Source organism: Heteronotia binoei, chromosome 15 (genome assembly GCF_032191835.1).
Source record: "Heteronotia binoei isolate CCM8104 ecotype False Entrance Well chromosome 15, APGP_CSIRO_Hbin_v1, whole genome shotgun sequence".
In the NCBI taxonomy this organism is placed as follows: domain Eukaryota; kingdom Metazoa; phylum Chordata; class Lepidosauria; order Squamata; family Gekkonidae; genus Heteronotia; species Heteronotia binoei.
In genome coordinates, this window is record NC_083237.1 from 19,807,613 (window position 1) to 19,879,701 (window position 72,089).

General features: G+C 43.1%; 2 protein-coding genes across 2 annotated transcripts in view; one reads left to right on the forward strand and one right to left on the reverse strand.

The window, feature by feature from the left end:
- Positions 1-15,320: 15,320 nt before the first annotated feature.
- Positions 15,321-42,122, forward strand: LOC132583290 (vomeronasal type-2 receptor 26-like). The gene is made up of 7 exons (XM_060254954.1): positions 15,321-15,443; positions 15,565-15,743; positions 22,328-22,619; positions 30,064-30,891; positions 35,085-35,312; positions 38,841-38,967; positions 41,212-42,122. The coding sequence occupies exons 1-7, from the start codon at positions 15,321-15,323 to the stop codon at positions 42,120-42,122; spliced, it is 2,688 nt and encodes an 895-aa protein (XP_060110937.1).
- Positions 42,123-71,535: 29,413 nt separating this feature from the next.
- Positions 71,536-72,089, reverse strand: part of SLC39A2 (solute carrier family 39 member 2) — an 8,597-nt gene continuing 8,043 nt past the window's right edge. Inside the window, exon 4 of the mRNA XM_060255709.1 lies at positions 71,536-72,089. This exon is cut by the window's right edge and continues 83 nt beyond it. Within this exon, the coding sequence (XP_060111692.1) occupies positions 71,576-72,089 (514 nt within the window). The 3' untranslated portion in view covers positions 71,536-71,575.

The window sequence follows — 72,089 nt, forward strand, 5'->3', positions numbered from 1 at the left end:
GGAGTAAAGAGAGAATTTTTAAAATATTATGCTAAGCTATTTAAAAGTGTTAAAGTAAAGAAGGAAAAGATGGAAGTGTATTTGGAGAAGATTAAAATAGCACCCTTAACTGATTATATGGGGAAAGTTTTGAATGATCCAATTGAAAAATAAATTGAAGTAGCGATTAATGCAATGAAAATTGGAAAGGCACCTGGACCAGATGGATTTACGGCAAATTTTTTTAAAACGTTTAAAGAAGAATTAATACCGAAACTTCAAAAATTAATGAATGTGATAAGAATAAATGGGAAAATACCAAATACATAGAAGGAAGCAGTAATTTCGTTGATTCCAAAGGAAGATAGAGATGTCACTAATGTTTTTTGTTGTTTATACTTTATTAAGTTTTTTCATAAAGCATATCACAGACATTCATTTCAGCGAACGAACAGAGGCACTCATCCTACACCCTGTGCACCGCCACCATATATTCTCCTAATCTGAACTGCCTGAACTTAATCGAGTTAATTAGATGCCGGCATACCAATTCCCCAGCCCAAGCACCCCTGGGCAAACAAAATCCCAGACTTCAAGATGCGGAGCTTTGAGCATTAGATGCTTCTATAAAAGCCGACCAAATCTCTTCAAATTGTTGTTGTTGACATTGCCGGCAATATGCTATCCTTTCTTGCACAGCCAAAGCATACATTCCCTCGAGCCAAGTAGTAATCGTGCCGGTGAAGTCTTCACGCCACTGCAGCAGGATAAGCCACTTCGCAATCATTATCGCACGTGCCGCCCATCTTCGCTGCCAAAGAGTCAATGACCAGGTCGACGGGAAACAGTTCAGTAATATCTGCATGGCAGAAATAGACTGGTCAATGTTAAGTACCTGTTGCATCCATCGAGCAATCCCATCCCAAAATTTTTTTAACATCGGGCATTTCCACAGCATGTGAGCCAGACCCGCCTCTGAACGTAGACACCAACAACAAGCCGAGGATTCAGCCAAATCGTGCTTATAAAGGTGAAGAGGAGTCCAATAAATCCTGAACAAAAGCTTTTGTTGAATTAAAATCAAACAAAGATCTTTCGAACAATGACAGAGACCGCTACAGATAGCTGCCCATTGAAAAGGGTAAATAGGGTAGTTGATTTCCTCGCTCCATTGACATCGCAAGTCTTCCATAGAGTATTGCGTGTCTTTTTTCAGACATAAATATAAAACACGGACTGGCTTATTTTGTTCAATTGCATGTTCTAGGGTCTGCAGGAGAGGCGGAGCATCCGGAACTGCCAAGGCGCCAAGTAGACAGTGAATGCTTCAGTTGCTGGAATTGCAGCCATTGGTTAGTTGGTAACCCAAAGACACTTTGTAGATCCTCAAAAGAGAGAAACGCGTCCTCGTTGCTATCTTTAAGCTGATTGAGAGTTAAGAGACCCCTCTGTGTCCACGGCTTCCAAATCACCGACCGTCCCCCTATCTTCACTTCAGGGTTGCCCCAAAGGGTCATCCAACTATGGATGTAGTTGTCAAATCCGTAAATATCACCCAAATATTGCCATGTTTGTCTTGTCGCCCGAATCGATGGAAGAACCGACTCTTCCTGATGGTATGTTGACCCAAGCACGTTCCATGTCGACAAAGGAGTAAGAACAGCAGTTTCCAAGTTCATCCAGGGAGAGTCAACAAGATGCTTAAGTGGAGCCCATCGCTGAATACCAGCCAGCAAGTATGCCCGATGGTATAGGCATAGGTTTGGCAAGCCAAATCCACCTCGGTCAAATGGTAACTGTAAACGTGCCCACGACAGCCGAGGGGGTTTCCCCTCCCACAGGAAATTCTCTAATATTGAGTTGATTTTTCGAAACACTTCTGCGGTATGTATTGATGGATACCACGCAACACGTTAAAAAAACGGGGATAGATGATTATCTTCAGAGCATTTATTTTACCCCAAAGCGACAAGGGGATAGCGGACCATCGCTCTAGCTCTGGCTGTATTTTCCCTCTTACTTTATTTAAGTTTAACGATATTAGCATCTCAGGCTGTTTAGGAATGAGAATGCCCAAATACATAATAAAAGCCTCCTGAACTGAGAACTGCCCAATGTCTCCCGTCAGTGCCACTTTGTCCCCGATCTGTAAAATTTCTGATTTTTGCCAATTAATTTTATAACCGGACAACCTGTCGAAATAATTTGCCAGTTGAATAATCGCTGGTATCGATATTTCCGGCTGTGTAATGGTGAGCATGGCGTCATCGGCATATAACAAAATCTTAAATGTCTGTGATTAGTAACACATGCCATGGATATTGTCATTCAATCGAACTGCCGTAGCAAATGGCTTCAAACAAAGATCAAAGAGAAGAGGGGATAGCAGGCACCCCTGTCTGGTGCCGCACCGCAGATTAATTGATGCCGAAAGGTGATCATTCACCCGCACCCTTGACGTAGCAGACTTGTAGATCAGGCACGTCCAATGAAGGAAATCTTTTGGGAAACCCATATGTTTCAATACCATCTGCAAGAAAGATCTGTCAACCCGATCGAAGGCCTTCTCTGCGTCTAAGGAAATAAGGAGGGCGACATCATCTTTCTGAGTGTGGATCGCAGCCAAATCCATGATGAGCCGGATATTATCTGCACTAGAACGTCCTTGGATAAAACCTATTTGGGAAGGGTCAACCACCGAGGCGATGACCCTTTGAAGACGCTTAGCCAATATTGCCCTCAAGATCTTGTTGTCAATATTTAAAAGTGATATAGGGCGGTAACTGGCGCAGAGATGTGGGTCTTTCCCAGGCTTAGGAATTAAAATAATCCAGGCTTCATTAAAATAGCGTGATGGCATACCCTGATCAAAAATCACTTGGTATGTAGCCAACAACTTCGGAGCAAGTTTATCTGCAAACCGGATATACCACATCGGAGAGAACCCGTCAGGGCCCGGCGAAGAAATAGTTTTAAGTCCGTGGATTACCTCTTTCACTTCCTCAAGTCTCAGCGGAGCCCCCAATAGTTCTTTTGCTTCCTCACACAACTGCGGAAGACCCAGGGAACACAAAAAAGATTCCTGAACTGGCGGGTCCACCGGAGTATGTCCTTGATATAAGGTCTGGTAGAATTGACAGAAGCATTCAGCAATCCTGGCAGAAGAGACGTGAGGCTTATCATATTGATCCACAATTTGAGCAATCCATCTCTGCTTTTGCAGGGCTTTAAGCTTGGATGCCAAAACCCTACCTTGTCTCTCTCCGGATTCCCATTGCTGTTGTTTGACACGTGCATAAGCAAGTTCAATCTTGTTTGACCTGAGCATGTTGAGTTGAAAATTTATTTGTTGAATCTGCCTAAATTGCGCCTCTGAAGGGCTTTGGAACTGTGCATCCCATAGGGCCCGGAGTCTGGACTCAAGATTCGCCTCAGTGCAGCCTTTTTCCTTTTGTTTTGCAGCAGAATAGGCGATGATTATTTCCCTTATCGTTGTTTTAAAAGCCTCCCATACAGTCAAATAATGTTGGACAGAACCCTCATTAGTGGCGAAAAAGTGTTGAATTTCTGTTTCCATTTGTACACAAAAAGCCTCGTTGTTTACTAAAGAGTTATTAAAATACCACGATGGGGACTTATCTATGTGTAGCAAGTTGTCCACTTCCATGAGCACCATGTGATGATCAGAAAGAGTGGAGGGACAGATTGCCAATGAACGCACACATCGGAGTATGGATTTAGATACCAATAAGTAATCTAATCTTGCAAGGGTCTGGTGGATGTGAGAGCAGAAGGTGTAGGCTTTCAAGTCTTTATGTTGCTCCCTCCGTACATCCACCATCCCAAATTCCTTCATCAGGGCCAATACGGCCAACTGTGATCTCAAGGATCGTTCAGTCGCACCTGTGAGATCCATCTTGCCATCCAGAGTGGTATTGAAATCACCACCTAAAATAATATTGTCATAGTCCAGGTTCTCAAGTATAGCAGCCACTTTATTAAAAGTATGAGGATTATCATTATTCGAGCCATAGATATTAATCAGGGCCGTCCTCACCCCCTGGGCTTCCCCTAACAGCACAATGTAGCGACCTTGGGGGTCGGGAACTCCGAGATCTTTTCCCACCTCAACTTGGCCCGGATAATTACGGCTATGCCATGAGCATTTCGTTCAAAGCCCGCCAAAAACACCTGGTCACCACGATACTTTGCCAACCAACCGGCTTCGTCTTTGAGGATGTGGGTTTCTTGCAGCATAACAATATCAGCAACTCGTATCTCGCGTGTACCAAGGATCATGGCTCTTTTTTTGGGGTCACGGAGGCCACGGACGTTGAATGTCAAAACCTTAAACAGCATCCTGCGCCTTGGTCCGGGGGGACCCGGCCGGGGGTTGACAGCCAGGCATCAAATAGTAAGAGCCGGTTTGGTGTAGTGGTTAAGTGTGCGGACTCTTATCTGGGAGAACCGGGTTTGATTCCCCACTCCTCCACTTGCACCTGCTGGAATGGCCTTGGGTCAGCCATAGCTCTGGCAGAGGTTGTCCTTGAAAGGGCAGCTGCTGTGGGAGCCCTCTCCAGCCCCACCCACCTCACAGGGTGTCTGTTGTGGGGGAGGAAGGTAAAGGAGATTGTGAGCCGCTCTGAGACTCTTCGGAGTGGAGGGCAGGATATAAATCCAATATCTTCTTCTTCTTCTTCTTCTTCTTCTTCTTCTTCTTCTTCTTCTTCTTCTTCTTCTTCTTCTTCTTCTTCTTCTTCTTCTTCTTCTTCTTAATAAGAACTGACATGTTACACCCTACAGTGAGACTCACCACAAAATACGCTCCAAACCCCAAAAAGCATATAACCAAACCCACCCAAACTTCCTGGCTTCCAATTGGTCACGGAGTACTTAGCAGAGCCCGAGCGGCATAAACCTGCGCTTGCTACATTGCTACATTGGGTGTTAAATCCAAACACAGAAAAAAAAATTAAGGAAAACACACTGGAGTCTTTATAGCTATACGCATAAATTATAGCCATGTCCAAAACCACTATGTCGCATATGTCTCACCCTTGCATGCACATGCCTAATCAAACAATCAATCAATCGAGACCCTGTTCCCCAGCCCACCCAACAAAAACACGCCCCCCACCCCCCCAGCCCGCTTGTTAAAATAAAGAAAGTCAGACACCACACTGAATACAGCTCAACCTCAGTATAACCAATGTACAGTGCATTGGTGAGTGAGTGCTGTGTAGGTCAGTCCAAACAACAATACATGCACTAATAAAAATTTCTCCAGAGTAGCTGCAGTGATCCATTATGTGCCAGTTATCTTAATGCAGTCAAAGTTTATTGGGCAAGGGGGTATAAAAGAGGGACAAAAAGACTCTCTCAAAAAAATAAAATAAAATAAAAAATTCTGGGTATTGAGTCAAGGCGGCATGGGGAAGGCCTCCCAAAAAAGAAAGCATTTATCTATAAGTAATAAATTAGAGGGCAAGCAAACCCAGCCTCATAGAAAAAGTAGATTGCATTGGGGTGGGACAGTCTAAGAGGAGAAAGTCAGATCATCAGAACCCCCCTTGCAACCACAAAAGAAAAAAAAAAAGGCTGAGCGAATAGTTGTAGATTAAAGCGACCATCCAGTGTATTCTTTTTTCCCCTCCCTTTCCTTTCTTTTGCAGCAGCAAACATCTACGGCCCAAACATGATTAAGTCTCCATGGACCTTGCATTCCCTCCCTGTGGCCTTGATGAGTTCACAGCAGTTGGTAGATGTAAAGTTCTCAGGAATTCTTCCGCACTCTGAGGGGAGTAGAATGCTTTACGTATCCCTTGCTGAATCACGACCAAAGTTGCAGGGAACAAGACAAAAGCTTCTAAATTCAGCTGCTTAGCTAGGTCTTTTGTGGTTTTATATGCCCTTCTCCTCTGAATTAAAGATAGAGGGTAATCAGAATATAAGGAGAGATGCGCTGCACTCCCTTGCCAAGTTATTTCGCTAGTCATTGCAGTCTCCTGAAACAGTTTCAAAACAAAGTCTTGAGTAGTAGCACGGACAAAAGAAATCAAGAGAGTGATTCTTGTTAACCCCTGCTGTCCTGGTCTGGCCATGCAAAGAACATTAGCAATGTTTAGAGCAAAATCCTCAGGGAGTTGGAGTGTCTGCCGAAAAAGGCCAGCCACAAAGGAAATCAGCTCAGAGGGGGACTGAGCCGGCAAGTCTGTCAAGCCCACCAGCCGTAAGTTACAATGACGCGTTTCAGCCTCTAGGGTGTCTAATTTCTCTCGCAATGCCTGCACTTCTCCCCCTGTCTCTTTAAGAGCAACAGCTTGCTGGGCCACCGATTGTTCAACTGAGGCAATTTTGCCTTCACAAAGCTGAATTTTATTTAAAACTTCATTTGTGGCCTTTTGCATTTGTTCTAACTGTAAAGTCAGTTTCTGTAGCTGTTGGGTGAGTTGAGTAGGGAGACTCTCTAAAACTTGCAGCTTGTCCATACGCACCGACAGCTGATGCAAATTGCCCGTGAGGGCGTCAATCTTTCCCTCTAGTTTCTCCATGGGGGGGTCTTCCTGACGACCTCTCTGCCGACGAAGGCTCGTCCCCACTCAAGGAATCTTCCTCCTCTGCCCCCCTTCTCCCCCCCCCCGTATCTTTCTTTCTTTTCTGCTGAGGTTTAGAAGACATAAATCTTCAGTTAAGCAATTAAGGGGGGGGGGGAGGGAAGCAAGCTAGAAACCTTCCACCTTCTTTAACTTTATGAGGGACCGGCAAAGTCAGGCAGGGTAGAGCAGAACTTCACAGGCTTCCCCGAAAGCAGCCGCACTGTTTGACTGATGAGAAAAAATAAAATAAAAGAAAAGCACTCTTATCTGCTCATATAGTCAGAAGTTGCAACTGCCACTCGTCTGCTCACAGCATCCCTCGCGACCGGAAGCCCAGGGATGTCACTAATGTAAAGAACTATAGACCAATCTCATTATTAAACAATGATTATAAGATATACACAAGAATCTTAGCAGAACGGCTTAAACAATATCTAATAAACTTTATAAAGGAAGACCAAGCGGGTTTTCTCCCTAAAAGGCAAATAAGAGACAATATTAGAACTGTTGTAAATATTGTAGAATACTATGAAAGACATCCAGAGAAGGAAGTTGCATTATTCTTTGCGGACGCAGAGAAAGCTTTTGATAATTTGAATTGGGACTTTATGTTTGCAGTAATGGAGAAAATAAAGTTTGGGGAAAACTTTATAAGAATGATAGAAGCAATTTATACTGAACAACATGCAAGGTTATGTATAAGTGCAGATCTTACAGAAGAAATGACAATCAGCAAAGCTACAAGGCAAGGTTGTCTGCTTTCACCATTGCCTTCATCATCACTGTGGAAGACGAGAAATTTTTGCCCGCCCCAGAACCACTAATTTTGGAAGGGGTATTGAAAGACCTGAGTCAGATTGAGGTGACAAAAGAGGAGGTCCTACAACTGATAGACAAATTAAAAACTAATACATACATCCGAGAGTTCTGAAAGAACTCAAAGTTGAACTTGTGGATCTTCTAACAAAAATCTGTAATCTTTCATTGAAATCTGCCTCCGTTCCTAAGGACTGGAAGGTAGCAAATGTCACTCCCATCTTTAAAAAGGGTTCCAGAGGAGATCCAGGAAATTACAGGCCAGTCAGTCTGACTTCAATACTGTAAAGTTGGTACATAAGAACATAAGAACATAAGAGAAGCCATGTTGGATCAGGCCAACGGCCCATCAAGTCCAACACTCTGTGTCACACAGTGGCAAAAAATGTTATATACACACATACACTGTGGCTAATAGCCACTGGTGGACCTGTGCTCCATACACTGTGGCTAATAGCCACTGATGGACCTGTGCTCCATATTTTTATCTAAACCCCTCTTGAAGGTGGCTATACTTGTGGCCGCCACCACCTCCTGTGGCAGTGAATTCCACATGTTAATCACCCTTTGGGTGAAGAAGTACTTCCTTTTATCCGTCTTAACCTGTCTGCTCAGCAATTTCATCGAATGCCCACGAGTTCTTGTATTGTGAGAAAGGGAGAAAAGTACTTCTTTCTCTACTTTCTCCATTCCATGCATTATCTTGTAAACCTCTATCATGTCACCCCGCAGTCGACGTTTCTCCAAGCTAAAGAGTCCCAAGCGTTTCAACCTTTCTTCATAGGGAAAGTGCTCCAGCCCTTTAATCATTCTAGTTGCCCTTCTCTGCACCTTCTCTAAAGCTATAATATCCTTTTTGAGGTGCGGCGACCAGAACTGCACAGAAACCATTATCAAGGACAGAATGAGTAGGCACATTGGTAGAAACCATTATCAAGGACAGAATGAGTAGGCACATTGATGAACACGGGTTATTGAGGAAGACTCAGCATGGGTTCTGCAAGGGAAGATCTTGCCTCACTAACATGTTACATTTCTTTGAGGGGGTGAACAAACATGTGGACAAAGGAGACCTGATAGATGTTGTTTACCTTGACTTCCAGAAAGTTTTTGATAAAGTTCCTCATCAAAGGCTCCTTAGAAAGCTTGAGAGTCATGTAGTAAAAGGACAGGTCCTCTCGTGGATCAAAAACTGGCTGAGTAATAGGAAGCAGAGAGTGAGTATAAATGGGCAGTCTTCGCAGTGGAGGATGGTAAGCAGTGTGGTGCCGCAGGGCTCGGTACTGGGTCCCATGCTCTTTAACTTGTTCATAAATGATTTAGAGTTGGGAGTGAGCAGTGAAGTGGCCAAGTTTGCGGATGACACTAAATTGTTCAGGGTGGTGAGAACCAGAGAGGATTGTGAGGAACTCCAAAGGGATCTGTTGAGGCTGGGTGAGTGGGCGTCAATGTGGCAGATGGGGTTCAATGTGGCCAAGTGCAAAGTAATGCACATTGGGGCCAAAAATCCCAGCTACAAATACAAGTTGCTGGGGTGTGAACTGGCAGAGACTGACCAAGAGAGAGATCTTGGGGTCGTGGTAGATAACTCACTGAAAATGTCAAGACAGTGTGCGTTTGCAATAAAAAAGGCCAACACCATGCTGGGAATTATTAGGAAGGGAATTGAAAACAAATCAGCCAGTATCATAATGCCCCTGTATAAATCGATGATGCGGTCTCATTTGGGGTACTGTGTGCAGTTCTGGTCGCCGCACCTCAAAAAGGATATTATAGCATTGGAGAAAGTCCAGAAATGGGCAACTAGAATGATTAAAGGGCTGGAGCGCTTTCCCTATGAAGAAAGGTTGAAACGCTTGGGGCTCTTTAGCTTGGAGAAATGTCGACTGCGGGGTGACATGATAGAGGTTTACAAGATAATGCATGGGATGGAGAAAGTAGAGAAAGAAGTACTTTTCTCCCTTTCTCACAATACAAGAACTCGTGGGCATTCGATAAAATTGCTGAGCAGACAGGTTAAAACGGATAAAAGGAAGTACTTCTTCACCCAAAGGGTGATTAACATGTGGAATTCTCTGCCACAGGAGGTGGTGGCGGCCACAAGTATAGCCACCTTCAAGAGGGGTTTAGATAAAAATATGGAGCACAGGTCCATCAGTGGCTATTAGCCACAGTGTGTGTGTATATATAAAATTTTTTGCCACTGTGTGACACAGAGCGTTGGACTGGATGGGCCGTTGGCATGATCCAACATGGCTTCTCTTATGTTCTTATGTTCTCTTATGACTCTTGAAATCTTATTACTGCAAATACAAGATGATGAAGAAATTGAAGGAATGAGAATTAAAGGATTTTCCAATAAATATAGAGCATTTGCAGATGATATAACGTTTATAAATGAAAATCCTATGCAAGTAACACCTTTGTTGTTAGCCAAAATACAAGATTTTGGAGAATTGGCGGGACTTTATGTTAATAAAGAAAAGTCAAAAATTTTGTGTAAAAATATGCAAGTAAGTAATTAAAAGGAATTGCAGAGATTAACGGGATGTGAAGTTACCCCTAAAGTAAAATATTTGGGTGTGGAAATAACAATGAAGAATATTGATCTGTTTAAAAACAATTATGAAAAGTTATGGCGTAAAATGGACGAAGATATGATAAAATGGAACAAGCTTAATTTGTCATTGCTTGGTAGAATAGCTGCAATTAAGATGAACATTTTGTTGAGAATAATGTATTTGTTTCAAACTATTCTGATTGTGAAAGACAGTAAACAATTTAATAAATTGCAAAGAAAGATTTCAGAATTTGTATGGGCTGGGAAAAAACCAAGAATTAAAATGAAAGTTTTAACAGATGCTAAAGAAAGAGGACGATTTCAACTACCAGATTTAAGATTATATCATGAAACAGTTTGTCTAGTGTGGATAAAAGACTGGGTGACGCTGTTGAATAAAAAACTTTTAACGTTGGAAGGTCATGGAAATAAATTCGGCTGGCACACTTATATGTACTATGGAAAGAAAAAGTTGGATGGTTTTTTTCCTCACCATTACATAAGAAATAATCTACTAAATATTTGGATGAAGAACAAGAAATATGGCGACGAGAGAAAACCACTATGGATAGTGCCAGCAGAAGTAATAAGAATAACAGCTGAGACAGGAGAGGATAATTACTAAATTACTAAAAATACAAAATGGTAAAATAGAATTGAAAACTGCTGAAGAGTTGAATAATAAGTATGATTGGTTTCAAATGCAACAAATAAAAAGTTTGGTGGAAAGCGTTAAAACTGAAGGAATAAGACAAGAACAAACAGAAATGGGAAAAGTTCTGCTTGGAGATAATGAAAAATTAATTTTGAAAATCTATAAGTTACTTTTAAAATGGTCTATGGAAGATGAAGTAGTGAAATCTCAAATGATTAAGTGGGCAATTAATGTAAATAAAGAAATACATATGGACACATGGGAATATTTGTGGAAGAACTCTATGAAACTCTCAAAATGTCAGAGTATTAAAGAAAATTGTTTTAAGATGATGTACAGATGGTATATGACTCCTAAAAAGTTGGCAGAGATGAACAATAAGATGCCAGATAGATGTTGGAAATGTAAAAAATATGAAGGTTCTTTCTACCATATGTGGTGGACTTGTGAAAGAGCGAAAAAGTATTGGCAGATGATTCAACTAGAGATTTCTAAGATCTTGGGATATGAATTTAACAAAGTTGCAGAGACTTTTCTGTTGGGATTACAAATGGAAAAATTTCCAAAAGAAGATAGAACTTTAATCTGGTACTTGCTTTCAGCTGCTAGGATATTGTATGCGCAGTTGTGGAAGCAAGAAAAAATACCAGAGAAATGGGATTGGATTGTAAAAGTTATGACATGGAGTGAAATGGACAAGTTAACAAGAACTTTAAGAGACTATGATTTAGAAGTATTTAAGATGGAGGGGGAAAAGTTCAGAAGATACGTAGAAAAAGAGTGGAAAATAAAAGGACATTGGACAATTTTTGATAATGACTAAGTATAAGAGGGAGGAGGATATTAATTTTGGTTCTTATTAATTAAGGGTACCTTTAATATTAAGATTTTAAGTATATAACACCAGTGGGGGTCAAGTAATGGGGGTAGGGGTGGGTAGAAAGTAATATATGGGATAGATAAAAAGTAATCATTAATGATGTAAGAAATTGAAATTTATTACCATATGTTACTAATAAAATTGTTTGAAACCAGCAAGGTGGCACCCCAGGTGGCCACCTTCCTTGCTGACTCCTACACATTGGCCCTGTACTTTACTTATGTCAGCAGATGCCAACCCTGGCTTTCCTCAAGCTATGGAAACTGAATTATTCAAGAGGGCTTTTCCATGCAGGCAATAGGGCAGCACTGTACAAAATGATTCATAAAATCACCTGGATACATTACTAGGGACTGTGACCTACACTGACATGTATGGTTTGCTGTAAGTAGGATCCTATTATGTAATGGTTTATCTCAGTTCCTTTTTTTGTGGATTTCTACAACCCTAATCATATTGCATTGTTTACTGAACGACCAATCCCAGTTAGCTGTACTGACTCATTCTGGGTAATGCACTTTGAGCTCAGTGAGAAAGGCAGGCAATAAATAATGTAAATAAAAATAAACAACCAATATTGTGCTAACTGTGACAGCAGCAGAGAACACAGCACTTTACGCAATCTTTTCTTGGTCACTTTACTCGATCAAGCACTTTCTTGATCAGCACTTTACTCAACCTTTTCTTGCTCACCTTAGCAGCTGGCTTGCACTGCAGTGGTGGATGCTGTTGTCCACAGTTGCTGCTGAGGCACTGGCACTGCACAACTTAAGCCAGAGCCCGGGCCACGCAGGAAGCCTTAGTGTCATCTTGAGTACGGACTCCTAGCTAGTGTTTGGCAGCAAATCTTTTCAAACAAAAGTTACATAGGGGTTCCTAATTTGGTGCCCCCCCCCAGGGCAGACACCCTAGGCAAATGCTTAATTTGCCTAGTGGAAGATCCTGATTATCAGAGACCCTCTAAGACTGTTTCACTTCAGTACAGTTTTTGCATGTTATGCAGAATGGTGGCGGGGGGGGGGGGCTTTCTGATCCCATCATGCAGGCCATTCCACCATATGGGAGCTTCCATGGACAATGTGCATCAACACTGCCGCCATTGCCTTTCCCAGCTCAGATGGAGGCACCACCACTTCTCAGATATCGTGACCCTGATTAATAATAATAATAATAATAATAATAATAATAATAATAATAATAATAATAATAATAATAATAATAATAATAATAATAATAATAATAATAATAATAATTTTTTATTTCTATCCCGCCCTCCCCGCCGAAGCAGGCTCAGGGCGGCTCACAGCATATAATATACGGATGTATGGATGCTTGCATCTTCCTCCATGCTTTAATTGTATTAGAACAGTTATTCTAAAGAAGGTGCCAACTCAGCAGGCTATACTTTTAAGACAGTTTATGTCTTCTGCTGGGAATGGGATTCTAGTTCTGGCTTCATGCTTAACATATGTGGAAAACCATACAAAATGGAACTCAGCTCCAAATACTTCATGTTTTTCAATTGCAACAGTTTACTTAATGGGGTGAAGGTGGCATGGTGTCAGACATTGTAACTTGCTTTTACTTCTATTGCAGATAGACATGCTTGCTTGACATGACTAACTCCATTTGGTAGACTTTTGTAGTTTATGCTTTGTTACTAACCCTGGGAATATGAACCTGCATTTCAAACAAGAGCAGTTGTTAACCACAAGGGAGGAATTTCTCACTTAGTACAAAGAACATCTGGGGCCTTTGAAGCTAGCATGCCCCAAGGTAACCAGCAGGGTTCCTTCCCTGAGAAAGAGATAAGGGAGTATGGGAAGCGTCAACTGTCTCTGAGAGTGGGAGAATGGTTTTATTGTTATGCCTTCATGTACTGTACAAAAACACAAGGCTTGGCCTTGGAAAGTATCAAACTCAATCTGCTTCTACACCAGACCGCTTGTTCTCAAATAAATGGATTAATTTTGAAACAAAATGATTCGTTCTTATTTGAAGTTCCAACGTCTGACATTTTGAGTTTGATCCTTTTTGGAGCTTATCCGAACTGGGAACTTCGGCTGGATGGCCGCCAAGGCACCAGATAACGGAGAGCCCACCGAACCGACAGAAGAGTCAGCCATTCCACGGGAAGTGACCGTGACCCGATGGAGGGCGAAGTCCCCAGTGCATTTTTCAACGCTTCTCTACACCCCGAAGCAGTGGAAGCCGTGGACCTCGACAGCCCTGATGGACGAAGCAACCGGGCGCTACACCACCCTACTGACCGGCGCGAGGGCTGAAGCGGAGGAAGCGGCGATGGGAACCGAGCCGGGGAGAAACCTAGAGGAGGGAGATGGCCAGGTCCCCAGAGGGAGCGAGGAGACAACCCTCCTACGGAACGAGATGTTCCTGTGGGCGAGGGAGATCCACAACGAGGTCCAAGATAGCCATATGCAACTCACTAGGGAGTTACAAAGGCAGCTGGACGTGATCCGGGAACAGATTTGAGGAGCGCCAGCTGAAGGACCCCGAGGGGCACCGGCTGAGGAACCACCCGCCAGGCCACCAGAGGAGGAACCAGAGCAACCCATGGGCCCGCCGGGAGGGGATCAACCGCCAGGGCCGGAGGGGCGGCCGGTGGAGCCGCCGTGTGAAGTACCAGCGCAGCTGAGAGCGCTGGCGCCCGTCCCAGGGCCTGGACCAGCATTGCCGCCCAGATGGCCAGTGGGACCTGCGCTACCGCTTGCGCCAGCTCCGTGGGATGGAGCAAGAGGCCGAGAGCTACAGATCACCTTCGACGGGGACCCGGAGGAGGTGGAATACTTCACGATCCAGTGCAACAGCTTCATGACAGACTGAGGGGGGGGGGGACCTTCCCCACTGAAGCGAGCCGGGTCGACTACCTAGCTTCCAAACTGAAGGGAGCCACTAGGAAGTGGTTTGTGAGCATATACGTGACCCGGGGGCCCGCGTTGGCGACAGTGGCCGACTTCCTATATGCGATGCTGCAGCAGTACGGAGACCCGCTCCAGGAGGTGAAGGCCCTCACAGCGCTAAGGGGGATCGAGCAAGGGTCGAGAATGATCCGAGAATACGCCGCTGACTTTCAGGCGCACTGTGCTAAGGTGAGAGGTTGGAGCGAGTGCATGAAGTACAAAGCTTTCCAGAACGGCCTCAACGCCAACGTCCTTGACCGCTGCTACTCCCAGGGGTGGCCAGAGATGCTGGTCGGGTGGATCCAACTGGCTGGGGAAGTAGAAACCAACCTCCAGCACGTCGTACTCCGCCGCCAGCAGCAGTTAGCGGGGAAAGTGGGCCGAACACCGAAGACGCCAACGAAATCAGAAGGGAAAAAAGCAATGACCCCGACGGCCAGCTCTACCCCCGCCGCCGGGAGGAGGTGCTTCCGGTGTGGAGACCCCGGGCACCTGGCAGCCAACTGCCTGGAGAAATCACACGCCCCTCAACAGGCATTGAAACCCTCGACTGGGACTTCGAAGAAAACTGGGGGCAAGCCGAAAGAGCCCAGTTGGGGCAGCGCCGCCACGTCGGTGGTGATTGACAAGGATATTATAATGGTCGAGGACTCGGGCGAGGAGTCGTGGGATCCCGACTCGACGGGAAATGACAGCGACCTGCACTGAAGGATGCCGAGCGGCAGGTCGTGGAGCTGACAGCACCACTGAGGGTGAGAATTGTTATTTATGCCAGTTAAAGAGATTCATGCACACCCGAGCTTTAATCGATTCGGGCTGCACCTGGGAAATTATTACCCCACGACTAGTCAAGGCCCTAGGACTGGCGAAGGTCCCCCTCCCGCACCCCATCCAATTAGAACAAATGGATGGGATGGCCATGCGAGGGAAACCGTGCACCAAGGAAACTCAGGCGGTGCCGGTCGGGACCCTGGGCCACTGGGGGGTAGAGATCTTCATGGTGGCCCCCTCTTCATCCTTCGACGTGGTGGTCGGGGTAGGTTGGCTGGCTCAGCACCAACCGGACATAGTGGGAGGCCCAAACGATAGACTTCACCGACTGGCGGTGCACCCACCACCACTGGCGGGAAGAGTGGGGTCCCAACCCGCCACCGCAGAACGAAAAGATCTGCGTGACTGTGGAAGAGATCAAATCGATCCCCAAAGAGTATCGGGACTTGAGGTGGGTGTTCAGTGAGGAGGAAGCCAACAAGCTGCCACCCCACAGGGACACGGACTGCGCTATCGAACTGATCCCAGGGCAGGAGGTTCCCCGGGCAAAACTGTACTCGAGGGGGTGGGCACAGAAGGAGGAGCTAAGGAAGTTCATAGAAAACTTAAAGCGGGGTTTCATCAGGCCTGCCACGGCACCACATGCCGCCCCGGTCCTCTTCAGGAAGGGCGGGAGCCTGAGACTTTGCACTGACTTTCGTGGGATTAATGGGATTTCTATGTCCAACGTGTACCCTATCCCACTAATCAAGGACCTGTTAAGCACAGTATTGGAGGGGAAAGTGTTCACAAAGCTTGACCTCTGAGACGCATACTTTCGAGTCAGGAAAGGAAGGGGATGAGTGGAAAACCAATTTCAGTACCTCTATGGGACAGTTCGAATACCTGGTGATGCCTTTCGGACTGCAAGGGGTGCCGGGGGTGTTCATGAACTTCATAAACGAAGTGTTGAGAGACTATCTGTACAAGGGTGGTGGTGGTATACCTGGATGACATCATTATTTATTCTAAGGACCTAGAATCACATGTGCCCCTGGTCCGAAAGGTCCTGAACACCCTTTATCAGCACAAGCTGTATGCGAAGTTGTCGAAATGAGAGTTCCATCAGATGGAACTAGATTACCTAGGGTTCCGGGTATCGGGGTTTAGCAATGGATACAGCAAAAATCCAAGTGGTTCTAGACTGGGAAGCCCCTAAAACCCAACGGCAGCTACTATCTTTCCTCGGGTTCGCAAATTTCTATAAGGGGTTCATTAAGGGGTTCGCCCAAGTAATACTACCAGTCATCAACCTGTTAAAAACCAAGGGGAAGGGGTCAGACGCAAAAAGGCCCGGGGCGAGTCTGCACTGGACCCCGCAATGCCAAGCAGCATTTGAAAAACTGAAAAGGTTGTTCACGAGTGAACCAGTGCTGGCCCACCCCAATGAACTAAAACCCTTCGTGGTGCAATGCGACGCCTCCGATGTGGCCGTCAGAGCCATATTAATGCAGAAAGATGAGGAGGGGAGACTCAGACCCTGTGCGTACGTGTCCCGCAAATTCTCAAACGAACAGAGGAATTGGTCAGTGTGGGACAAAGAAGCTTTTGCGGTGAAGTACGCCTTAAAAACATGGTTAGAAGGGGCCCGGGTGCCCTTCGAGATCTGTACAGATCACAAAAACCTAGAAGCCCTGACCGGGCAGCGGAAACTAACGGCCAAACAGATCCGGTGGGCGGGGTTCTTTGCTAAATTCGACTTTGTGCTCAAACACATCCCGGGGTCAAAGAACTTCTTGGCTGATGCTCTCTCGCGCCTTCCCCAACATGAGAGCCAGCGAGAGGAAGTCGTAGATTCCCTCATTCCCCCCTCCTCAATAGCCAGGGGGGTAACGACCCGGTCGGGGAAGAAAACCGGAACGGTAGAACCCTGGGGGGGCAATAAACTGAAAGACGAGGCTGAAAAGGAAGGGGGGGAAACCGGAAGGCATAGAGAAGGGAGGGGGGGGGGTTCTGGTACTTCGATGGGAAGTTTTACGTCCCCAATAGCCTCCGGCAGGAAATACTGCAGCACTGCCATTGTAGCAAATTAGCAGGGCATTTCGGCTACATGAAAACCCTGCATCTGGTAAACAGACAGTTCTGGTGGCCCCAAATGAAAAAAGACATCTCTGAGTTCGTGGGCTCGTGCCCCATTTGCATCATGGCTAAGAAAAGGGGGGGGGGTGGAAACCACCAGGGCTCCTTCAGCCCCTACCTACCGCTTCCAGACCATGGGCGGTGGTGTCAATGAATTTTATCGTAGAGCTCCTCCCTTCACTAGGGAAAACGGTGATATTGGTGGTGGTAGACACATTCTCTAAACAAGCACATTTTATACCATGCAAGCAACTCCCCACTGCCAAGGAGTTAGCATACTTGTTTTTCCACCACGTGGTCCGGCCCCACTCATTCCCCGAGAAGGTCATTAGCGACCGCGGGCCGCAGTTCGTTGCCAACTTCTGGCGGGAGTTTTGCAAACTGGCAGGAATAGAGCAAGGGCTAAGCTCAGCCTATCACCCGCAGACGGATGGACAGACGGAGCGGGTGAACGGGCTTCTCGAGCAGTACCTAAGGTGCTATATCAACTATCAACAATTGAACTGGGTCGAGCTACTGCCCTTTGCCGAGTATGGTTACAACAATAGCTTGCACAGTTCCACAAAAGCGTCCCCATTTCAAATTGTCAATGGCTACGAAGGCAAGCCTTTCCCCTCTCTCCCAAGCACAGGCGGAACAGCGCCACCTAGTTCCTGTCAGCAATGGTGGGAAGGGGTGAGGAAAGGTTGGGAGGTAATTCAAGAAAATCTGGAGGCAGCAAAAAAGGACTACAAGAACTATTTCGAAAAAAAGCACTCTCCGCAGTGGGAGTTTAAGGAGGGGGAAAGTGTATTCTTGTCGACCAAAAATCTTCCTTTGCCACAATCCTGCAGGAAATTGGCATACATGTTCTTGGGGCCATTCAAAATAAAAAGGGTGATCAACAAGGTTACAGTGGAGCTGGAATTACCAAAGATGTTTAGTAAGATCCACCCTGTTTTTCATTGCAGTCTTCTCTGCAAGGAACCTGGAGCCACATCTTGGCACCCCCGCCCTCCAGAGCCACCTCCTATTCAAGTGAAGGGCCAGAGCCACCATGAGGTACAAGAAATTCTGGACTCCAGGGTCCAAAGGGGGGTTTTGTACTATCTAGTTTGCTGAAGTACTTCCCTAATAGTTGCGATGAGTGGGTAAAGTCAACAGATTTACGGGCCCCCCAACTACTGAAGAAGTTTTACCTACTGCACCCAGACAAACCCCAAGCAAGAGCTTAGGGGGGGCAGTATGTCAGACATTGTAACTTGCTTTTACTTCTATTGCAGATAGACATGCTTGCTTGACATGACTAACTCCATTTTGTAGACTTTTGTAGTTTATGCTTTGTTACTAACCCTGGGAACATGAACCTGCATTTCAAACAAGAGCAGTTGTTAACCGCAAGGAAGGAATTTCTCACTTAGTACAAAGAACATCTGGAGCCTTTGAAGCTAGCATGCCCTAAGGTAACCAGCAGGGTTCCTTCCCTGAGAAAGAGATAAGGAAGTATGGGAAGCGTCAACTGTCTCTGAGAGTGTGAGAATGGTTTTATTGTTATGCCTTCATGTACTGTACAAAAACACAAGGCTTGGCCTTGGAAAGTATCAAACTCAATCTGCTTCTACACCAGACCGCTTGTTCTCAAATAAATGGATTAATTTTGAAACAAAATGATTCGTTCTTATTTGAAGTTCCAACGTCTGACACATGGTACAGCTCACTTTTGTCAGATCATGAAAGCTAAGCAGGGTTAGTAGTTGGAAGGGAGGCCGGCAAGGAAGATTCTGCAGAGGAAGCAATGACAGACAACCTCTGCTTGTCGCATGCCTTGAAAGACCCTTGATGTGTATCCATAAGTGAGCCACTATTTGAGGCAATTCCACTGAGAGAGAGACACACACAATTCATGGTGCTGTGCATTTTTTCTAATACTTTATGGAGTTCTAATCTGTAAAAATCATTTTTTAAAAGATCATTTCAGATGAAAACTCAACTCACTATATGAAGAGGTATTTCTGAATAGTTCTACAATTCCGTTGCAGGCTTGTTTTGGGTAACTGCTAGATGTGAGGAAAAAGACAAGTCACCATTGAGTACTAACCTCAGTGATTTTTCATTCAGAATTTCTCAACACTTCTCACAGAAATGTTAGACCTAAAGAGTTTCCCACAGAAATGAACTTTTGCTCAATATGGCTGCTCTAGCTAGTTGAAAGTCAGAGAATGTTAACCTTCACAATGTAATACTCCCTCAGCCAGAGTAACAGTCCGTGCACACTTTAATCCCCAGAGAGTTAAGTGAAACTATTATGATAAAGTTGGCCACATTGGAACCCACAGTTTTGTCTTTTTCTAACTGGGTAGAGAGTTGAGAGCTTGTGGAAAAGTGATTATCTCTGCCCTGTAATTATCACAATCACTATGATCAAACCCTATTTCCCATCTATACCTGAAAAATTAAGTATGTGAGTCACATTAAACTCCATAGGTGATGAAAAGTCAAACCATTCACAGTAATTTGAGAAGACAGCTTGAGGAAGGCAGAGCTCTGGCCAGCTGAATCCTGAAATTATGTCCTTAGATGGAAAAGCTGGGAGGAATCTCAGCACTGATAAGAGCATGGCGATGTTTGTCAATTGAGGCTGTACACAGTGCACTACTAGTGTGCTGGTCACAACACAGGAGGTCAGCATGAACTGGAGCAGACAGCTCCAAAGATTCAAATGGCTTTTGTTATTCTTGTTCTTCCTCTGGTTTTGTCCTCCAGCTTTCTGCAGAGATTTGAGTTCTATGTGCAGCAGACTTAAATTTGATGCAAAGAGTCCCGGAGGGCATGTAATTGGTGTATCACTATCCTTTTCATTTGCAGAACTGGAAACCCTTGACTTTAAATCACATAAATATTTTATCAAAAAATCATGGTGAGTATCCCTTTCTTGATTAAATGATCTGCACTATTCCTTTAAATTGCCAGTCTCTAGTCAAACTAAACAAGCAGCCCCAGGTTTTGATTTGACAAGTCAAAGAACCAATTAACTAATCCCCACTTTGGAGGGATTTTTTTAAATTTTTATTTGAACACTTAACACTTCACAATTTGGAGTTGCTAAGACGCCCCATTTCCCCTCTTGTTCAGAGCAAAACTCTTGTATTCAGGGGTGGATGGACTAGTATCATGGTTCATAATCAGGAAACTATCCCTGAAGAAAGCAGGAACAGACTGGCTCCTTCCAAGTTCGGCTGAGACCCTGCCCAGCCAAGCTGAACTTCCAATACATTGCTAGTGTCTAGGAGGTATATCAATACATACTGAGGCAATTTGCACCCAAAGGTGACTTTTCTTCTGGGCTAATCCAGACCATCTCCACTGTGATTCTTCTCAAGGCCTGTGGGAAGCAGACCTGAGCTCTATTCAGCACAATTCAGAAAATGGGCAGTATAAAAGTAGGGTGAATGAATGAATGAATGAATGAATGAATGAATGAATGAATGGCCGCCTCTTTTATCCCTGTAGAGTGGCCTGTTCACACGACTGTAGACACAGAAAATCTGGCAGGAAAATCACTCCCACATCAGAAATGGATTCTTTCTAAATATCCTTATATAAGCGCCCATTACCATACAAGTCCTGGTTTTTTTAGAATGATGATATGGCTCTTCACGTAAATACCTGTGAAAGAATTTTCCTTCTTTTCCCCTTTATAATCGCTGGATTTGCCATACGTGGAGGCCAAGAGGCTTCAGTGGGCTTCTTGCCTGCTAACAGCAGGGAAGTTTTAATGAATCCCCTCCTTTGTGAAGAGCCAGGGATGAGCAGATGAACGTAGGGAGCTGCCTTCTACTGAATCACTCCATCAGTGTCAGACTTGTCTACTCAGACAAGCAGCAGCTCTCCAGGTTCTCAGGCAGACAGGGGCCAGGTACTACATCGTTTTGCACTGCCCTAATTACAATGACTTGAGGGCAAGATTAATCTCCCTGATTCTTGGGTCCTTGGCGGGCAGGCAGGAGGATGAGCAAATTGCCTTCCTCGTGTCTGACGCTCATTCTGATGTTTCATCTAAGATTGCCCATTTCTGTTATGCTGCTCAGTTGGAAAGGAGGGAAATTGAGAGTGTAAATCTTGGTTATGGGTTTTAACAATATGTGTAATAGTAGAAGTCAGGAATTTTGTGTAAGAGGTGATGGGTTTGTTTTTATGATTTTGTTTTGTTTGTATTAAGCTGGTCGGATGACGGTGAATAAAGAACTACTACTACTACTACTGAATCACTCCATCAGTGTCAGTCTTGTCTACTCAGACAAGCAGCAGCTCTCCAGGCTCTCAGGCAGACAGGGGCCAGGTACTGCCTTGCCCATTCAACTGGAGATGCTGGAGATTGAACCTGGAACCTTCTGCTTGTCTTATCTGTTCTCTGCCTGGCAAATTTCCGGATAGTATGATTTGGTGGGGGTGCTGGTGGGAATGGTTAAAAAGCAAAGCATCCTGGGTTCTCCCCTTTCTGCCCACAGGTTGATGTAAGGAGCAGATCCAGATACTTTCAGAGAGGGTCCAGCTAAGGCCAACAGGGTGTGATGGCATTAGAGGCATGCTGTTGAGGCACAATGTGAGAGACTGACTGTATAAATTCTGAGAGGAGGTGCCTTGTTGAAGTCTAGCAGCTTCAAACCAGGATAAGCAAAATACCTCCCTCTTTCACTGGGGTAAAAACAAAGGCCTGTGGGTTCAGTTTACCACATTTGCAGCCTTAGAAGGGAGTGTTTTGATCAGCACAACTGACTGATCCAGATTTTCTATCACTTGGGAAGCAGTGCCTAAAGTCACAAAGGAACTGTCATCTTTCTTTCTTCAGCTGCAAAAGAGAAAATTTAAAAATGGTTCCATTGTCTCCATGACTGCTCTTGAGTAGTTCAAGAAGCAAAAGCACCTGAATTGTTTATTGTCATTTACAAGAAAGGGCTTAAGCTGCTGAATTTGTTGTAAGGGCTACAGGTATAAGTGGATGGTAACAGTATAATTTATTTTCCACTGCTACACATGAAAATTTCATTGCAGGTTTATCCCTAAAACCTACCATCGCTTCATGGTCTTAACTTTCGCATTTAATGAAATCCGTAAGAATATACAAGTCTTTCCCAACATCTCAATAGAATACGATGTGAATGACAACATGTTCAATACAATGGAAACCAGCGCAAACCTTTTGGAGCGCCTGTCACAAACTCATGGGAATTACAACCATTACAATTGCTACAGCAAGAAAGCGATATCGGCAGTTATAGGTGCTCTCTTCACCCAGAATTCAATTCAGATAGCCAACGTGTTAACAAACTACAAGATCCCACAGGTATGTGTCCTCCGATCAATGCACAGGCATCCCTTGTTAGCAGAGAATTTCAACCCATCCTCCCAAACTGTATCTTTGCCCACACCAGAAGTTGTAAGGCTCAATAGAAAAACTCCTTAAAAGTTGGTGCTAGAAAGTGCCATCAAGTCCCAGACTAGTTATGAGAATCCCATAAGTCTTTGAAGGCAGGAATCATTCAGAGGTGGTTTGCCATTCCCTGCCTCTGTGTAGCAACCCTGGACTGACTTCTTTGGTGGTCTCCCATCTAAATATTAGCCAGGGCCATCCCTGGTTGGTTTCTGAGATTTGACTGGGCTATCCTGGACCATCCAGGTCAGGGCAGCTTCAAATCTAAGATGATTTTATTCCATCATAACCTTTCATAAACTAGAGCCCATTTCTTCTTATGCATTGTGTTGGGTACCAAGTAGGCAGATGTTTCTATGAGTCCATTTAATGTACTGGAAGATCAGGATTCCTGAGGTCTTCCTAGAATGCCTTTTTAAAATATCTCCCCAGCCCACATTCTTCCACCTTGCATTTTACCTCATCCCCGTAGTTCATTTTAAGACTTGTAGAAATTTCAGAGATCAGGTGGAAGGTTTTGGATTGTGATAATAGTTGAAGCAATAAATTGTTGCACCAAAGATAGAACTCTTGCTTTAAAGATCTGAATGATGCATTTCTCAATACTCAAAAATACATTTCTTTTCCTTACATTTGCTCAGTTGAAAAGATAACAGAAATCAACTTTAGAAGAGTACATAAGTATCAAAACAGTAATTAAAGATTTTATTGCAATATTTGGTGGCAGATTAAATAAACTGCATCAATGATTGTATTATTCTTCCTATAAATTAAACCCATCAACTAAATAAATAAAAATATAACATATATAACAAAAATTGTGGGAAGCCCTCATATAAAAATCTACACTAAAGTTTCCAAATATTAAAAGATATTTCCATGCAAAATTCTCATCTATATGCCCTATATTCAAATGTTGATAAGTCAAGTTTATTCAAGCTTAACAGCCCAGGGTCATACACCATTTCAAACAATTAGAATGAAAACTCACAATAAAACAAGTTTGCTACATCTGTATTGCAGCTTTTGCAGAGGCTACTCAGGAGTAATCTTAATCTTGAAGTCTCAAGGATGGTCTCTTCTCAAAGGCTGATAAGGTTGTAAAGTCCTCCATCTATTGAATTATGAGAGGTCCATATATCATTTCAGTGTTGTAAAATAAGTCTTGTAGCAAGAGTAAGGGCGGGAGGGGTGTATTTTCATTGACTATCACTTAGTCTTCAGAAGACAAGCAAATATTTTTATATAATTACTTATATAAGGATATAAGTAAATAGTTAAAAGTGCATAATGAAGATTCTATGAAGAACAAAGTAATTACTTCCTCCTGGAGAGGCTTAATAACTGGATAGACTCAAAATATACGGTTAAAAGATACATCATGCAAGCTACACCAGCAATTAGACCCTTTACTTCATCCTTTCTTCAAAAGGTGCTGTGTTGCCCAGCCTATCCCAAATGTAACTTTTTGATGAATAAATCACAGTGTGAGGTCTGTAGAAGCAACAGATATAACATTGAAGACTGTATACCATTGCTTTGCTAAAACAGGAAGATCTAGCTCCACATTCCATTCATTTCTGAGACTTTGCTAGGATAATTGTTAATTGACATCAAACATCTCTATGCTAATCCTGTAGGTTTCATTTTCTGCTTTGATTCTATGAAAGTTCCTGAGAGTAGAAGAGATTCTGAAACACTTAGTGCTGCAGGGCCATGTTTAGAAGCCGACAGAAGCTGCAGTCATCAGTATTGACATCCAACAGAGGCTGAGAGATTGTATCTGCACCTCAACTGACAAAATACAAAAACTCATGGTAGTACAGAACAATTCTGACTTATGGGGCAGCTGGCCATTTGAACGTAAGCGTTATTGAGGCACTGCAAGTCCACTCCCTAAGGGCCAAGTTATGCTGTGGCGGAGACAGTGCAGCCAGATGTGTGAGAGGCCGTCACTATGGTAATTCTGCTGGAGTGTGGATTCCTGGCATACTGTCAAGGCAGGGGTGCCATGAGGGAAGGGATAACGCAGACCCACAGGATTGGCCTCAGGAGGGTGCTGCAGTACATGACAGTCAGGGGTGGGCAGAGGTATCCAAAGAGGTCAATCGCCCTCTCGTCCTGCCCCCTAACAGAAATCTGTGCCAATGACAAGCACATGGTCAGAGTCATGTGTTGCCCTGGCATACCAAAAGGAAATTGGAAACCCACCCAAAACAACATAACACTCAATAAACATAACACTATGATAGCCCTGAGGCCATCAGGAGATGGCGGGATATAATACACAGGTAGTCCCAGCTTGTCAGCATTTTCCATGGGCAAGCTCCCAGTAAATAAGAACATAAGAACATAAGAGAAGCCATGTTGGATCAGGCCAACGGCCCATCCAGTGGCACTCTGTGGCACACAGTGGCAAAAAATTTTATATATACACACACACTGTGGCTAAATACATTTCATCTAAATACATTTCATCCACACCCTGCCATGGTTCTCCCAACATTGACGCCGGGAACCCACTGGGTGTTGCTCCCCCCACTCTGTGTTCTCGTGTCCTCCCCCCACCCCACAGTGCCAGATGAACCCTGTTCTGCAGCGGAGACAGAGTTCAAAGTTCCTGGCAGGCAACCATTCCATTAGCACCCCTCCCCCCACACAGGGTAGCCTGAGCACGGATTTGATAAGCTTTCTCTGCATAGAGTGCTCCTAGTGCTAAGGAAGCACTGCCTGCCTGTTTAGTGTTGTTAGTTTTGTATATCTTCTGCCAGTTTTATATTTTATATTACTTCAGCCTCTTAACATCTCAACCAATCAGAGCAAGCTGTTCCCTGATTACTCAAGCTAACTGCTTTGGGCAGTCATAGGTGCATTCACCTACCTAAAGAGTTATGCGAGGCCTGAGCAGAAGCTTTTGTAGGGGGGCAGGATTGGGTGCTGGGGAGGGGGATTGGCCAGCCCAAGGTGGGAAGGGATTGGTGCAGCCTGTAATTGGCTCCCTGAGGTGTTTTGAGGCTCCTGATGCCACTCCCATCTATTTTGATGTGGCCATCTATGCCCCAGTTGCACTGCTACCCAGACGCTGCACCCCTCGATCAGCACCTATGGCTGGACGGCTGCTCAGGCACCCCTGCATCAACATAACTCCCATAAGTGCTGTTGTAATGTGACTGACACTGGCGTAACTGGCACTTACGCCAACATAGGTCTTAGTTTCTTTCCAGAGCACTTCTAATAAGAAGTCCAAAGTAAAAACCTTCCCATCTGTCCAAGCTTTCCACAAAAAAAGATTTCTTTTTCATTTTAAAATCTCTATTACTGCAAAGGGCTAATATAGCATGTGGAAATGGGTCAAACTGATCCTGTTGTGACATTATATGCTATAATTCCCAAAGCGCACTTCAGAAGGAACAGAAACAATTTTAGCATGAATCGATTCATATGCAGTATATTTAAGGAGTGGGAACCAAAACAAGAAACCTCTGAAAGAGCCCAAGATGGGTCATCCAACTGACAGAAGCAACCTCGGTAATTAGTACAATTTAAGAGATAGGCTTGACGACATAAATTAAGATCATGAAACCAAATGTCCCTTCATCAAATGGGAACCGCATCCTCTTTAAAGAAATCTTACACAGTGAGTAAAATCATATGAATTTTGAAATGAAGTAGTCATGCTCTGGAGACATTTGCAATGTATATGAACATCCCTTGAAGAGAACACATCTATAATCCAAGGTATACTGTTCATTTTGAGTATTTTTATTTTGTACCATAAGGATAGATTAATAGAATCATAGAGTTGGAAGGGACCTCTAGGGTCATTTAGTCCAACCCCCTGCACAATGCAGGAAACTCACAAACACCTCCCCCTAAATTCACAAGATTTACATTGCTGTCAGATGGCCATCTAGCCTCTGTTTAAAAACCTCCAAGGAAGGAGAGCCCACCACCTCCCAAGGAAGCCTGTTCCACTGAGGAACTGCTCTAACGGTCAGAAAGTTCTTCCTAATGTTGAGCCGGAAACTCTTTTGATTTAATTTCAACCAATTGGTTCTGGTTCTACCTTCCAGGGCCACAGAAAACAATTCCACACCATCCTCTATATGACAGCCCTTCAGGTACTTGAAGATGGTGATCATATCACCTCTCAGCCGCCTCCTCTCCAGGCTAAACATCCCCAGCTCCTTCAACCTTTCCTCATAGGACTTGGTCTCCAGACCCCTCACAATCTTTGTCACCCTCCTTTGGACCCGTTCCAGCTTGTATATATCCTTCTTAAAATGTGGTGCCCAAAACTGAAGACAATACTCTAGCTGAGGTCTTACCGGAGCAGAGTAAAGCGATACCATCACATCACATGATCTGGACGCTATACTTCTGTTGATACAGCCCAAAATTGCATTTGACTTTTTAGCCACTGCATCACACTGTTGACTCATGTTCATCGTATGATCCACTAAGACCCCTAGATTCTTTTCGCACATACTACTGCTAAGACAAATCTCCCCCATCCTATAACCATGCATTGGCTTTCTCCTACCTAAGTGCAGGACTTTACATTTCTCCCTGTTAAAATTCATTTTTTTGATATTAGCCCAGTTTTCCAGCCTGTCAAGGTCATCCTGTATCCTGTTTCTGCTTCTGTGTTTGCAACCCCTTTCCAATTTACTATCATCTGCAAATTTAATAAGCATTCCCTCTATTCCTTCATCCAAATCATTGATAAAGATGTTGAACAAAACAGGTCCCAGGAGAGATCCTTGAGGCACTCCACTTGTCTTTGGGGAGGGACCTTGGCTTTGGGGAGGGACCTTGGCTCAGTGGTAGAGCATCTGCTTGGGAAGCAGAAGGTCCCTGGCATCTCCAAAAAAGGGTCCAGGCAAATAGGTGTGAAAAACCTCAGCTTGAGACCCTGGAGAGCTGCTGCCAGTGTGAGATGACAATACTGACTTTGATGGACCAAAGGTCTGATTCAGTATAAGGCAGCTTCATATGTTCATATGTTACTCCTCTCCAAGGGAATGAGGAACCATTACCAAGCACTCTTTGGGTGTGATCTGTCAATGAGTTGCAGAACCACCTAACAGTAACAGGATCCCAACCACATTTTACCAACTTGTCAACAAGGATAGCATGTGGAACCTTATCAAAAGCCTTACTGAAATCAAGATAAACGATGTCTACCACATTCCCCTGATCCAGCAAGGTAGTCACTTTCTCAAAAAAAGAGATCAGGTTAGTCTGATATGACTTGTTCTTGAGAAACCCATGCTGGCTCTTAGTAATCACATCCATTCTTTCTAAATGTTCCAGGACTGACTGTTTGATGATTTGTTCTAAAACTTTTCCTGGTATAGATGTCAAGCTGACAGGTCGGTAGTTACCCGGATCGTCTTTTCGCCCCTTCTTGAAGATGGGAACAACATTCGCCCGCCTCCAATCTTCCAGCACCTCTCCTGTTTTCCAAGAATTCTCAAAAATAATAGCCAGAAGCTCAGAAATTATATCCGCAAGCTCTTTTAGAACCATTAAAAGAAACTAGGTGTTTATGTACTACCCCTATGCTGATCCTAGGTTGGAACGTCATACCCTCCTTATATGTTCTGTTTTTGCCATGTTGAGCACCGTTTCCCTCAGAAGAGAAGACTGAGGAAAAGTAAAAATTGAGCAGTTCCACCCTCCTTCATTACCTGTTACAATTTCACTTTCTTGCCCTTACAATGGGCCTACCATGTCCTTGCTCTTTTTCTTACTCTGAACATAAGAAAAGAACCCTTTTTTGTTATTTTTAGCATCTTTGGCCAGCCTAAGCTCATACTGAGGTTTAGCTTTCCTAACTTTTTCTCTACAAGCACTGGTGATTTGTTTATATTCATCCTTGGTTATAAGGCCCTCTTTCCAATTCCTAAAGGAGTCTTTTTTATTTCTGAAGTCTTTAGAGAGCTGTTTCTGGAGCCACTTTGGCTTCTTTAGGCTTTTTCCATTTTTTCTTCTCATAAGAATCGTCTGTGATTGCACTTTCAGTATTTCACTTTTAAGAAACTCCCACCCCTCCTGAATCCCTTCCTCCTAAGTATTTCTGACCATGGGATTTTACGCAGCATAGTTCTATGTTTATCAAAGTTTGCCTTTCTGAAGTCCAACCTATAAGTCTGACTACGTATAGCTTTTCCCTTCCCTAAGACTGTAAATTCCAAAATCACATGGTCACTACTGACCAGGGTGTCCGCTCTTTCCACTTCTTCAATCGATTCTTCCTTGTTTGGTGCAAATCAAATTCAAGATAGCAGATCCCCTTGTTTCCTTCTTCACTTTCTGGAAAAGGAAGTTGTCAGTAAGACAAGTCAGGAATCTATTTGACTTTTCATTTTTAGCAGAATTGGACTTCCAACAGATGTCCAGGTAATTTGAATCTCCCATGATCACTGTATCCTTTCTCTTGGAGAACTTTGCAATCTGCTGTAGATGTATCTCATCCAAGTCCTCTGCCTGACTTGGTAGTCTATAGCAAACCCCAAAATAATATCACTGTTATTTATTACTCCTTTTATTTTTACCCAGAGACTCTCAACTGAGCTGCCATGCTCAGATTCGCTTATTTCCTAACGTACATACCCCCTTCACATATACTGCTACGCCTCAACCCTTTCTCATTTACCTGTCCCTTTTAAATAAGTTTACCCCTGAATTCTAATATTGCAGTTGTGAGTGTCATTCCACCAAGTTTCATTAAGGTCTATTATGTCATAGTTTTATTCCTTTATTAGGACTTCCAGTTCCTCCTGTTTGTTTCCCATACTCTGTGCATTAGTGCAGAGAAATCGGAATCCACGTTTTATGCACCCCGAGGATTTAGTTTCCGTACAAGCCTGCAAGTTAATATTACCTAGTGTATGCACCACTCTTTGCAAATCTTTAATGTTCTTATTGTTGCATCAAAGATTAGTAAAACTGATCTGCTGACAGACGGGCATTTTGGGGCAGATGCGAGGCATTCCAAATCAGGCCAGCTCAAAAAAGAGCTGTCCTGAAGTCTCCCCACACTCTCCCGTAAGCAGTCCCCATCCCATCTGCAAGGTGGGGAGACAGGGAGGTGCCTCAGAAACTGAACTGCAAGGAGGCAGATGGTGCCTGCCTGGCTCAAGGACTTTCAAAGTGGTAGCTTTTTGAGCCGTTCTCAGGAGCCTGGAGGATGAGGTGAGGATGGGAGGAGGACGGAGGGCAGATGTTGCCATCTGGAGGGATTTTTTGGGTTGATTTCAGAGGCATCTCTGAGTTGGCCCAAAGTGCCGGTCTGTAAGCAGCCTGAGTGTATCATTCCGCATCTAAAACAAGCTTTCCCCACTTGTATTAGTTGAGTTATGGCTCTTTTGATCCGGTGCTGAGTGACAAAATCAAGTTCCCTTTTTTCAATCGGTTGGTTCCAAATGAAGAGCTTCAGCATACAGGGATTGTTCAGCTGCTTAAGCATTTTGGATGGACGTGGGTTGGCCTCATCACATCCGATGATGAGAGTGGAGAAACTTTCCTGCAGTCCCTGAGACCGAGGCTCCTCCAGAACAGCATTTGTATTGCTTTTGTGCAAAAGATGCCAATGTCGTTGAAAAGAGCTCGTAATGAAATAAACAAAGGCATATATGATTCCCTCCGGCTGAATGAAGTGAATGTAAACCTTGTCCACGGGGATGTTCTGACTATGGATCTATTCCGAATGATTCTACATCTGTATGAATCTGATGACTTTCTTCCAATGGAGAGGGTTTGGCTCATAACTGCCCAGTGGGATTTTACAACAATGATTGCAGGAGGCAGCTTCCCTGCACAATCCTTCAATGGTACCTTGTCTTTCTCCCTGCATACAAATGTTGTGCCGGGACTTGAGGACTCTCTTGACCACATCAACCCACACTACGCTGATTTCGCCTACAGGTTCTGGGAAACAGCATTCGATTGTACTCTGCTGACGTTTGAACGAGGAAAGAGAAAATGCACTGAGAGAGAGAAGCTGGTGAGCCTCCCTGGGTCTGTATTTGAAAAAAGGGTGTCTGGTGAGAGCTACAGTGTCTATAATGCTGTTTATGCTATAGCACATGCTCTCCAGGCCCTGCATTCATTGACTGCCAAGCGGGCAGCAAGGGGACACCAAGGCAAAAGGAAACTTGGGAACATTCAGCCATGGCAGGTGAGCCTGAGTTCCTTTTCAGTCTCATCTTATTCAAGCATTAGATTCCAAAAACAATTTCTGAATTATTCTTTTATACATTGTGGCATAGATGATTAAGCAAACATTATAGAACAGTATTATGCATAAGAAGTTGCTCACTGAAGCAACTGAGAACATGATGAAAGAAAGGAGGGCCAAATTTAGTGGTCAATGAATATCACTTGGGTGTTCGAATGAGATTTGAGTCCTGTAGGAACTTTGAGACCACTTTGTAGGATTTTGAAGATTCAAAACTTCCTTCATCAGACCCGAGTAGAAATAAAGATTTCTGCATTTGTTTGTTTTTTTGTTTAATCAAATTAATATCCCATCCTCCCCTGATTGGTTCAGGGCAGCTAACAACAGTTAAAAATGAACATAAAATATTAAAGAATAAAATATGCAATTAAAACATTTCCAGACATATTGCAATCATCAATCCATTCATTAAAAGTCCAGAATTCTTCAAATACATTAGAAGTAGGAAACCAGCCGGGGAGGCAGTGGGGCCTTGGATGACCAAGGGGTAAAAGGATTGCTGAAGGATGATAGGGGAATGGCTGAGAAGCTGAATGCATTTTTTTCCTTTGTCTTCACTGTGGAAGATGAGAAGTGGTTGCCCACTCCAGAACTGCTAATTTTGGGAGGGGTGGTGAAAGACCTGAGTCAAATTGAGGTGACTAGAGAGGAGGTCCTACAATTGATAGACAATTTAAAAACTGATAAGTCACCAGGCCCAGATGGCATACATCCAAGAGTTCTGAAAGAAGTCAAATGTGAAATTGTGGAATATCAGATGAAAATATGTAATCGTTCATTAAAATCTGCCTCTGTTCCTGAGGACTGGAAGGTAGCTTATGTCACCCCCATCTTTGAAAAAATGGTTCCGAGAAATTACAGACTAGTCAGTATGACTTCAATACCAGGAAACTTGGTGGAAACCATTATTAAAGAGAGAATTAACAGGCACATTGATGAACAAAAGTTTTTGAGGAAGACACAACATGGGTTCTGTAAGGAAAGATCTTTGTCTCACTAATGGGTTAGAGTTCTTTGAGGGGGGTGAACAAACATGTGGACCCAGTAGATGCTGTTTACCTTGACTTCCAGAAAGCTTTTGATAAAGTTCCTCATCAAAGTAAGCTCAAGTGTCATGGGGTAAAAGAGCAAGTCCTCTTCTGAACCAAAACCTGGCTAATAATAGGAAACAGAGAGTGCGAATAAATGGGCAATTTTCTCAGTGGAGGGTTGTAAGCAGTGGGGTGCCACAGGGCTCAGTGCTGGGTCCAATGCTTTTTAACTTGTTCATTAATGATTTGGAGTGGCTAAGATTGCGGATGACACTAAATTGTTCAGGGTGGTGAGAACCAGAGAGGATTGTGAGGCACTCCAAAGGGATCTGTTGAGGTTTGGGCAAGTGGGAGTCAACATGGCAAATGAGGCTCAATGTAGCCACGTGCAAAGTAATGCACATTGGGGCAAAAAATCCTAGCGATAAATACAAGTTGACGGGGTGTGAACTGGTGGACTGACCAAGAGAGAGATCTTGGGGTCGTGGTCGATAACTCACTGAAAATGTAGAGACAGTGTGCGACTGCAATAAAAAAGGCCAGTGCTATAGTGGGAATTATTAGGAAGGGGATTGAAAACTAATCAGCCAATATCATAATGCCCCTGTATAAATTGATGGTGCAGCCTCATTTGTAGTACTCTGTACAATTCAAAAAAGATATTATGGCATTATGGAAAAAATGCAGAAAAGGGCAACTAGAATGGTTTAAGGGTTGGAACACTTTCCCTATGTAGAAAGGTTAAAACGCTTGGGGTTCTTTAGGTGAGAGAAACGTCGACTGATGGTAGAGGTTTACAAGATTATGCATGGGATATAGAAGGCAGAGAAAGAAGTACTTTCCCCCTTTCTCACAATACAAGAACTTGTGGGCACTCAATGAAATTGCTGAGCAGTTGGGTGACAACGGATAGACGGAAGTATTTCTTCACCCAAAGGGTGATTAACACATGGATTTCGCTGCCACAGGAGGCAGTGGTGGCTTCAAGCATAGCCAGCTTCAAGAGGGGATCGGATGAACATATGGAGCAGAGTTCCATCAGTGACTAATAGCCACAGTGTATTGTTGGAACTCTCTGTTTGGGATAGTGATGCTCTGTATTCTTGGTGCTAGGGAGGGGCAACAGTGGGTGGGCATCTAGTGTCCTGGCCCCACTGATGGACCTCCTGATGACATCGGGTTGGGTTTTTTTCGGCCGCTGTGTGACACAGAATGTTGGACTGGATGGGCCGTTGGCCTGATCCAACATGGCTTCTCTTATGTTCTTATGCTCTCCGAATTTGAGTCAAGGTCAGCCCCATGTAGAGGTGGTTACACTAGTCTATTCTTGAGGTGAGTGTTGCATTAATCACTGTTGCCAAGTCGTTGGGTTCCAGGTATGGGACCGACTCCCTTATCTGCCTAAGCTGATAAAATGCAAATTTGGCAGTGACTGCTACCTGGGCCTCCATTGTCAGTGAAGGCTCCAGAAGCACCCTAAGCTCTGGCCCCACAACAATACAACATCTCATCTGACCATGGACACCAGTACCAGAGCTTGCAATAAACCCAACTTTGCTGCCACATACACCCCGACAACACAATCACTGGACCTAACAGCATTAACTACACCATCTCAGGCTCATTTATTTGTTCATCTTCCGACATTATATATATGACATTAAATGCCAACAATGCCCTTCAGTTCTCCACATAGGGCAAACAGGACAAACCCTCCACCAAAGAATAAATGGACACAAATCTGACATCAGGAATTACAGAACTGAGAAACCTGTGGGAGAACACTTTAATCTTCCAGAGCATTCAAAGGGTGACCTCAAAATAACTGTTTTACTACAAAGGAACTTAAAGAACAGAATGGAGAGACAAATCGCTGAATTATGAATTATTATGAAACTTGGAACACATCCCCAGGACTAAACAGGGATATTGTTTTTTTATCTCATTACATATGCTAAACCCACTCTCACTGAGCATAGTTATACATCCAAAGTATTCCAGTGTATTTCTCTTTTAGAATAGTGTATCAGAATTTTTTTTATATTGACATGCTCAAAATAGGGATATTGGCTGTTTATCTCATTACATATGTTTAACCAATTTTCACTATATTTGATTGCATTATTCTTTTTTCCTTTTTTTTCCCGAATGACAAATTAGAATGATGTTTTCATGTTAAAAAGTAAATTAGGTGGAGAAGAACATCACTATCCAATGTATTTCTCTTTTAGCTGCATTGAAATACTCAAATAGGGATATTACCTGATTCCTCGTCTGATGAAGTGTATTTAGAGCACGTGAAAGCTTACATTCTGAATAAAACTTTGTTGGTCTTAAAAGGTGCTTATTGACTCCTACTTTGTTCTACTGCTTCAGACCAACACGGCTGCCCACTTCAATCTCTCTGCGGCAATAGAATGGCAGGAAAACTTTACTGCCTTTCTGTCAAATCTTTTTGCAGCTGTATTTTTAATTTTTCTTTTTTTCTTTAAAGAAAAAAAAGTGCAAGAAAGGACAACTCCCGCCCCCCCAAGAAATCTGGCATATAAATTATTTCGTTGAAGTATATATAGAGTAGGAAGAAAACTATAACAAGAGTGGTGGCAGATCTACACTTAAATTTCTATCCAAGGTTTCCACATATCTAAAAATAAACACATACACATTTGTCCTCTATAAATCATGTGTTTAAATACTGATAAAGTCATAAGGTCCTAAATCCATTGGGTTACAGGCCTTTAAGTCCAACAAAATTTTTAATCACTAGAAATGTTCACACACACTAAACAACACACCTTACTACAGGATTCTTACTGTTTATGAATGGCAAAATCCTCTTACAGTGGCCATGTGAAAGCACCTAATATCCTGTATTCTCTCAGTAAAATGTATTCTGTGTTTTCTAATCATCCTTGAGTTTCAGGGAAAAGTCCGCTTGTGAATGTATGACACAAATAAATTAAAATGTACAAAATCTAGCCAGTTCTTTGTTAAACTGAAAAATAGACTTCAAGGACCAATGGTCAGAATTCTACAGATTGTATAAACACTATTTTCTCAAGATATTTGTCCAATTTTGCAATTGTTTCTCCTTTTATCTAGCTGAACGCTTTTCTACGGAAGGTTCGCTTTAACAATACTGCTGGGGATGAAATTTTCTTTGATGAAAAAGGAGACCTGGTCACAGGACATGATATCATCAATACAATCACATTCCCCAATGGATCCTTCCAGAGAATCCAGGTTGGAATGATGGACCCTCAAGCTCCTGTAGGCCAAGAGTTCAGCCTTAATGGAAGTGCCATTGTGTGGAATCCCAAGTTCAAGCAGGTGTGAATTGTTTTACCTGACATTTAAAACAGGGGTCCCAGGGGAGCCATGCCACCCTCCAACATCTTTTGTGGTGCCTACCAAGTGATTTTAGGAAATGGGTGCAGCCAGATAGGGATTTTGCCCAGCAAAGCTTCTGATTGACTATTAGAGATTTGATTGGCTGTGTAGATTTTTTTGTTAAAAAAATGTGTTTTCGCAGTTGCTATCATCACAGGATGTAAAGCTCCACGCAATATTATCTCAGTAGCAGGAACTCAGTAGCATATTCGACCATATTCCCTAATATTAATATATTCCCTAATATTAACATATAAGTTCACACACTCATTAGCATATTAGGCCATACCATCTGGGATAATCAAGTGCAAACTGAACTGTGACAGTAACTTGTTCAGGCCCTGCAGCAAATCTGGCTGGCCAGCCATGCCCCGAGGAGGCTGCCACACAGTACATCTGGGTCCTGTGATCCCTGCCTGGCCCTGGGGAGGCTGCTGCACAATGTGGCTGGGCCCCACAATCCTCACTGGCCAGCCAGGCCCCAGAGAGGCTGCCACATGGCTCCGTTTGGCCCAGCAATCCCCGAGGGCCACACCAAGTGACTTCGAGGGCCTCATACGGCCCTCGGGATAGAGGTTCCCCACCCCTGCTATAGAGAATGGAGCTCTAGGACTTCCATTTGTTCCTTGGTCTACAATATTGAAAGGGAAACAGCGTTTGTTGCCCGTCAATACATGGAAGGCTAGAGGCTGGTTGGGCATTGAGAGAGATGGGACTGCTGTTGGTAGGGTTGCCAATCCCCAGGTGGGGGCAGGGGATCCCCTGGTTTGGAGACCCTTCCCCCGCTTCAGGGTTGTCAGAAAGCGGGGGGAGGGGAGGGAAATGTCTGCTGGGAACTCTATTATTCCCTATAGAGAAAGTAGAGAAAGAAGTACTTTTCTCCCTTTCTCACAATACAAGAACTCGTGGGCATTTGATGAAATTGCTGAGCAGACAGGTTAAAACGGATAAAAGGAAATACTTCTTCACCCAAAGGGTGATTAACATGTGGAATTCACTGCCACAGGAGGTGGTGGTGGCCACAAGTATAGCCACCTTCAAGAGGGGTTTAGATAAAAATATGGAGCAGAGGTCCATCAGTGGCTATTAGCCACAGTGTGTGTGTATATATACATTTTTTTGCCACTGTGTGACACAGAGTGTTGGACTGGATGGGCCGTTGGTCTGATCCAACATGGCTTCTCTTATGTTCTTATGTTCTTATTCCCATAGAAAATAATAGAGGATCCACGGGTATCTGGGGCTCTGGGGGGGCTGTTTTTTTAGGTAGAAGCACCAGATTTTTAGTACAGCATCTAGTGCATCTCCCCGAAGTATCCCCCAAGTTTCAAAACGATTGGATCAGGGGGTCCAATTCTATGAGCCCCAAAAGAAGGTGCCCCTATCCTTCATTATATCCTATGGGAGGAAGGCATTGAAAAGGTGTGCCGTCCCTTTAAATGTGATGGCCAGAACTCCCTTTGGAGTTCAATTATGCTTGTCACAGCCTTGATCTTGGCTCCACCCCAATGTCTCCTGGCTCCACCCCAAAGTCTCCTGGCTCCACCCCCAAAGTCCCCAGATATTTCTGGAATTGGATTTGGCAACCCTAGCTGTTGGCAGGCCTCCTCTTCAGAAGCTTCTGATTAGACTTTTCTCAGGGATCTCATAGAAAGAAAGAGGCTGCTTGGGAGGAAGTGACATTGACCTGGATGCAACATCACGATTCATTCATTCATTCATTCATTTTATACCCCTCAAATGGGTCCATTTGATAACACCTTAGCTACAGGTACAGCTACACTTTAGGTAATACCCTGAGCTTGAGCTGGCAACTCTGGTGCTACATTATTTCTACCTCAAAAATCTTCCTCCTCCTTTTTTTTTCCCCCTGTGGCTGCTGTTAGGTGGAATGTTTTCTTCCTTTCTTTTTATTATGACTGTTTTTATCTATATTTTTAAAAGGTGGTATAAATATATATTTCAAATGTGAGAGCAGATAGTAAAGCTTAGTAAAACATCGTTATTACTGTATTTTTATCTTTAAAAGTATAAACAAGAACATTCTTAATTGCAATAACAAAAAGATTGCATCTTTGTCAGTTAGGCAAAAATTTTGTGCTAAATTTAAACTGTTCTAAAAGCCTAGGTATTACCCTAATCATTTGACAATTGCTTAAGTTTTATTCTAATTTAATATTTACATGCTAGTGAAACACTGAATACTAGAAAGAGTTAAAGCTGTAATCAATACCTTCACCACTTTTGATATAATATACAAATAGTTTCAAGAATCATGACATTAAATAATTCCCATAATATGTGTAGTAAGCTTGCTATTTCTGCTAAAATTCTTTCAAAGGTTTTCTATTTATGTAATGCGTTAGTTTAACAATTGTAGTTTATTCAGACACTTTTCCTTTATAGATCTCTATTGTATGGCAGTCTTCTGTCTCTCATTGTAAATCTTTCTCTGGCAGCTGTCAACATAGAACTTAGTAAGTCTTGTGAGGTTCTTTCTATATTATCTGGCAAGATTGGGAATAGCATGGTCTTTGTTTTCAGTGGAAATTTGGTTTTCAAAATATTTTGGATCTCTTCATGTCTATATTTCCAATATCTTTTCATCTTGGTACAAGCCCATCACTTCTGTAAAAGGTGCCGTTTGCGTCTTTGCATTTCCATCAAGACCCATTCTAGTTCTTGACCATCTTTTCAATGTCTTTTGTGGTAATGTACTATCTGTAGAACATACCAATTTTCTCTGAGTGCTTGACTGGCCATAGATAAAATGTTCTTAGTCCATAAGTTTTCCTAGCATTGAAACTCTATTGCCTTACCAAAATTTTCTATCTATTTGATCATGCAGGAGTTAACCTGTTTTTCTTAGTCATTTTAAAGCAATAACTTATAAACTCATCCTAATAAATGGTCCTTAGGTTGTGAAACACTTTTCAAAGTCAGTACGTTCTTTAGTGACACCTCTCTTGGTGCAGATACCATTTTTAAGTCTAGAAGAAAATGGAGCATGTGTCCACCATTATATTTCCTTTCCTCCTTCTTTGATTTCTTGCCATGTCTCAATCACACATTGCAAGTTTAGCATATCAGCATAAGTTATAAAATCATTGTTCCTCCTTGTATAATGATCACAATAGGCATCTATTGGCAACATTACTGATGAGACTGGGGGGCTGATTTTCTTCATAGGATTTCCCAGATTTTAAACAGGCTGCCTCTAATTATATGTCTTTTAACTAGGGTTATTTTAAATTTGATATATATATATTTTTGTTCCCGATATCATTGTGTAGTTCATTATCAAGACCTGAAGGGGTTGAGTGGGAGACAGTCACACCCTTGACCTGGATGTGACATCACATCTTACAGCTGTCCCCTCAGACAACACCGTGAGCATGAGCTGGAAACTATGGTGCTGCATGATTTCCATTCCAAACATCCTTCTTATTTTTTTGGGGTTGCTGTTAGGTGGTACCATTTTCAAAGTGTGTCGAGAGCTGCCAACCTGGATCCAATAAGATTGTTGTGGAGGGAAAAGAAATCTGTTGCTATAATTGCACTCGGTGTCCTGAAGGAATGATTTCAGTCCAAGTGGGTAAGGATGAGAATGAAAAAAAGTGCATAGCTGTTAAATTTGGGGTAATATGCCAGTCCCCATCACTTATCCCAGCAGCTGTTAAATGCACAGTTAAGTGCACAGACTTTTCTCTGGGGGAACCAGTGCATGCAGAACCTGGCTGGAAGTTCAGGAGCTCTGCTCCTGTGAGCTCCTGCTGAATTCAATTCCTGCATCTAACAAAGATTTTTCTCTATAGAGGTATATTTCCACTCTCTTTTTCTGGTCCCTATTACACGATCATTTAGGATCTATGGGATTTAGCCTTCCTATAAGGAAGCACAGCAATTGGTATTCATAATATACCAGGGAGGTACGGTGGCTCAGTGGTAGAGCATCTGCTTGGGAAGCAGAAGGTCCCAGGTTCAATCCCTGACATCTCCAAAAAAGGGTCCAGGCAAATAGGTGTAAAAAGCCTCAGCTTGAGACCCTGGAGAGCTGCTGCCAGTCTGAGAAGACAATACTGACTTTGATGGACCAAAGGTCTGATTCAGTATAAGACAGCTTTATATGTTCATATGTTCAATATCTTCAATAACACAATCTAATTTCCTGGCAGAAAGCAGAATTCCGTCATCCCAATAAACTTGTAAGGATTTGTGGAGAATTAAGATATTCTAATCTGACCTGGTAGCTGAATTAAGCATACCAGAGAAAAAGCAAAAAAAAAATCGGCTTTTTTTTCCTTTGGGAATCAGGACAATGGCAGGGGTGGGGGAAGGGGAGAAGAATACTCCTTCCTTGCATACTTCAGGAGAATCGTTCATCTTCTTTTGTCTCTACAATTAGAATCCATTAAGAGGTGAAGATTCTCAATGTATTCCTCAATCACTCAGCCATCGTTAACAACTGTTTTATCAGTGTGAACTCAATCAGGGCAATGGGGGGGGGAGGGGAAGGATTTGTTGCAGCAAGTTTATTATTTTACTGCAAATAAGAATAAATGCTCTAGAATGATTAATATTTATAATTTCACACATACTTAGGAATGGATTAGCAAAGGAATGGACTTCTGAAATAAACCAATAGCTAAAAACAAGGCTAGTATGTAATTTATCTAATTTATGTGTTTCCTTTAATTACACAGTATAGTTAAATTGCTTTCCTTTGTAAGGCCTAGCAGCCAGTAAGAAAGGGAGTAGGGAGGGAGAGATGGACAGTCTGGCCAATTAGGGCCAAAGAAGTGCATGCCAGTCACAGGGGATTTTTCACATTTTGAAAATCTTCTGAGCATGGCCAGAGAGCATTACCCTGCTGCTGAATTCCTTGAACATTTCTGAATGAATACCCCTGACTTCTGTCCTGTCCCTGGCTGCAGGAAGAAGACATCTCCTGGTTTGCCTGGCAATGCTTAAAAATATTTTCCTGTTAGGTCTTTTTAAATTTGCCTAGTGGGTTAAAGGGAGGGCTGTGAAAGGCGTGCTACTTTGGGTTGGGGAGAAGGCTGCCCTTGCCTAGGCATTTTTAAAAAGTTTAATTGCTTTGTTGGGGGGCATAGTTTTGACTTCCAGAAGGTTGTTTTTTCAGGGGCAAGCTGGTGGGTCTGAGAGTAGTTCAATGGGTGCTTCTGAGTTTTTACAACTTAGTTAGGGCTATTAGTAGGCTTTAAAAAATACTTAGGGTCTGAGACAGGAAATTCTTTGAGTAACATTGGCATAGAGCTTTAGCACTTCCCCTGTAAGTAGGCCAGATGAGATCTTTTTGAAGCTTGGGGGTGCTTTTGGGGAGAGGCTCCAACAGGTACCCAGCAAATTTGGTGCTTCTCACTCAAACCCCCTCTCCCCCCCAGCCCGTGGAATGTACTCTGAGGGATTTTTCTGTTGACTAAAATGGCCCATAGAGCATAATGGAGCCGAAAAAAATTGGGAATACCATTTTTTTCAGGTTTTTTTCCTTTACCTAATATGAGATTCAGCTTTCCAAGGGAATCAAGATTTTTTTTTGTTTAATCAACCCAAAACCGATTTTTAACGAATTTCTTTTTCATGCACACCCCTAATGAGAAGTAAGCACTGATGCAACCCTTCCTGATCTCCTTCTCCTCATCTGTGTATTTCACAGATTTTTATTATTTAATCTGACTTAAGTGTTGTTAAAAATCGTGGGCTATAAATAAGCCAAATAAATAAACTGAATGATGATCATTGGTATAATGGGGATGGATAAAACTCAGTTAAATTTAAAGAAAATCTTGATCAAGAAGCTCTTCCTTCTTATTTTTAGATGCTGACCAATGTCAGAAGTGCCCAGAAGATCAGTATCCAAATGAAAAGCAAGATCAATGCATTCCCCGAAGCCTCAGCTTCTTATCCTATGGGGAACTCTTGGGAGCAATGTTGACTTCCTTTGCCAGTTTATCTTCCTTGACCACAGTCATGGTGATGGGGCTCTTCATTCTGCACTGGGACACGCCCATTGTCAAAGCCAACAACAGGAGCATCACCTGCACCCTCCTCACCTCTCTCTTGCTTGGCTTCCTTTCCTCTCTTCTCTTTATGGGTCAGCCAGGGAAGGTGATTTGCCTTTTGAGACAAACAGTGTTTGGCATCACCTCCTGTCTCTCGGTTTCCTGTTTGTTGGCCAAAACCATCACTGTAGTTCTGGTCTTCATGGCTACCCAGCCTGGAAACAGCATCCTGAAATGGGCAGGGAAGAGGCTGGCAACATCCGTTATCATTCTCAGTTGTCTCATTCAAACTTCCATCTGCACTGTGTGGATCATCACCTCCCCCCCTTTCCCAGAGCTTGACCTGCACTCCCAGATCAGTCAGATTACAGTGCAATGCAATGAAGGCTCAGAGATCATGTTCTATGTTGTCCTGGGCTACATGGGCCTTCTGGCCGTCATCAGCTTCATTGTGGCATACCTAGCCAGAAGGCTGCCTGACAGTTTCAATGAAGCCAAGCTGATCACCTTTAGCATGCTGTTGTTCTGCACTGTGTGGGTGTCCTTCATCCCAGCCTACTTGAGCACCAAGGGGAGATACATGGTGGCCGTGGAGATCTTCTCCATCTTGGCCTCTGGTGCTGGTTTGCTGGGTTGCATCTTCCTCCCCAAATGCTACATTATTGTAGTCAGACCTCAGCTGAACACCAGGGAGCAACTAGTTCAGAAAAAGAATGGACTCACTTAGACCTTCCTTCCTTCCTTCCTTCCTTCCTTCCTTCCTTCCTTCCTTCCTTCCTTCCTTCCTTCCTTCCTTCCTTTCTTTCTTTCTTTCTTTCTTTCTTTCTTTCTTTCTTTCTTTCTTTCTTTCTTTCTTTCTTTCTTTCTTTCTTTCTTTCTCTTCCGCAGGCATTTACCTCTTAATGTAGTTCCCTTAATATTTCTCCCTTAGTATTACTCTTGGACTCCAAAGTGAAGTGGAAAGATAGCAATGTTGGGTTAAACTTGATTTTATTAAACAACTGACCTCAAAAATCAATTTTTCAGCTAACTTTTAAAATGTGGGTTCCTGCTAATGGCATTGCAAATCTGGCCATCATCTTCCTCCATCCCCAACAAGTGGCTCAGTCTATTAAGGCTTGTTTGATGTTGTTAAGTATTGAGGATTGTTCCCATTCCCAAAACTCTGCTTTGGGAATAACTTTTTACCTTTCAACCTTAATGCTTCCAAATATTCCCACTTGTATCCTAGTATCCCACAGTGAATTACTGCCAACTTTAATTATGTCCAAACCAGAAGATTCCAGGCTAATTTTTTGCAGCTTGCACTTTAAGAGGAAGCAGGTAAAAAAGGTCCTTCCTATGTCAGTTTGATTAGACCATAGAAAGAACCCTGCTGCTCTACAAAGTATTTCAGTGCTGATCCAAAAATCAGTTCACCACAACTCTTCTTCAGTAACATTAATTTAACTATGCCTGTATAATGATCCCTCAGTTCTTTCATTCTTTTTCTTTGCTCAGCAGTCCTCTTTCTCTTCTTCTTTGTTTCTCTGTTTGTCCCCACTAGTTATTTGAACATCTTCCGATATATTCTGACCCAGCCTAGGAAGCTGAGGAACCATCAACTCCTTTGTTGGTATAGGCCTGATACTGGCACACAACAGGCTGACTTTACTTCAAAACATAGAAATAGTTTGATTTCACTTTTAGAGGGAAATGGGACAGTTAGACAGTCAAGTAGGTTTCAGGTGTACAGGCAACAGGAATGTGGGAAACTTTGTATAACTATATTCAATAAATAGTATGTCACAAAGGTGTAGCTGTTTTGTTCTACAGACAGGTCTTTACAACTATTGAGAGAGATCACTTGGCTGTCACTCATGAAATGAAAAGAAGTAAGCTTATTTGTCACTAAAATACTAAAGTCTGTGAAGGAAAGAGCACCCAAACAGGTTCCAGTTTTCCTTCTTTAACATCTAATAGGGATCAAACCCTCCCCCTAGGGCTGGCTCTAGAATGTCTGTCACCCTTGGCAAGGCAAATTCCTGGCACCCCCCTTCTCCTGCACTGATAACATCACTGAGTCACAAGGGGCAGCCAATTCAGTGTTCCCAAAGCTGGCATCCTAGGCAATCACCCATTTTGCCTAGTGGCAGGGTTGTCCCCTTCCCTTCCCTTCCCTTCCCTTCCCTTCCTAGGAGCTCTTTCACTTAGGGAGGGAGCACTGGTCACACTTCCTTAGTTCAAGATCATCTTCAATCCATCACTCTTCTTAACCAGCCTAACTGCTACTCTCAACTGCCACTCCTTCAAACCAACAGACAAAATCAATTTCAACATCCTACCAATCAAGGTTCCCAGGGGTGGTTAAGATCATAACCATTCACTGTCCATTACAGCCTGCAAAAACAACAAACCTTCTATTGCGTATACTGGTTCATGTAGAAAGTCCTGTTGGGAACTACTAAGGATGACCAACTAATTCCCTGCTGGAGCAAAAATCATGTACCTGGGAGAGTCAACAGCACATGGAATATGCCTATGTAAGGAAACCTTAATTTACTGATAACCATTTTTGTCATGACTGATGGGCTGGATGTCAGTCGGGATCCAGCAGTGATGTCTTGTGCAACATTTGAACCTACATTTGAGCTGCAGCAATATCAGATGAAACAACAGCGAGAACAATACCCCTGTTTTGCAAATTGTAGCCCAGATTTGGTTCACAACAAATGTCATATGCTGTTATTGTCCCCCAAAAGGAGAAAAAAAAATCAGTATTCATTGTTCTCCCATATCCATTTTATTCTCAGAAGAACCCTGTGAGGTAGGTCTGCCCTGAGGGGGTGCGGCTGACTCAAAAGACATCTGGCAACAGTCAATAACTGTCTATCCAGCTGTGCCATGCATGATGACTGTGGGAGGTGCAGTGCCATACAGGAAGGGATCAGGAATATCCTGGGTCATGCCATCTCTAACAATTTTCATTGGAAGCCATAGTTTATGCTGGGAGGCATAACTCATCCAAAGGTCAGGCGAGGAAGCTTAAAAACTGGCTACTAGCTTCAGAATAGAGTTGGGAGTTGCAGTGCCCAAGAGGAACAGAATCAAAACACCATAGTCTAGTTTATAACCACAAGCCTCACAATGCTACTCGCAGGTCTGTGGTAGGCATAATTCCTCCAGGAATATAGCAAAGTGTCTTCACAGTGGGCATGGTCTTCAGGTTGATTGTGGGATGAGCAGGGCATTTTTTGTAGCAGGAATTTCTTTGCATATTAGACCACATACCCCTAATGTAGCCAATCCTCCAAGAGCTTATTAGAAGACTTTAAGATCACCCTCCCCTGTGCATTCAGGGCTCAGGGCAGTGAGCAACAGTAAAACACATTAATAAACTTGTACAACAATTTTTAAAAACAAGATAACACACAATTTAAGATATTTCCAGATAGTGCTAAAAACTTAAGAGTGTGCCATTGCCTCATGGGGGGGGGGAGTTAGGAAATGGGGGTGCAAGACAAGGTGGATCCCATTACTGTCCTCAACAAAAAGCCTAGCAGAACATCTATGTCTTACAAGCCCTGCAGAACTGCATCAGGTCCTGCAGGACACAGATGTCATTCGGCAGAAAGTTCCACCACCAGGTTGGGGGCAGAGCTGAAGAGGACAGGTGAATTTCTTTTAGGCCAGTAGGTTCTTCTGTGCAGAGTGTAATGCTCTTTGTGGGGTAAAACAAGAGAGGCAGTCCAGATATATGCAGTCTCAGACTGTTTAGGTTCTTAAAGGTTCATAGCAGAACCTTGAACCTGATCCAGTACTCCATCTGGAGCCAGGGCAGCTGGCACAGCACTGGTTGGACATGTGCTGTCAAAGGGGTTCCAGAAAGGACCCGTTCTGCTACATTGTGGACCAACGACATTTTCTTGGTCAGTCTCAGAAGTAGCCCTGCTTAGAGCAAGTCACAGTAGTCCCCTTAGACCTGTAGCAGCCTTTACTACCTCCCAGGGTTTTTGTTGTTGTAAGGATGAAATGGAGGACAGTAGAATGACATCAGTACCTCCACCATTGGGGAGAGAGGGAGGGTATGACATTGTTTATAAATCTAATTTTTCCCTACAGCTTGCCAACAAAAGGTGCTCACAGAGAGAGTGGGGGTGGAGCCGCATGAAACAAAGGAACAAGCAGCTCTTCAACTGAGACAGAATCAAGAAAATCCTCCAAGGGTGGGTGGTGCCTTGATGGTTAGAAAGACCACATGTTCTAATTTCCATTGTGATCATCCTCTTTGATCACAGGATGAGCAGATTTTTGTGTTTATTCTTTGATCACAGGATGAGCAGATTTATGTGTTTATTCTTTTAGTGATAACCCAAATCTCTTGTGGCGACTCAAGGCAGATTGTTTGATTCTTTAAACAATGCAATTATGCAGCATGAGATATTCCTTGATCAAGACAATTGGACTAAGATGACTGAACTAGTAAGCAATGTGAACCACAACTACCTCAGCAACGTGTAGAGGAAGGACAAAGGCAGGAAAATGCAGTTAAAGTCCAGCACTCTATTCTAAAAACAGACATAATGCCAGAAACGTGGTCCCAAGCCAATATTATAGTTATTCCTAAACCAAATAAGGATCCATTATATCCATCTTCATATCGTCCAATTTCTCTTCTGAACTCAGACAATAAAATCTTCACTAAAATTCTTGCAAATAGGTTAAAAACAATTCTTCCTTTGTATATTAATGTGGATCAAACTTTTATCCTTAATCGAAACCTCATTGATACTATTCCTAAGACTATTGATATTATTCAATATGGTAAATCACAAAAAGAAGAATCGCTAATTTTGTCACTAGACGCAGAAAAAGCTTTCAATAATGTGGAAATTCCTTACGTCCTCAAAGTCATAGATTGGTCTAGGATTCATGCCAATAAAATACCTCCCCCAGTTCTCTTACCTTTGACAGATAGTGCAAATGATTCACCACAAATTAAACAAAAGGTGATACCTCTAGCCCCTGAGAACGTGCAAAGTGCAGAAGCATTGCCCAGGGTGTCTTCTAGAGCTACCAAAAGTATTCCCCCAGAACGATATGTTGTGTCTGTGAATCATGTATTTGTAAAAGAGCCTAAAGATTACAATGAAGTGCTGTCTCTGGGAACAGAAGAACAGACCGCATGGCTGCAAGCCATGGAGGCGGAGTATAAATCATTGGTATCTCACAACGTGTTTTCTGTGACTGAGTTACCCACTGGTAAAAAGGCAATTGGATGCCGCTGGCTCTTTAAGCTGAAACAGAGACCAGATGGGGGGGGGGTGCAATGTAAAGCTTGCTTAGTAGGGAAAGGTGTTTCTCAGATAGAAGGACAAGATTTCGATGAATCGTTCGCTCCCACAGTGCGAGCTGAAACAATTAAAGAACTTTAGTAAAGGCAGGAGTGGAAAGAATGTCTATTAATCATTTTGATTTTGACACTGCTTATCTAAATGCTCCCGTACAAGAACAACTCTATTTAGAGCAAATCCAGGTGTATAATTGCAATGATTCAAATGTAGTGTTAAGATTGCATAAGGCTTTGTATGGGCTCAGACAAAGTGCATTTGCCTGGAGTGACTGCCTTAACAGAACATTAATTGACCATGGGTTCAAACAAAGTGTGGCTGATCCTTGTCTTTATAATATCACCATTTGTAACAAGCTCTGTTACTTGCTAGTCTTTGTAGATGATATTTGTCTGCTATACCACCATGAAGAACAGTTGAAATGGTTCACTCACCTGATACAAAAGGTGTTTAAAACTAAACATCTTGGCCCTGTTCAGAACTTAGGTGCACATGTCACCAGAAGTGATCATGGATGGTTTGAATTAAGTCAAGAACACAAAATTAGACAGCTGCTGGACAGGTATGGGATGTCAGGTGCACACAGTGCACGTACGGCAATGGCTACTGGTTATTGCAGGGAAACAGATGATGAGGTATTTCCCCACAAGGCAATATATCCTTTGTATGTGGACATGGCCACCAACAATGGAAAAACCACATTGTTTATAACAGTTAATGATTGTGTTGGATCAGTTTTATGCATTGTAAATGGTGGTCAGTACCACCTAGTCAAATTTTTTTACTGCTTGCAATCTAATTGGAAATATTCTGAAAGTTAACGATCTCCAGATTTGTTCCCAATCTGTATCTGTTAATTCTGTCTGTAAATCAGTATGCCCTTGTCATTGGTATAATGTCCTCGGTGGTCATTATGATGACTCTTTCCCACCCAAATTTCTCTCACTGCCTCACTGGGCACTAGCAAGGGACCAGAAGCAGCAGCCAGGAGGATGGGAGACCGGCTGTGTGCCTATTCTGATGCCTCAGTGAAGGAGAAGAAAACAGCTGAGTTCAAACACTGCTCTAATGGCCTGAAGCGTTTGCCTGTTGTTGCTGAAGGGCAAGGCTGTGACCCAGCAGTCACCTCCCTCCTTCCATTGCCAGTGAACTGCCACACAGCTGAGGAAGTGGGAAGATCAGTTTCTTCAGAAATGAAAGGACTTTCCTTTGATCATAGCAAACATTTTTCTTCAGAATTATGTCCCGCAAGGGTGATTCAGCAGTGTTATTTGAAGCGCTTCTGATTTTTATTGTTATTTTTTTAATCCACTAAATTCACAGTGCAATCTTAAGCAGAGCTATGCCTTTCTAAACCCATTGACTCTAGTGGATTTAGAAGAGTGAAACTCTGCTTAGGTGCTCCTGCATATGACCTCCAAGTTCCATCTATGGGTTAGAGGTAGACCTGGCTGTTTCTTTCCTCCTTCCTGAACACAAACAGTAGCTTGCAGATGAAGGAGTGGGGAGATTTGCTTTCTCAGTTCTGAGGAAAAACGTTTAGCATTATCATGCAAAAAAAAAAAAAGTATCTTCAGCTCTTAATTTCAAAACTCTTTAGTAAGGGCATTTAATTTTCACCAGTTTGCATGGTTTGAAGGGTTTCTGTTTTGTTTTTCCCCTAAATCCACTAAAAAAAGCTTAAGTGTTGGCAACTTAAATTCAGATGTGCTGTTTGCCCCATAAATTGTGTTAACTTACAGCCTTTGTGCTGACTCCAAAGTTGATTCAATAGCAGTTTCTCCCAAGTAAGCATGCAAAGCAATTTGGCCTCTGACTGTGAGCCTTTGTGCTTCTCTTTAGATATTGGGGTGCTAGTTGGAGTTTGCTTGTTTCAATCCAATGGCAAAGGAGCCTATGAACAGTAGGGAACATGCACAGTGTGTTAAATCTAGGGCCTGGATTTCACAGTACAACTCCAGTAACAGAAGCCCTTTCTATAATTGGATGAGACAGCCTTGCCTTCCCCTTCTTAGCATAGCCCCAATAATAGAAATCACTGGAAACTCTATGGTAAAACTGTAGTGTATTGCTTAGAGTTTCTGGAGATTCTTCAAGCTACCCCTTGTAATTTCCAAGTTGTGTCCTGCGGTGAAATAGTAACATTGCCGACTTCACACTGCCACCAATGTCCCTGCACCCCAGTCCTCCCACTGGTTGCAACTGAATTGTCTCGATGAGGGGAGAGAAGGAGGGTTCTTTTTTCCTGGTGGCATGGATATGTTCACAAAGAAAAATAAGCTGAAATCTTCCTTCCTTTGTCTGCATGTTCTGTAACTTCAGTGGTGGAGGGGTGTGTGTGTGTGTGTGTGTGTGTGCAAGAATGGCATTAAAAGGCAAAGTTTCAGCACCTCAGAGAGCAGCAGCCACCCCAGCTATTCTACTACTGACTGGCGAAGTGAGGATTCCCGAGATTTATAAAAAATATGTATTTTAATGTATCAGTCATAATTCCAGGAGATGTCCAGGCCCCACCTGGAGGTTGAACAACTGAAGCTATCAAGAGCTCACGGCTGTAATTACCAAGGAAAATAAATTATTGCTATCCAAATGTCTCTGTCAAAGATAATTCATGTGTATTTGTTTCAGTTTAAATTCGTATAACAAATTGAACAATTATTACCAATATTACCAAACAGCATACTTTCATACAGCTCCCAATTCTCAAATTACAATTTTGACTCTAAGGAATAGAGAAACTGTGACGCTGAGTCGCAATGCTTTGCTGTTCAAATATACTGAAACAGATACAGTTCAGCTGAGACCTCAGGACCATGGTCTGACTTTTTATCCTTGCAACAGAGAATCATCTCCTTTAAATGCTCCTATGGTACCCAGACATGTCCCCAAAGATTTGACACAATGGACCACCAGCTGTAGTCTACCGTTTCAAGTGTCGCTTTGTCAGGTATTGGGACATAAATAACAATTCTATCACCATTTCATTCAAATAGTCTAATCCACAACGTCACGAAATAGGCTGGTTTCTCTAAATGCACAGAGGCTGGCAAACCTAGCACTGTCTATGTATTTTTGTTGTTAATCAATGTGTACATGTATTTCTTTGAGTGATTTTATTTCAGTGCCCAAGAGTGAAACTGTGGAAATCCTGGTTGCTGCATTTTGGGTAGAGAAACACATCTAATCTGATGAAGAAAAAAAAATCTGTGGGTACACAGGCCGATGCGATTAATATTTTCAAAAGAGATCAAAATGGCTTCAGACTTGGACTTCAATAAGGATTAAACTACACATGATGCTGGACTTCTAGGACTGGTACTCCAGAACTGATTTTGCACTAGGGCTTGTTCTGGGTGGAGAGCCCTGGGTGGAGAAAAGAGTCCTCTCTCTTTTCGCACAAGGTGCCCAGGAGCTGTGAGTTGGCGTGCCGCTTTTCTGTGGCAAGACAAAACCTCTTGTAAGAGGAAATCCCTTGCTGTGGAAAAGCGGCGGGCCAGTTCGTAGCTCCAGGGCAGCTTGTGCGAAAACAGCAAGAAGAGCCAGGAGCAAAAGAGCTCTCCACTCCACTAGAACAAGCCTAATGCAAAATCGGTCCCGATGTGTTATTTGGAGAGAAGGGCCATATGGATTGTAGCCAAAGGGGATCCCCACCCTAGGGGTGCCAACCCTTAGGTGGGGCTTGGAGATCTCCCAGAATGACAACTGATCTCCAGATGACAGAGATCACCTACCATGGAGAAAATGGCTGCTTTGGAGAGTGGACTCTGTGGCATTAGATGGCCATCTCACAGCAATGCTGAACCTGTGAACTTAGGCAGATCATGAGAAGCAGGGCAGGGGGGAGGTACTTGTGATTTTCCTGCATTGGCAGGGAACTAGATTACTCCACAGGTACCTTCCAGCTCTATGCTTCTAAAACAGGGGTGTCGGACTCATTTGTTATGAGGATCAGATCTGTTGGGCCAGACCATGTCTGGCCGGGTCATGTGTGTACCTATCTAAGATTAGATAGCAGAGATATAAATTTTATAAAGAACACAGACAAACACAAATATATTATTTAAAAAACTTAGAACATGCTTAAAGCATTAGAACTCATTGGTCTTAAAGATGCTTTGTATTTCTCCCATGGGATCTAGGGAACTGGGCAAAGGAAGCTCTGGCTCATTGCTTCCTTCCCCAGGGGACTGGGGGGAGGAGCCTCAGCCAATAGAAAGAAGAGAGGCTTCGCTCAATAGCTCTGCTGTGCAATTGAGAGAACCTGGCAAAGCAAGCTATTCCTCCCCCCTTCCTCCCCAAGGGAGGAACATCAGCCAATGGAGAAAACAGTGGTTCTGTTCTGTAGCTCCTGTGCAATTGAGCAAGGCTTGCAAAGCAAGCTGTTATGCAGAAGGAAGCAAGATATAGGAAGCAGGAAGCAGATGACAGCCAGTATTTCATCAGCAGGCTTCTTCAAGGGAATCTGTTAGCTGTTCAGCATTCTTTCAACAAGAGTTGAATGTTTCAAAATGTAGTATTTGACCAATGGCACACTAAGAGCAAACAAGATTTATTCCCACATAAGCTTTCATTAGTCAGATTTTGTTTCCTCAGATGCCCCAAATAATCCTTAGTTTGCTGGGAGACAGATCAAGACGGGTGGTGGAGTTAGTCTGTCAGCAACAGTAGAAAAGAGAGAAAACAACTCATGAAATTTTATCTCCTGCCACAAATTTTGTTAATCTTAAGGGGGCTGTTGGACTCTTGCTCTTTAGTTAGACAATTTGGTTGTTTTTGTTTTGTTTTCTTCCTCTTACTCCATAGGTATAAACTACCTATAAAGGGGGCTTGGGGGCTCAAGCCTCTCCCAGATTTTTTTTGGGGGGAGGGGTCTGAGTCTCTTCTGCTTACAGCATGATAGCAACAAACTCCTATGAGTGTATGAAAATGTTTTCCAATCCATTTTAAGAACATAAGAGAAGCCATGTTGGATCAGGCCAATGGCCCATCCAGTCCAACACTGTCACACAGCGGCCAAAACCCCCCCAAAACCAAGTGCCATCAGGAGGTTCACAAGTGGGTCTAGAAGCCCTTCCACTTTGCCACCCCCCCCCCCCCCCCCAAGCACCAAGAATACAGAGCATCACTGCCCCAGACAGTTCCAGTAATATACTGTGGTTAATAGCCACTGATCGACCTCAGCACCATATTTTTATCCAATCCCCTCTTGAAGCTGGCTATGCTTATAGCTGCTACCACCTCCTGTGGCAGTGAATTCCACATGTTAATCACCCTTTGGGTGAAGAAGTTCTTCCTTTTATCTGTTTTAATCTGACTGCTCAGCAATTTCATTGAATGCCCCGAGTTCTTGTATTGTGAAAAAGGGAGAAAAGTACTTCTTTCTCTACTTTCTCCATCCTATGCATAATCTTGTAAACTTCTATCATTTCACCCCGCAGTCGACGTTTCTCCAAGTTAAAGAGCCCCAAGCATTTTAACCTTTCTTCATAGGGAAAGTGTTCCAAACCTTTAATTATTCTAGTTGCCCTTTCTGGACTTTTTCCAATGCTATAACATCCTTTTTGAGGTGCGGTGACCAAAATTGTACATAGTATACAAATTAGACCGCACCATTTATACAGGGGCATTATGATACTGGCTGATTTGTTTTCAATTCCCTTCCTAATAATTCCCAGCATGGCGTTGGCCTTTTTTATTGCAATCGCACACTGTCTTGATATATTTAGTGAGTTATCTACCATGACCCCAAGATCTCTCTCTTGGTCAGTCTCTGCAGTTCACAACCCATCAACCTGTATTTGAAGCTGGAATTCTTGGCCCCAATGTGCATTACTTTGCACTTGGCCACATTGAACCTCATCTGCCACGTTGACGCCCACTCATGCAGCCTCAACAGATCCCTTTGCAGTGCCTCACAATCCTTTCTGCTTCTCACCACCCTGAACAATTTAGTGTCATCTGCAAACCTGGCCACTTCACTGCTTACTCCCAACTCCAGATCGTTAATGAACAAGTTAACGAGCACGGGACCCAGTACTGAGCCCTGCGGCACCCCATTGCTTACCATCCTCCATTGCGAAGACTGCCCATTTATACTCACTCTCTGCTTCCTATTAATTAGCCAGTTTTTGATCCAGAAGAGGACCTGTCCTTTTACTTCGTGACTCTCGAGCTTACTAAGGCGTCTTTGATGAGGAACTTTATCAAAAGCTTTCTGGAAGTCAAGGTAAACAATATCTATTGGGTCCCATTTGTCCACATTTGTCCACCCCCTCAAAGAACTGTAACAGGTTAGTGAGGCAAGATCTTCCCTTACAGAACCCATGCTGAGTCTTCCTCAATAACTTGTGTTCATCGATGTGCCTACTCATTCTGTCCTTGATAATGGTTTCTACCAACTTTCCCGGTATTGAAGTCAGACCGACTGGCCTGTAGTTTCCTGGATCTCCTCTGGAACTTTCATCTCCAAGTAAGGAACATATATATTGAATTGCTAGAAAGTCTTTAGGAAGACAGATCTCTGGAGACAGAATTATACCGAGAATTGAAGTTTACTTGACTTGTAGGTACCACTGGACTCAAACCTCATTCCCAAATCCCTTTGTTAACTCTTGTATTTGCATACTAATTTACTGCCATTCCCAGATCTTTCCCACATGCAGTCTAAGCTATAATCACCCAGTAGTTATCCATCCTGACTCTAAATGGACCTGGCAACCATCCCACCCCTTATAACTCAGGGTTGAGGAAACTGTTTCAATCTGTCTGATGGAGTGTGTTTGCACACAATAGCTATACTGTGAATAAAACTTCATTGGTCTTTAGTTGTTACTGGACTCAAATTTTGGTTCAACTAGCTAATGCAGGGGTGGGGAACCTTTTTTCTGCCAAGGGCCATGTGGATATTTATAACATCATTTGCGGACCATAAAAATTATCAACTTTAAAAACAGTGCTCCGCCGAGGGAAAATGATTCAGGCCAGCAAAATTAATGCAAATAATTGTTTTTTCTATTTGAAGTCATGTGGAGAAAGCCTCATCTGGCATGTACACACACACACACACACACACACACACACACACACGACCCGCTGCCCTAGGCAAATGCGGAAAAAGCCCAGCAGGACTCAGTAGCATATTAGACCACATCCCCTAATATTAGCATATTAGGCCATACACTGATTAGCATATTAGGCCACACCATCTGGGATAATCAAGTGCAAATTGAACTGTGACAGTAACTTTTCCAGGCCCTGCAGCAATTCTGGCCGGCCAGCAAGGCCCCAGGGAGGCTACCATATGGCAATCTATGTATCTGTCCAGCAATCCTCGAGGGCCACAGCATGTGACCTCAAGGGTCGTATATAGCCCTCGGGACAGAGGTTCCCCACCCCTGAGCTAATGCTTAGAGAAAAAATTGGGGGAAAGCCCGGTTTAGTACCACTGTATTGCTATGTTGCAAATGCATAGCTATAGGATCTGGGGAGTCTTTTAGTGACATACTCATGAGTTTTCTTTAAATTCATGGTAATGGGCACTGTTCTGAATTGCCTCAAAATGTACTTGCACTCCCTTGTAGGATATGAGTTTGAAGTGCAAAGAAGATGGCTGCTACTCTGAACTCTGTACTTTGCCCAGAAATTGTAAGTGAACATCCAAGGAAACTTTAAAAATGTTCCCTGGAAGTTCATATACAAAATGTTTTCTGTGTTGCCTTTTACTGTCAAATTTGTGAACATTTGTTTGTCCTATGCACATGATATGTACATTTGCAAATCTTAAAGAGGCTATTCTAAAAGTGAATTTCAAAAACAGGACACAGCAGGAGACAGCTGAGATACTACCATAACCACTGGCCAACTTCCACCTTTTCCTGGGTTTGGCCCAGCACAGGGGCATTGCTGGGGGGGTGGGGTTCCAACTAAATTTCTGGGGAGCTCCTCCCTATATCCTCGTAACCCCACCTCTGTAGGTAATGATAATGGAGGCCCTCCCTATGATGTCACTGGATCCCAGTACTTTTTAGGCCCCAGCAAAGCAATGCCTCTGGCCCAACTCCCCCCTCCCCCGCAATTGGAAGTCTACACCCCTGCTTCATATCGTGTGGAGTAGACCCATACATGCCTCTGCAGTGGTTCAGATCACCTCTGCAGTGGTAGGCTGCTGATTTCCAAGGAGCCGTTTGTTTAAATTTCTATTCCAGTAAGGCCAGATAAATGTCTTAAAAATTTCTTCTTGCTGGTGGGTGAGGCAGACACACTCACTGAGTGAAGGGTCAGCAGTCCAAGCGATGGTATTTCCAGTACTAATGTATGGCTGTGAGAACTGGACCATAAGGAAGGCCAAATGCAGAAGAATAGATACTTTCAAATTGTGGTGCTGGAGAAGACTTTGAGAGTCCCTTGGATTGCAAGAAGATCAAATCAGTCAGTCCTAAGGGAAATCAACCCAGACTGTTCCCTGGAAGGTCAGATGCTGAAGCTGAAGCTCAAATACTTTGACCACCAAATGAGAAGGGAGCACTCACTGAAGAAGATCCTGATGCTGGAAAAGACAGAAGGCAAAAGAAGAAGAAGATGGCAAAAGATGAGATGGCTGGACAGTGTTACTGATGTAACAAACACGAATCTGAGCAGACTTCAGAAAATGGTGTAAGACAGGAGAGCCTGGCGTGACTTTGTCCATGGGGTCACAAAGAGTCAGACTTGACTGTGAAACTGAACAACAAAAGGAAATTTAGTTTCATTAATTAGATCAGGGATGGCCAACGGTAGCTCTCCAGATGTTTTTTGCCTACAACTCCCATCAGCTCCAGCCATTGGCCATGCTGGCTGGGGCTGATGGGTGTTGTAGGCAAAAAAAATCTGGAGAGCTACCATTGGTCACCCCTGAATTAAATTGTTTGGATTAATCAGATTAAGCAACTGGATTAATTAGAATAAGTAGAGGTGACAAAGGAAAATAACCAACACAACTAATGCATTCCTATTAAACCATAATAGCTATTACATTCTATATAAATGCTACACTTGCCCATTAATATGAGAAGGAAAAGTGTAGTACCCTTTGCAGGATGTATGCCTGTTTGCTAGCACAGCAAAATGGAAGATTTCTTTTAAAACCTCTCACCAACAACCAGCTCCAACAGATTTGACTGTTGATCTAATTAAGTTCCAGCCCCTTGCTGTTCTCATAATTCTTTCAGTATGTTCCCAGCAGTACCCTCTAATCAATTTGGAAGTCTTTGATGAGTTCCAAGAAAAAAAGGCTGCCACTTATAAGAGATCTGAGACATTAGCTATGGTGGCATCTCAAAGTCTTCTAATTTTGGAAACTTTACCCCCAAAAATTGAAAAGACTCATCTACTGATAGAGCTGATTGGTATTTTCTTAGCCAAGCCAAATGGAAAGGTCTTTTCAGACCCTGAGGTCAAAAGATCCTTAAAGCAATCATTTCCAACTTTATCTTTACATTACATCTTTACTGGTAAAGGGTTGACTGAGGAGAAAGCTGGGGGAGGGTCTGTGGCTTCAACGGTTTTCTGACTAAAATGAAGCAATTTTCACTAATCAGTCAATGAGTTTCTGGGGTGGGTCTTGATACTCCAGAATATAAACTGGGGAAGGATGAAGGTACCAGAGAGGTCCAGTAGTAGTGTGTTCCCCACTGCAGGTGTTCTTCTCATTGCTGTCAGCCAAAGAACTTGGCTTTAGCTCAGTCTGTGGAGTAAGTATTAAATTATTCTAAAGTACTTTCTTTTGAATGTTTTTTTAATGTATATTTACTTTCTGTTTGGTTTCTGTGACCCTCTCCCCCCTTTTTGAATGGAAAGTGAATATTTTAACTGATTTAAAATTCTAATGTACAGTATGGCTGTGCACTGACTACTGAGGTGAAAACAGACTTTCAGGGCAATTTGATGGTCACACATTAGCAGGCAGTAGTTTTTGCAAGGTGGAGCAAAACATATCACCTGTTAAGATCTGCTAATCAATAAAATTTTTAAAGGTGCAAATGCTGTCTGAAGGGCCTACAGGGTCACTATAAATGGCAACAGCAAACAGGAAGAGAGAGAAGAAAAATAAAGTTTGAATCCAGAGGCACCTTAAAGACCAACAAAGTTTTATTCAAGGTATTAGCTTTTGTGCGCATACACACTTCTTCAAAGAGTCCTCTGCTGTTCAGGGTGACACGGATCCTGAATCAGAGTTCCCTAGCGTCAGTGTGATATAAAGCGGCAATGTTTTCTTGGGCACATTTGATTTAAAAGCTGTAGCAATGTTACTAGTGCCAATGCTGCCAAAGGGAGAGACTTTTGTAAAGTTGGCTTCAATTCAGCAAATTTACTAAAAATTTTGAGTTGAATCACTTGCCCCTCCTTTTACAATGCCAGCCCAAGAAATTTAGATTGCAAAATAGGTTTGCAAAATCTCTGGTTTCACTGAAAATAGAATAAAGTTAGACTTGATTATCTTCTCTCCGATAAGAATGGTAAGATCAAGTAGCCAGTTTCTGTTTGGTAATTTTTAGGTCTTGGAAACTGTATTGTATTATATGTTAATTTTAATTAGTTTTATCTGGTAATTTATGCCTTCATATGTGTGTGTGTGTGTGCGCGCAAATGTGTTACATGATTGGTCAAATGACTGAAATAAAGAATGACTGACTAATTGTTTAGCAAAATAGTATTTTATCTGAAGCTGACTTTTTCTCTTTTGCAGTTTGTAAAAAAACCCAAAGACGAGAGAGAGATTTTGTCTTCCCAAAACCAGTGAAAAGTCAAGACTTCAGGTGAGTTGCTATGAGAGATGAATTATTAGGGAAACCTCAGGAAAAGGGAAACTGAGTTCAAAGCAGGCTGATGTCATAAGATTCATATTTCAAAGATGCAAGGTGAAAAGACAGTGTGAAGTATTGGTTAGAGCGTTAGATTAGGATATGGGAGACCAAGGTTCATTTAAAAAAAAAATACAAATTTTATTTTGTAAAAAGAAAATTGGATACAAAACTTTACAAGTTCATCTTCAGTGTTCTAAACAAATCATACAGACATTATTAAGTTTCAGTCTGGCCTGTAGCTGGGAGAAGGCTCCCACCAGGCAAAGCCCCCTCTCCAATTTGCCCAGCCGGGCCAGAAGACTGATTGTGCCTTATTTGCTTTGGTAGGAAAGACAGATGGGGAAAACCCCTTTTGTAGGTAAAAGCTGTTTTCATTTCCCTGCTAAATGTCTGGAGGTGTGAACTGACCACCGTTGTCATTAGATCCAAGTTCATAGCCATGTTGGTCTGAAGCAAGAGAATAAAGTTAGTGTCCAGTGGTCTTAAAGGTGTCTCTGGACTCTAACTTTATTCCATCACTGTCATTAGCATTTCTGAAATGTTGTTGGGCTGAAAAGAACTCAGTGCCTGGAGGTGTGAATTAACATTTCTAAAGGGTTGTTGGATGAGGCGGAAAATGATGAAAAAACTTTTTTTGAAAAAATAATTTGTGACAGTTTTGAGCAATCCAGACCTCCAAAATTCTCCAATCCAGACCTCCAAAGTAAAGTTAATATGAAGTTTCCTATAAATATTTGATTGTGAGCCCTGACCTGGAGTATTGGTTAGAGCAGGGGTGTGGAACCTTTTTTCTGTCAAAGGCCATATGGATATTTATAACATCATTTGCGGGCCACAAAAAATTATCAACTTTAAAAACAGTGCTCCGCCGAGGGAGAATAATTCAGGCCAGCAAAATTAATGCAAATAATTGTTTTTCTATTTGAAGGCATGTGGGGGGAGCCTAATCTGGCACGCACACACATACACACACCATCTGGGATAATCAAGTGCAAACTGAACTGTGACAGTAATTTTTCCAGGCCCTGCAGCAATTCTGGCTGGCCAGCCAGGCCTCAGGGAGGCTTTCACATGGCAATCTTTGTATCTGTCCAGCAATCCTCGAGGGCCACACCAAGTGATCTCGAGTGTCGTATACGGCCCTCAGGACAGAGGTTCCCCACCCCTGGGTTAGCGAGTTAGACTAGGATATGGGAGATCAAAATTCAATTTAAAAAAAAGATATACAGATTTTATTTTGTAAACAGAAAATTGAACACAAAACTTTACACATTCATCTTCTATGCTATAAACAAGCCGTACAGATGTTATTATGATCAATTCACCATCTTCATCAGAAGGTAGACTAAGACTCAAGTGACCACAGTACCATGAAGTCTGGTGAGTGACCTTGGGCCAGTCATATTCTCTTAGTCTAGCCTACCTCCCAGGGTGGCTTTAAATATAAAATGGAGCATGGGAGGACCGTGTATGCTACCCTGAAGTCCTTGGAAGAAGGGAGGGCAAAAATGTTCACCCCCTTGAATTTGACCAGATGAGGCAAGATAGACACTTTTTTTTTTTAACAGATTAAATATATACAAACGTATACTGGGATTATGATGTCAACAGGGTGGGGAGTGGCAAAGCAGACTGACTGGAGCAAAGAGCATAGACAACCTCAGCTCCCCCCCCCCCCATCTTCTTCATGCTCCCCCCCCCCCACTCTAGCCCTAGTTCCACAGACACTTGCTTCTTCCACCTGTCCTTTCATGTTCGTCCCTGGATCTCATCTTGCAGCCCTCTCTCTCCATGCCCCTTTTGCAGGCCAGGCCACCCTATTTCTGTGTGAGGATTATAGCTATTAGGGCCAGCAGGGTACATGGAAAGGATCCTGCTACTTATTCTAATTAATCCAGTTGCTTAATCTGATTAATCCAAACAATTTAATTCAGGGGTGACCAACGGTAGCTCTCCTGATGTTTTTTTGCCTACAACTCCCATCAGCCCCAGCCAGCATGGCCAATGGCTGGAGCTGATGGGTGTTGTAGGCAAAAAACGTCTGGAGAGCTACCGTTGGCCATCCCTGATCTAATTAATGAAACTAAATTTCATTTTGTTGTTCAGTTTCACAGTCAAGTCTGACTCTTTGCGACCCCATAGACAAAGTCACGCCAGGCTCTCCTGTCTTCCACCATCTTCTGAAGTCTGCTCAGATTCGTGTTTGTTACATCAGTAATGCTGTCCAGCCATCTCATCTTTTGCCATCTTCTTCTTTTGACTTCTGTCTTTCCCAGCATCAGGATCTTCTCCAGTGAGTGCTCCCTTCTCATTTGGTGGTCAAAGTATTTGAGCTTCAGCTTCAGCATCTGACCTTCCAGGGAACAGTCTGGGTTGATTTCCCTTAAGACTGACTGATTTGATCTTCTTGCAGTCCAAGGGACTCTCTGCAGTGATCTTGGATCCCAGAAATGTGAAGTCTGTCATTACTTCCATGTCTTCCCCTTCTATTTGCCAAGGTGTGATGGGGCCGGATGCCATGACCTTAGTTTTTTTGATGCTGAGTTTCAAGCCTGCTTTTGTGCTCTCCTCTTTCACCCTCAACAAGAGGTTCTTTAGGTCCTCCTCACTTTCTGCCATTAGAGTGGTGTCATCTGCATATCTGAGGTTGATGATGTTTTTCCCGACAATTTTAATTCCAGCTTGTGCTTCATCCAGGCCAGCATTCCGCATGATGTACTCTGCATATAAATTAAATTAGCAGAGTGACAATATACATCCTTGTTGAACTCCTTTTCTTATTCTAAACCAATCAGTAGTTCCATATCCCGTTCTGACAGTGGCTTCTTGACCCTTATACAGGTTTCTCATGAGACATGTGAGGTGGTCTGATACTCCCATCTCTTTAAGGACTTGCTACAGTTTGTTGTGATCCACACAATCAAAGGCTTTAGAGTAGTCAATGAAATAGAAATAGACATTTTTCTGATACTCCCGTGCTTTCTCCATAATCCATCGAATGTTGGCAATTTGATCTCTAGTTCCTCTACCTCTCCGAAACCCAGCTTGAACTTCTGGTAGTTCCCAATCTACATAATGCTTAAGCCAAGCTTGTAGGATTTTTAACATGACCTTGCTGGCATGTGAAATGAGTGCAATGGTGCGATAGTTTGCACATTCTTTGGCATTTCCCTTCTTTGGGATTGGAATATAAACTGATCTTTTCCAATCCTGTGGCCACTGTTGCGTTTTCCAAATTTGTTGACATAATGTGTGCATCCCTTTAACAGCATCATCTTTTAGGACTTTGAATAGCTCAACTGGGATACCGTCATCTCCGTTCGCTTTGTTGTTAGTAATGCTTTCTAAGGCCCATTTGACTTCACACTCCAGGATGTCTGGTTCAAGGTCAGCAATTTCACTGTCATGGTTGTTAAGGACATTGAGATCCTTCTTGTATAATTTTTCTGTGTATTCTTGCCACCTCTTCATGATCTCTTCTGCTTCTGTTAGGTCCCTACCGTTTTTGTCCTTTATCATGGCCATCTTTGCATGAAACGCTCCCTTGATTTCTCCAATTTTCTTGAAGAGATCTCTTCTCCTTCCCATTCTATTATTTTCCCCTATTGCTTTGTATTGTTTCTTCAGGAAGGCCTCCTTATCTCTCCTTGCTGTTCTCTGAAAATCTGCATTCAGTTAGGTGAATTTTTCCTTTTCACCTTTGCCTTTCACTTTCCTTCTTTCCTCAGCTATTTGTAAAGCCTCATCACACAGCCACTTTGCTTTCTTGCATTTCTTTTTCTTTGGGATGGTGCTGATTGCTGCCTTCTGTACAATGTCTCGAACCTCCATCCATAGTTCTTCAGGCACTCTATCAACTCTAGTTCCTTAAACCTATTCTTCACCTCCACTGTATATTCATAAGGGATGTGATCAAGGTCAAACCTGAATGGCCTAATGGCTTCCCCAGTTTTCTTCAGTTTAAGCCTGAATTTTGCAATGAGAAGCTCATGATCTGAGCCACAGTCAGCTCCAGGTCTTGTTTTTGCTGATTGTAAGGAGCTTCTCCATCTTTGACTGCAGAGTATATAATCAATTTGATTTCTGTGTTGCCCATCAGGTGATGTCCATGTGTAGAGTTGCCTTTTAGGTTGTTGGAAGAGGGTGTTTGCTATGACCAGCTTGTTCTCTTGACAAAACTCTATTAGCCTTTGCCCGGCGTCATTTTGTTCTCCAAGGCCAAACTTGTCAGTTGTTCTGGTTACCTTTTGACTTCCTACTTTGGCATTCCAGTCCCTCATGATGAGGAGGACATCTTTTTTTTGGTGTTAATTCTAAAAGGTGTTGTAGATCTTCATAGAACTGGTCCACTTCAGCCTCTTCTGCATCAGTGGTTGGGCATAGACTTGGATTACTGTGATATTGAATGGTTTGCCTTGGATACAGACCAAGATCATTCTGTCATTTTTGAGATCATATCCCATTACTGCCTTCCTCATTCTCTTGTTAACTATAAAGGCCACACCATTTCTTCTACAGGACTCTCGCTCACAATAATAGATGTAGTGATCCTCTGAGTTAAATACACCCATTCCCGTCCATTTTAGTTCACTGATTCCCAAGATGTCGATGGTCTTGCCATCTCTTGTTTGACTACATCCAGTTTACCTTGATTCAAAGATCTTACGTTCCACATTCCAATGCAGTACTGTACTTAGAGTCAGATAAATTTGTTAAACCTTAACTACAACTTTGTTGGCCTTAAAGGTGCCATTGCATTCAAATTTCATTCTTATTAGCAACATTAGAAACATTAGCTATGACTCGTGGAAAAAAAGCAATCAAGAGCTTTATTTAAAAAAAAAACATAGAAAAGAGAGTGCAAATATGGTAAATCCTAACAAATAAATTCATTTATAATTATATTTAGATTAAAGACTCATATGGTTAAACCTCCATTCAAGAAAAGAGTCAGCCACTAAGAAACTAATTGAGGCTTATTAACATTCCTGCGATAGGCTTCAAAGTCTTGTAGACAGAACAGCTACTTACCAAACCCAGTCAGGCAGCCAATCAAGTAATTGATTAACATCTTGAAGGGAGTTAAAAACTTTTTAGGGAAGAACCATCAAAGAAAACTGCACCAGCTCACAAGAGGGGCCACACAAAAAGAAAAGAAAATAGAAACAATAGAAACAACTTCCCCAACCTCTCCAAGCCCAGACAGCTCAGCTTCCTCAGAAGACAGGAGGAACATGATCTCTAAGGTAGCAGAAGTAAGCCTTATGCCAACCAAAATAAATCATTTGGAAATACCAAAGGAAAGAGAAGAAAGAGAAAGAAAAGAGAAAGGACTAACAGACTCAGTTAAAAGCACAGTGGTGAGCTAAAGCAAATTAACATAATAAAAACAATTCTTCTAGGAGTGGAGCTGCATCCAGCCCAAACATCTCCCAACGAGCCCGAACTAAACCTAAGCTAAATATCAGGCTGCCAAAAAATGTCAAAAGGAAACAACAACAACAACAACAAAAAGCAACAAAACAGATAAGACTAAGCTGAACATTAAACAATCTCCGCAGAGAGCAACTCCATACAGCTGGAATACCACCCAGCTAAACTGGGAGTCTAATAAAATAGATAAAATACATTTAAAACCAAAGAAAAGAAATGAATTTAAAAGACCTGCAAACCAATAAAAAGATAAGAGATTGAGAGCAATTTAAAACCAAATAAAAATACACTCCATTGAGCAGAGCATAATCAGAATACTACTTCCCCGCTTGACCAGAACTGCATCTTGTTTTCCTGTACTTAAAGTCCCAGAGAAAACACCTAATGGTGCAAAAATAATCAATAATCAAGCGGTCTTTTCTTCAGTTAATCCAGTAGTTGCTGCTTCTGACTTCAGCATTGAGAACCTGCCGGCATCTCTCTAAAATCTTCTTTCAGGCACAGTTCTGTCCCTGTCATCTCCCTGGGTAAGCACTGCTAAACCTTGGTGATAACCTGGGCAAGGAAGGCATGTCTGTGTGCAATGTGATGTGTGGAACCTACATAATCACTGACAGAGATGTATGGGGCTCAGCAGCTTGAAGAACACATTTTTACATACACAGGTTGAATCTGGGTTCACACCCACAATGACATATAAGTGTCCTGAGAATGCAGAAAGTCCAGTTTATGTGCAGTTGGTCATTTCATTGCCCCGCTGATAGGAACAGGACCATTAACTTTGCCATTAAGAACTGTTTTCATTATATGTACAAGTAATGTTCTTAACTGGTTGCAATCATGTTTTCCTGTAAACCAGAACAGCACCGGATTCCCTTTGCACACTATTCTGAAATAATTATATATATATATATATTTTCCCCCCTAGGATCAAACACAATGGCTCAAATAGTCCCCAAGAGCAAAGCTCCAGGATCTGATTTCTGTGGGGTGTATGAATTTTGTTACATTATCCGCTCAGACCTGGGCTGCTACATGAGGTCAAGAAACTTCAACAAGTGTGATGACCTGGAAGTGTTTAGCCTGCACAATTCCTGCCAAGGAGGAGATCACTACTTAGCTCACGAGGATGGCTTGTTCTACATCATCAAAGGAAACAACTATCGATGTGTCCGTAACATGAACACGGATGAAGATGCTGTTGTGTACAGCCTTCACCCCAGCTGTCAAGGAGGGGATCATTACTTCTCTGCCTTTGGATCCTTTTACATTATTTTCCAGGACAAAGGCACTTACTGCAGGGTCAATAATATGAATGCATATAGTGAATACGAGGAAGTTACCATTGACCCAAATATCCAGAAAGGCCTTTATTACTGGGGTGTTAAGTATGCCTACTACTTTATAAAACCTCAAGATGAATGGGGTATCCAATTCTATCTAAGCAAAGATTTGAATGAAACCCTAGGTGCTGTAACCTATTCCTTCCATGGGAGTGTGGTCCCCTTTCTCCCTGGAGGGCTGGCCATTAATGAAGGTCCAGCTTTTGGGAGATGGGAGGCGATCAAGACCATCTCCAACGACTCCGACAGTCCCATCAGATGGAGCAAGAAGATCACTAAGAAGGTGGGATACAACAAGATGAAGATGGACAGTGTGGAGCACAACTGGAAAATCAGCATGAGTGCCTCCTATAAGGCAGGACTTCTCGCTGCAGCCATTGCCAAGTACCAGTTCTCCCTCTCTATCGAATATGGGGGGAAAGCTGTCCAAACCCAGCAGGAAGACTGGAGCAACGTCACAGAGGTGGAAGAATCTATTGAAGTGACCCTGAAGCCCAAAAGCCAACTGTATGTATGGCAATACCAGTTGGGCTTCGGCAATGAGCCTGTCTTGTTCTGTCGCGACATGGTATTTACAAACGATTCCACCCCACCAGCAATTGTTCCTCTGCCACCTTCGGATAAATAATGGAGGAAGGTCAGGAATGCCAAAAGGTTTCTCTCTGTTGGTTGCATTTAATAAAATTTGGGCTGATAATTAGGATCTGTAGAAATCTCGCAAGCTTAGGATTCTTTAGCTGATATGCAGAGAAAACCAAACTAATCATTAAGCTAGGGTGTGATTATTTCGACCATTGTCTAATTCTTGAGTGCTTCTCACTGTCCTGGGTAGCATGAAGCTCCAGAACCGTCGCTATTCAAGTCTGGTTTCCTTCAGGTTAGAGGCTTCCTATTCATGATATTTCTAGCATTTCTACCTATGCAGGAAGGCACAGTGGATTGTGTGGTGTGGGTGGGCAGTCTGGTATCCTGTTACGTCCTCTCAAGAGACCATTAAATGTTTTCCCCCTTCACAAATGCCCTATTTGCCAAAACTTTGCCCTGGATTTGTACTCTGCCTTCTGTAATCTTTGGCTTGTTACTGTGTTGATCAGCAAATAAAATTAAATCAAGCATGTCTGGAAAAGGAATACAGCATGGTCTATGCTTCATACTTATTCTTTTGAGAAATTCCGTCAAAATGTAAGACTCCTTATGCATAAAGTTTCAAAGTATGAATGCTGTGTGGCATTTGGGAGACATTGAGGTGTGGCTGGTTCAGTGCAGAAATTCCTACTGAAGGGAAGGTGATTGCAAACAGTTTTGAGACTCCTTGGGGTACAGAAAGGTGGGTATAAAAACAAACTCTTATTCTTCTCTTCACATTAGTAGGTCAGTTTGCAATCTGAAACACACCCACCATTTTGAAGGAAAAGCAGCAGAAAGGCTTGGTGGTAAAGAAAATGGCTTTCCGCCACAGGACTACAATTAAGGCTGCCAGTTTCAGGTTGGAAATTCCTAGAGATTTGGGGTGGGGAAGCCTTGGGGAGAGGGGGAGGTTTGGGGAGGAAAGCAACCTCAGCAGGGTGGGATGCCGTGGAGTGTGCTCTCCAAAGCAGCCATTTTCTCTAGGGAAACTGATCTCTGCTGCCTGGAGATCAGTTGTAATGGCAGATCTCCAGGTGCCACCTGGAGGGTGGCAACTCTAAGTTGAGCTTTTGAAACCATTCACTCAAAACCCAGAGGTTGCTTATCTAATTCCAGTCCTCAAAGAAAGAGGAGATGCTAATCCACAGACAGCAGGTGGAAGACCATCACCTTTGGCAGCAAGTTATGAAATGTTTGTTTCAATAGAGAGTTTGAAACAATAGAGAAACAATAGAGAGTTTGGTCCAAAACACACACAAACACTCAAAAACAAACAGCTGGAGTCTTCTCACTATTTCCTCTTTCCATTTAGGAATCAGATCTATTATCTTAATATTAAACCCCTTCCGGGTTCAAGCCTGGAATTTCAGTTCAGTATAAAATGGTGCCGGCAGTCAGTCCTGTTCCATCTGCTCCCTCGGCAGCTGCTGTCAGGGACGTGACCCACAGGAAGTGATCAGGTGTTTGAGGTAGGCATGGCCATCAAAAAAAGTCACAAAGATGGCTGGCTTGCTGAGAACGTCCACCAGGCTGCCATACCGGCCTTTCCTTTCTGGCTTCATGAATGGGAGGACCATCTTTTAACAGGGAGAAATGTAAAGTTCTGCATTTAGGTAGGAAAAATCCAATGCATGGTTATACAATGGGGGAGATTGTCTTAGCAGTAGTATGTGCAAAAAGGATCTAGGGGTCTTAGTGGATCATATGTTGAACATGAGTCAGCAGTGCGATGTGGTGGCTAAAAAGGCAAATGCAATTTTGGGCTGTATCAACAGAAGTATAGTGTCCAGATCACGTGATGTGATGGTATCGCTTTACTCTGCTCTGGTAAGACCTCAGCTAGAGTATTGTCTTCAGTTTTGGGCACCACATTTTAAGAAGGCTATAGACAAGTTGGAACGGGTCCAGAGGAGGGCGACAAAGATGGTGAGGGGTCTGGAGACCAAGTCCTATGAGGAAAGGTTGAAGGAGCTGAGGATGTTTAGCCTGGAGAGGAGGCGACTGAGAGGTAATATGATCACCATCTTCAAGTACTTGAAGGGCTGTCATATAGAGGATGGTGTGAAATTGTTTTCTGTGGCCCTGAAAGGTACCACCTGAACCAATGGGTTGAAATTAAATCAGAAGAGCTTCCGGCTCAACATTAGGAAGAACTTCCTGACCGTTAGAGCGATTCCTCAGAGGAACAGGCTTCCTTGGGAGGTGGTGGGCTCTTCTTCCTTGGAGGTTTTTAAACAGAGGCTAGATGGCCATCTGACAGCAATGCCCTGTGAATTTAGGGGGAGGTGTTTGTGATTTTCCTGCATTGTGCAGGGGGTTGGATTAGATGACCCTAATGGTCTCTTCCAACTCTATGATTCTTCGATCTCCCCCCCCACACACACACACATGCACACCTGTATTCTCCAATCAGGACATGAGTCCGGAACATAAACCAGTGCCCACCAGAACCAGGTTTGGTGTAGAGAGCAAAATGGACAGACTCCTTTGCAAAATAAATACCCTGGCTGTAGAGGCTTACTACAGAGAAACAAAAGCAGGAGAAATGATCACACATTTGGGCATTCAGAGCAGAGCGAGCTACAGGTTTAAGGGCAGGTTCAGAAAAAGCCCTGTAGACCATATGTAAAAGGTAAAGGTAGTCCCCTGTGCAAGCACCAGTCATTTCCGACTCTGGGGTGACATCACAACTTTGACGGCAGACTTTTTTACAGGGTGGTTTGCCATTGCCTTCCCCAGTCATCAACACTCCCCCCCCCCAGCAAGCTGGGTATATGTCCACACCCTATAACAAGGGTGCCCCTGGCTTGCCTGCTGACACCTTTCCTGGTGCCTGCCAAGTGTTTTCAGAATGTGGGCAGGGCCAAGGAGGGCTTTTGCCCAGCCAGTCTTCCGATTGGCCTCTGGATACCTGACTAGCTGCACATTTTTTTTAAAAAAAGTTGCTTCAGCTACAGCTGCCACCACAGCGCAAGGATCTTGACTGCATGACTAAGGGGGTTAGATGTGTATATGCAAGACAATGTTTTCAAACAATATGTTTGTGTTTAATGGAATCCTGTTGAAGCAGATCTTTTGCTTGAAATGTTGAAGAGTTACTAGTGGACTTATGTATGACCTCTGTCCCATTTTGTGCTTGGCTCCACCTCTTCAGGCAGCCATCTTGTCTCCTTTAAGCTAATTTCCCCCCACTACTCAGGAGACTACCAATTCTGGAAACAATTGCATCGGGTTTAATATGGTCAATGCTTTTCTTTCTTTCCCGGTGGAATCTGGTTCAGGAAACCAGCTCAAGGTTGACTCAGCCTTCCATCCTTCCAAGTTCAGTAAAAAGAGTACCCAGCTTGCTGGGGGGGGGGGGGAGTGTAGATGGCTGGGGAAGGCAATGGCAAACCATCCTGTAAAAAGTCTGCCATGAAAACATGATGCGACGTCACCCCAGAGTTGGAAATGACTGGTGCTTGCACAGGGGGACTACCTTTACCTTTTAATGTGCAAATAGTAGCTTCCTGGCTGGTTCAAGTTGTGGGAAATGGGAGGTGGGGGATTCATCCCCTTCTTTCCATGTGCCACAGTCCCCATCTGAAGTGGATGTGGATTCACCTGGGAATTAAGTTCTAGGCATGCAACTCCCAGGACACATGTTGCCGGTCCACGTAGGGGACGTATGGCAGAATTCTCTTATCCTGAGTCAACGGAAGTCTTTCCCTTCCAGGAAATCTGGATTAAAAATATATATGGAGGTTCCGCCTCTCGTCATCTTACTTCCAGGGAAATATGACAAGAAGAAACATGGAGAATGAAATGCAGGAATCTCAGAAGAAATGACAGGGTTAGGGTATTTGTGGAATTTTGCAATTATCAAACTGTTAGAAACCATCTTTTACTAGAATTTTGCAGAGAAAGATCATATTTCCTATGGTTAACATATTCAGGAAGGCCAAATGGCATGTGTGATGTGGATGGGCAGTCTGGTATCCTTTTATATCCTCTCAAGAGACCATTGGGTGTTCTCTACCTCCAGAAATATCCTAATTGCCAAAACTTTGCCCTGGATTTGTACGCTACCTTCTGTAATCTTTAGTTTGTTACTTTGTTGATAGCAAATAAAATTAAATCAAGTATGTCTGGAAAAGGAACATAGGGTGTCTACACTTCATTCTTTTGAGAAACGCTGTCAAAAGGTAAAATTCTTTATGCATACATTTTCAAAGCAAGAATGCCTTGCGACTCTTTCACCCAAAGTTATTTGGGAGACACTGAGGTGTGGCTGGTTCAGTGTAGAAATTCCTACTGAAGACAGTTTTGAGACTCCTTAGGGTACAGAAAGGTGGGTATAAGAACAAACTCTTCTTATTCTTCTCTTCATACCATTATCTTGCTTGGTCAGTACCCTATTTGAAACACACACACCATTTTGAAGGAAAAACAGCAGACAGACTTGGCGATAAAGAAAATGGCTTTGCTGCACAGGGCTAGATTTACAGTTGCCAGAAAAAAAATGTGAGGAAGGCGATAAGGGGGAAAAGAAAGTACTGACTCCTCCACACAAGTCTCCTACTGCTTCAGCTAGTAGTGTGCAATTTTGACACCACGCAACTCTTACAGGAGAGGCTGCCAGGGGGAGGAAAGGAGGGAAAGTTGAAGGCAGGGGAAAGAAGGAAGCAGGGCAATGGGGAGGCTACGGGGACTGTCAGTGAAAGGAAAGAGATGATAATGGGAGAAGGGATAGGAAAAACCTCCCGAAGTCCTTGCAGGTCCCCCTTGCTGTAAACTATATATGCAATACATTCAGTAAAAACCTAGCTACAGTGGTAAATAGTGTCTCCACACACAGGTTTCCTTTTACTGCTTTTCCACTATGGAAGGATATAGGACTCAACAAGTATTCGAAGACAAATCTCCATTTAGTTGCTGAGCACTTTGAGATCGTAAAAGCCCAAGATAAGCCAAGCTTTTTATTGCAGAAGTGGCATGACAAAATAAGGAAGGGGATGGATAAAGAGAAGGGAGGGAAGATGTTCCTGATTTGAGGACGTTCCTGACTTGCTTAAAAAAAAAAAGAGTTGCTCTCTAGCCTTTAACTCCAGCCGTGGCACAAGAATGTTACAATGCAATTCACCATCCTACCAACAGAGGGCAAAATAGAGAAGCTCTGCACAGCCGTCATTTCCTTTGAGTGCTCATATAGATTGGAAAACAGGATACCAATACCCAGCCGCTTATTTGCTTTATTGTTACAACCTACACCCCTCCCCCCCTTTTCAAAGTCAGTTAACTGGATTTTTAAAAAATCATTTGATTGGACAAGGATTGTGTAGACAGTTTAGGACTTCAGACAGAATCTATAGGGACTTACCAGCTGTCAGTTTCAGAGCACCACCGTTTAACACTTCCCAGTCATCTTTATGGCTGTTTGCACTTTTAGCACACTGTGTTTTAACACAGTAGAGGCTATGCAAGGTACGCTATGGTGAAGTTACATAGGCTAGGTGGGATGTATTGCGACTGCAAAAATAAGCGACCTCAAAATGATACTTAACTCGTCTGGATCAAGCCATGACCAGCTGCAGAAAAAAGATATTAGAAAGTTGGTTTCACTGGAAAATGCCAACTGTAAGTTCTAGTTGTGCATGCTCATCAGGAAGATTGTAAATGTACTTGGGAAAGGTAACACCCCTTCTCGCTGAGTTTCTGCTTTTGGTGTCTCCTGCAATCATACAATGAAGAATTCAACAGCTCGGAATGTTATTTTTTGTACGGTGGGATAAATCTCACTGTCTTCTGCGTGCAGTCATATCTCTCACCCATTCAACCACCTCTGCCTGCCCAAAGCCAGATAAAACACCGCACTGTGTCTGTGTTTTCATCCACACCCTGAACACCAGCATACAGTTGGAAAATGCCAACTGTAAGTTCTAGTTGTGCATGCTCATCAGGAAGATTGTAAATGTACTTGGGAAAGGTAACACCCCTTCTCGCTGAGTTTCTGCTTTTGGTGTCTCCTGCAATCATACAATGAAGAATTCAACAGCTCGGAATGTTATTTTTTGTACGGTGGGATAAATCTCACTGTCTTCTGCGTGCAGTCATATCTCTCACCCATTCAACCACCTCTGCCTGCCCAAAGCCAGATAAAACACCGCACTGTGTCTGTGTTTTCATCCACACCCTGAACACCAGCACGTTATCTTTATTCCTTCTATTATTAGCCAGTCCTTAACTGGACCCAGAGCTCCTTTCAAACAGAACTCCCGCTATTGTACATGCACTCTCACAAAGACTCCATAAGACATACGATTGCTCATGGTCCAATCTGCTGATAATGGTGCTGATGGATTAAAGTGTCAGTGATGAACTTCCATAGACTCAGGGGAAAGCAGTACTGGTTAACATGGTATCTTTGTCTCTCAATCCACTGTGTTGTCTTCGAAATTTTCACTTTCCCCTTGGATTTTTGCTTCTCGTGTTATCTTATTACACTTCATCTTAGCCAAAAGGCTGAGAAGCAATAACCCTTCTTGGGTTATCTTAAGGAGCATTTGGGAAGTTTTTTGCTCAGACACAGCGATGGGTTTCCACGATGACCCTACCTCAATAAACCTTTCATGCCCAAATGGCAATGACAGCCATGATAAAGAAGCCAAAGCCAATGAAAGCGAATTTGGCGAGGGGGCTTTCGTGCGAGCGCAGCTCGTAGGGCAGGATCTCCAGAAAAGTGACGTAAAGGAATGTCCCGGCTGCCACCCCTTCCAGCACAGCCTGAGCCAGGCCGCTTCCATCACCGTTCGTAAGCGACACCCCAATGCCTATAGCGATCCCGACAGGGGACATGAGGGCAAAGACCACCAGGTACAGAACTCTCCACCGGGCCTTGGTGCCACTCTGCACCAGCTTCAAGGCCAGGCTGAAGGCCACAATGGCCTTGTGGATCAACACAGCCAGGCAGAGCTGGATGGCCCCTGTGTCCTCCTTCTGCACCCCGATGGCGAGGCCTTCGAAGACGGAGTGGAAGGAGAGCGAAAGAAAGAGCACAAAAGCTCGGAAGGAGCTGTGCGACTCGGGTGTGCCCTTGTGATCATCGTGGGCTTCGGCGTCACCGTGGGAATGCACAGCCCGA

Excerpts from the sequence above, each read along its gene's own strand:
- LOC132583290 (XM_060254954.1), top strand. The coding sequence starts at position 15,321 with ATGGCCATGCGAGGGAAACCGTGCACCAAGGAAACTCAGGCGGTGCCG. Across the intron at positions 15,444-15,564 it reads CCTTCGACGTGGTGGTCGGG|AACGAAAAGATCTGCGTGAC; the intron begins GTAGGTTGGCTG and ends CCGCCACCGCAG. Across the intron at positions 38,968-41,211 it reads AATGATTTCAGTCCAAGTGG|ATGCTGACCAATGTCAGAAG; the intron begins GTAAGGATGAGA and ends TCTTATTTTTAG.